A 70,886-nucleotide genomic window follows, 5' to 3' on the forward strand; every position below is an offset into this window, starting at 1 on the left:
CTAGAAACATACCTGTCACATCAACAGGACAAAAACTAGACAAGCAATAGCCTAGCCATAGGCCAGCAAAATTATAAAAAACAATTAAAATTCCAATCACGCAAAATAGAGAATTAAATTTACAACACAGATACGGAAAAATGAAATAATTTTATTTAAATTAAAAAAAGTACATAATTAAAAAAAAAACCCTCCTGCTTCCACACACGAGCCCCGCCTCACTCCTCGTCGTTGCCGTCGCCGCTACGTGCGCTAGCCGCCATTGCGGCCCGCATACTCTGGAGGAGATAAAAAAGAAGCCCCTTCTCCACAGGGTCAGTTGCCGCCTTCCATTCACCTATGATTTTCCACATGTTCACCTGCGTTTGTAGACGCGCGAGGCGGGAGAGCTCGGCTGGAGGAGAGTCGTTGTTGTTCCCCATTTCGCGATATTGCTCTTGTACATAAATTAAGAGAGAGATAAATTCGTTAAAACAAGTGGTGCGAATGAAAATGACGTTAAAATCGCATATATATAGAGTTTCGAACATTAAAAAAAAGGGCTAGCCGATCGGGACGCTACAATGGCGACCAGCAGATCGGCGAGCGAATCGGCTAGCGCCCGCGAATCGGCGTGGGCTAGCCGATTTGCTTGCCGATTTGGCGCTCGCCGGTCCCAATGGTCGGCTAGCGGACCGGCCAGCGCGCGTGGAGCAGCTAGTCATTGGAGATGCTCTGACAGTTTTTGGGTAATAATATCATTTTTTTAATTGTTGTTACAATTCGTTTCTTATAATCTACAATCAATCCCGTTAGCATGGACAGACATAGCGCAGGCTAAGCCGCCGCTCCAGCGAGACTTGGCTGGCGTCGAACCTGTATTTTGTCATGGCCACCCCTGAAATGTGACTTGGTGAGTGTATATATATGTGTGTCAGTGTTATAGCGAGGAAAGGGCACCTATAGCCTAAGCCATCCTACATCTCGAGTACAACAATTTTTTTCCTGCTATTCTAAATTCTAACTATATTACTCCATCCATCCATAATTAAATATCCCATGTTCAGGGACGGACATAGCTTAGGCTAAGCCACCACTTCAGCGGGGACTTGGCCGATGCCATCCTCCTAGATTCGTTTACAGTATTTCTATGCATTTTTTACAGAGATGGACTGAGCTGCTGGAGAAAGAAGATGCTTGAAAAAGGAGCCGAAAGGGTGAGGAAGGGGAAAGAGGGATTTGGATCCCTGTTGTTACTGTAGCACAGCAAGGGCTGTTGTTCCACACATAAATATATAATATTATGTGTGGAACAGCAGCCCTTGCTGTGCTATCAGCCACAGCAGGGGATCCAAATCCGGGGTAAGCGGGTGTAAAGATGATTATGCCTTGGGAACAGAGATCATGATTATCTATTTCTTATTTTGTGTGATTAGGAAAATAACAAAATTTAAAATTCGATATAGTTCCTCCTCTTATTTACCTCAGTTCATTCAGGCAGCAATATATTTGGTTTCATTTAAGTACCTAATTTTCAATTACTTGAATAAACTTCAATGTATTTATATGAATATATATTTTCAATCTAAAGCATAATTTTAGTGCATTTAAGCATCCTACTTGAGTGCGTACTTTTAACTTAAGTCACTAATACGGCGACGTCAATGGGATAGCATCCGATGCTCTGATTTTGGGATAGTAGATGATCTTACCTCATTATTAGTTGATATTCGTTTCTTATTTTGTGCGTTTATTAGTTTGAATATATTAATATTGATTCATCTAACTTTAAAAATGTTAAAGGAACTAATAAATCCTTTATAATTTTACTCCGTATTATTTTTTATTTGTATAATAATATACTCCCTCTGTCTCCGATTAAGTGTCACACTTTGACCGAACACGAGTTTTAAAAAATGTAAGAAAAAATGGTTGAAAAAGTTAGTGGAATGTGGGACCCATTTTTTATATTGATTTTATAATAAAATGTGAGTTAATTGAGTTAGTGGAATGTGTGACCTACTTATTATTTATGGTAAAAATGAAGTGTGACTCTTATTTGGGGACGGACCGAAATAGAAAAGTGTGATTCTTAATCGGGGCGGGAGGAGTATTGTATAAATCAATTTATTTTTTTTATTTTTTCCATGATTATCCGTCTCATATTTCATTTTTTATCTATCTGCTAGTACATATTCATTTATCTTTTACTAATTTGATAAATAGACCCCACATTCCACTTACTTTTTTATATTATATTTTTAATATTCAAAACAAGCCATAGTGGGATAAATATTCGCTGATAGAGGAAGTACGATATTTAATTATTTATATTGAATTAATATTTTAGTAGCTCAATTTGCAAGACTTTTAGGTTATCCAAGTCGCAATCTATGTGTATACTAATATTTTCTTCGGATTAATCGAAAATCCTAGATACATCGACCACTAGCAATATTAGAGAAGACTAGTCGCTACCAGAGATTCTAGGGGCATCGTGCGTCCTACCGTATTTGTTGTTAAATTTCAGCACCGGCTCATTTTAATTTCTAGTTTCGTCCCTGCTCATGTCTGACTGACAAGGATTTTAAAAAATTGTTTGACTTTATAAAGTAAAGTGAGTGGAAATATATTGATTTTATAATAAAATATGAGTAGAATGAGTTAGTGAAATGTAGAGTCCATTTACTAAATATAGTAAAAATAAAATAGGATTTATTAACGGATAAAAAAAAAATAAAGAATGAGACATTTAATAACGGACGGAGGGAGTACAAAAACAACTAACAACAACTCTTTTAGAGAGCCAAGGCTTTTCTATGGCCCCTGGCCACTATTAAGAAGAATAAATATTTAAGAAATAAAGTAAACGAATATTTAGTATATCATGACTACAATTTATAATTAATCTACATATAAATTCAATTGGTGATTTTATAATATTTTTAGTATTTAAACAAAAGTAATGATGCAAATTAAAAAAAAAAATTGCATCCTAAAAATTACTTTTATTTACATTCAAAATTTAATTTAAATATAATTAAGTAAACGAATATTTAGTATATCATGACTACAATTTATAATTAATCTACATATAAATTTAATTGGTGATTTTATAATATTTTTAGTATTTAAACAAAAGTAAAGATGCAAATTAAAAAAAAAAATTGCATCCTAAAAATTACTTTTATTTACATTCAAAATTTAATTTAAATATAATTAAAATTTTGCCTATTTCAGTAAAATATGTGCTCAGTTTTCAATTAATTAGGGATAATGAATTAACACTTGATGCTTTATTTTATTTGTTCGATTTAGAATTGCATTTTAAGAAATTATGATACTAATGTATTGTCAATTATAATTTGGTTTATTTATTTTTGAATTATATAGCTATGAATTTGAATTGTTATTTGGAGTACTATTATTTATCTATATTTGAGAATGTACATTTATTAAAAAAAATTTATCATTACAATTTAGTGTTACTCAAAATTTGTAAAATTTCTATATGTAAATAATAATCCCTCCATTAGAAATCTCAATTATGATCGGCGCGGATTTTAATAAATTATTTAACTTTGTAAATGTAACTGTTAGAAAAAGTTAGTAAAATGTGTATTCTACTTATATATATTATTATTAGTAATATTTATATAATATGAGTGGAATTAGTGAATGTGAGATCTATTTGTCAAAATTAGTAAAAGTAAAATAAGAGTTTAATAGGGATAGAAGGGAGTATTACTATATTAATCTCAGCACCGGCTATTTTGAATTTCTGGTTCCGTTCCTGTATACAACCGGCCGCCGACCTGGCCCACACCCCATCTTTAACCTAGATTGAGGCGGCACCATTCTTTAGTGCAGAGAAACTGCTTGATTTTCCTCTGTGAATTCTGCAATGGGGCCTAAGTTGGTCAGATTTGGGAAATCTTATTTTAGTACTCCCAAAAAGTTAAAAACCCATTTTCCACCCACTGTCCTACTATTACACTACTACAAATAAGAGTTCTGCCATAATTTAATTTAGAGCTTAACCTGTTAATCATATATTTATAATTATAATAATAGTTACTCTTGATATGGATTTTAAAAAATATAATGAAAAATAGGTGGAAAGGGTTAGAAGGTGGGCCTACTTTTATAATTTCCATGATTTTAAATAAAGGCCGCCCAATACCATTCTCTTCCAACCAACATGCGGCCCAACACTTTCCAATTTTCATTAACCAACTTATCTATCCCTCTCTCTGTCTCTCTCTTCTTGTAGTTGAGCTTTCAAATCGAAAATTTGTAGATCTAAATCCTTGGTTTCGTATATATGAAATGAATTGGGGTTTTAATCTCGCCCATTCTCCGAGGGCGTTGAGGTTTTGAGTGCACTGAGATCAGTAATAGAAGAGGTCTGCGAAGTGGAAGAGGAAGAAAGAGGGCGATCAGCTGGCATTGAGAGATCAGTAATCAGTAATGGAAGGTCTGCAAGGTGGAGGAGGAGGTGGATCAGAGAGAGAAAAGCCAAACACATCATCGACCTCTGCCCCTGTATCCGCTGTTGCTACTTTCTGGAAAGGTATTTAATTTTATCGACCTAATTTCGTTTCCTAATTATCCCCTTGAGTTTGTACTAGTTCTCCATTTCCTAATTCTAGCTAATGCAAATGTATCAGAAAGCATAAACCAGGAAATATAGTTATACTATCCTTAACTTAAATTCAAGGGTTGGATTGGACCTCTCTCTAAAACTTTGATTCATGAAAACACTTTCGAGCTGATCCAGCTCATAATTCACTTTGATATCCTCAATTCCGTTTTGATCTCCCGTGTGGTGTTGCAGCATTCACAGCATCAGCTGTGTGATTCTGGGAATAAATATCTGCATTTGTCAAGCGAGGGAACTTTTGAAAAGATATTTGGCGTGTGATTATTCATATTCCAACGTACTCTGTTGATTCTTTCAGATTTTGATTTAGAGAAAGAAAGGACCATCTTGGATGAACAGGGGCTTAGAATTGCAGAGAACCAGGAAAACAGTCAGAAGAACCGTAGGAAGCTTGCCGAGAGCACTAGAGGTATTCTCGTCCACTTTTAACAGACTACTTAGTATTTACTGAATTATTGATGACCATTTGAAAATTGATTTGTAACAGACTTCAAGAAGGCTTCAAATGAAGAGAAGTTGGCATTGTTCAATTCATTACTTAAGGGTTATCAAGAGGAGGTTGATAAACTTACCAAGAGAGCTAAATTTGGGGAAAATGCTTTTCTTAGCATTTACCAGAAACTTTATGAAGCACCAGACCCTTACCCAGTTCTTAATTCAGTTGCAGTAAGTACCTATAAACTGATGCTTTATCCTGATCCGAGCACGGGGTATACTTTCTTTGTGTCATGAAGTAATATAAGTTATGCTCTTAATGACACATGATATTTGTATTTGAATTTTTGAAAAATGGTAACACTTAGGACATATTTTCTTAGTTTTTATTGGATCAATTTCTTTAGTTTGAATCCATATTCTTTGGGTCCAAATTGGCCTATCAAGACTCAAGCGACGAGTGGAATTGATTAGTAATTCACATATGAAACTTGAGTTTTGAGACTGAACTTACATGCGTTTTTTGTATGAATTCTCTATATTTTAAGTTACAGTAAATCAGGCAGTCCATGTCTATTCAATCTACATCCACTTCTCTCTCTGATGTTGCTATAAAAAACCTCATGAGTTTTTAATATTTCATAATTATGTCCTAATTTCTGTTTGACGCTGTTTCTTCTCCTTGCACAGGAGAAGGATGCCAAATTGTTTGAACTGGAGTCTGAAAACAGAAAGATGAAGGTTGAACTTGAGGAATTCCGCACTGAATCAACTCACCTGAAAAACCAACAAGCAACAATAAGAAGACTAGAAGAGCGCACCCGTCAGTTAGAACAACAGGTCACTATATATTTATGTGTTCAGTATTTTGTAGCCCCTTGGTGTTAGCAATGGTACTTGCACAGAATTTTATCCTGCTGCAGTAGTTGGATCTCTTTGGACTTGCGGAAGTTACCAACGTACCGCTGGGTTTATCCTGAATTATTCCTTTCATTCTTCAAGGAAATAAGCTCTTACTGTAGGTAACTAGGAGTTGGGAAGTTTCAATGCTGGTACAACAAAGAAATGATGTTTGAGTCATAGATCATAATGGGATTTTGCATTTAAGAATGGCATATAATGGCTTATGGACATTAGATGTACATTAATCTTATCTTAAGAGATTCAAATTTTCCATCTCACGGAAACACCACCAACTCCCTTGACCCCCCCCCCCTCCTAGATGGAGGGAATACTCATAGGTGTATGTACTCAGTGCCTTTGGGTGGATTTCATAAACTTTTTTTATTTGCTCATTTATGCTTTATATCTCTTGATCTTGAAGATGGAGGAAAAAGTGAAAGAAATTGTTGAGATTAAGCAACGCAATTTGGCCGAAGAGAATCAGAAAACTATGGAAGTTCTAAAAGAAAGGTACTATATTTCTATAAGCTCTGGTGATGTCTGACTTTGAGCTCCCGTGTCTTAGTATAAGAAGGTATACTGTAGTGTACATTTCTTAGAAAAGGTGGTAAGAGGAAATATCACATCATGGGGGAAATTCTTTATTTCCTTATTCTGAAGACAACCTTCCATGTTATATACCTTCTCATAGTTTGAATGCCGTTTTTTGTAATAATTCAGGGAACGGATGTTACAAGATCAATTGCGCCAAGCTCAAGAAAGTGTTTCCACTATGCGGAAACTTCATGAATTTGCTCAGAGCCAGTTATTTGAGCTTCGTGCCCAATCAGGTCAGAATGCTTGTAAAGATCTTTGTCTTCCTTTCAACATTACATGATTACATCCACATACAAGTAAGCATATAATAATCTAATTATTATATTACCTGATTTGTGTAACTCAATATTTACTTAAACACAGATGAAGATGGGGCTACAAAACAATCAGAAGTTAATCTTTTGATGAATGAAGTTGAAGAAGCTCAGACTCGTCTTTTAAGTCTTGAGAGAGAAAAGGTGAGCCCACATTCTTATGTTTGTGAGATGCTTTCTTTCCTGAATTTGTAGAGCCGTATGCCTTAAAATGTCATCGCTAATGAATAGGCTGTTCTCTTTCTTGGTACTTCAACAATGACCTTTGCTAGTATACCACTTTCTGTGACAATGAGATAATATCAGACGAAAGTTTTACCTGTCATTTTTGAGCTGAAATGCAGTTTTACATAAGATCAGAAAATTTTACATATCTTCAGAGTTCCATTGTTAGAAATGGTGGTGATTATTGGTGTTCCTTAGTGCTGGGTATTATTTGTATAGACCCAGATATAGAATCAAGAAAATTAATTAGAGATTATTTAAAACATCTCTTTAACTTTTTCCTGTCAACTGTGAAATATCTTGTACTATAGTGAGCTTCCTTTGATCTTTCTAACTTTCAAATTTGGACAATGCTAATTGATACTTCCTCTTGATTGCTAACAGGGGCTTCTGCGGTCACAGCTACAATCAGCTAATGAAGAGAGCGAACATAAGAGAAGGTTCATATTTGGTGTAATGGATACATAAGGAATTTTCTCATATGGAATTTTCTGTGTGTTTCTGACTGCAACTCGGAAGTCAACGAATTGCAAAATATTAGCTTCCATCTTTTGTGTTAATTGACTAACTTCTTTTAGTGGTAAGGAATGAGTAAAAAATACATCAAAAGTACTGGATCCATAAGCAATAGCTGAAGTTGAGTGAAAACTAGTATCTTTGTGAAATATCTGGAGTACTGGCATTGAGACTTTTGAGCATGTAACTGGTGCTGACAGGTCATGTATAAGGAAAATACGACGTTTCTTAAAAAAATTGAGGGTGTGCTTATCCTTTTTGTTTCTTTTAGGGGAAGGGAAGGCTTGTCTTTGTAACTGATTCATGGGGGAATTAAATCATATGTGATAGGCATTTTTTCATGTACCCTCTAGCTCGTACGACACAGTTAGATGGGTCAATTATTTATATTGTTGTCTAATTAAGGATAAAAGTTGGTAACACTATTTCTATGAACCTATGCTTGAAAATGATCCAAGTGATCATCCGTATCACTATGGATGGAGGGGAGCTTGTTAAATGCTGGCTTAATTTTGTTTATTCTCATTTTCTTCTTCATTCTAGGACTTCGAGATGACCTTTTCTGTGTCATGTATTTTGTTTTGATTACATCGGTGACTGTGCTGCAGTGATAGTTCAGATGCAAACACCGTTCTTGAGAATTCTCTTAGTGCAAAGGAAAGGATAATCTCTGAGCTGAATACGGAACTACACACTATTGAGACAACACTATCAAATGAACGAGAACAAAATTTAAATGAGCTGAAGAAGTTGAAGGCTTTGCTCAATGAAAAGGTGATTACAACAGCGTTTTACGAGTATGAAGTGTTTTAAACTAAAGTCATGGAGCTATGTTTTACCGGGTACATAGAAACGGAAGAAAGTGAAGTCTTAAAATTTCAATTAAGACCGGTTAGATTCCTAAGCAAGCAAAAATTATCTTCTATCTGACTATTAGCTAATTTAGCTTAGCAAGTCATACTGCTTTGACAACATTGATTGTGGTTGCTCATGCATACTAGAAATTTTGATTGTTACATATTTAAGCCAAGTTAGGGTGTCAGATATTATAACTTATGACCAGCATTAAAATTCAATGAATTGCCACTTATCTTATTTATCACTAAGAGGAGATCATGTTTTCAATCCTTCTATCTACAATCTTGCTCGAGTCCAATTATATTCCTGACATAGTCTATCTTTACAGTAGAACTAATATTGTCATTGACAATCCTGCTCTCTCATTTGATTTGACAATGAAGCGCAACTCATGCGGTAAGACGCTTCTTCCCCCATCCAATAGGTGGGGGTTCCATTATTGAACATTTTTAAATAAAATACAAGTTATACTCCAATTACCTGTGATTTCTGCTTGACATTTTTTTCTTTCCATTTGTCCTTGCAAATGCTTCAAGTTATCTTCCCTAGACATATCTTTAATTCATATTCATCGGTCTCTTACTTGTAAAACATGTGCAGGAACTTGAACTTGAGGAATTGAAAAAGGAGATTCAAACACGACCAACTGAAAAACTAGTTGAGGATTTGCGGAAGAAAGTAAAAATTTTGCAGGTGATATGAAACTCTGGGGAAATCTAACATTAACTTCTGTGCTTCGACTGAGTAAAATTAGAGTACATTGATGAAGTCTTGATTGGTTGTTAGGCTGGGACTGGGTAATATTGAACTATTAACATAAAGAACAATATGGGAACCATGAAGGTATAGAAGTGTATTTGTCAAGGTGTATTACAACTATCCAAATTTTGGCTTCTCCAAATGTAGCCAGTGTAGTTAAACGTGCTCCTGGGGTGCTGGGCGGCGATGCAAGGCCGGAGGGGGCTGGGGTGAGTAAGATGCAGGGGGCATGGTGACAGATCTCTCTCAGTCTCTCTCTCTCTCTAACTGGCTGGCACCACCTCCATTAATATTAGTCTGCTATACTCATTTATACTAGCCTACATAAATACAAATTCAAACACATGAAACACTAGTGCTCCCCAATTCATAGTGTGCCCGTTCCGGATTTCACCTAATTGACCCAGAGTGCCCCACTCCCCTAACAACACTGAATGTAGCATGTGAATATTTTTCTCAGACTTCTCTACCTATTCTGTTTCATTACAGATTATTACACCTTTTAGTGGGTCACTCTTTGAAAAAATTTAACCTTATTTTATACATCACGATTTCTTCTCTAGACCAAGTGAACAATAAATTTTGGTATTGTCCAAGCCTTTATCAAAATGAAATGGGTTGTGACGGCAGTCCTAATTATGAGCTTAGTTTCATAACTTCTTATACCTAAAAATTTATATAGAAGATTGTTCTGAAAGTATGACCATGTTTACTAAATTGATTTTGGAGTTGACCGACCATTGTAATATTCTTAGGCTGTTGGCTATAATTCAATTGAAGCCGAGGATTGGGAAACAGCTACTAGCGGGGAAGAAATGAGCAAATTGGAGTCATTACTCCTAGACAAGAATCGGAAAATGGAGCACGAAGTGACTCAGTATAAGGTACATTCTGAGGACATGATATCTGTTACTATTTCTCTGGCAAACTGACCATGAGATGAAGTTCCCAGGAGAAACAGATTAAATGAAAATTGAGGTTTAAATTAGACTGGATGGTCCTGTTAAACCAGGAACCAGCAATTAATACATTTCCATGGGCTAAATTAAAATATATAAATCATTTTTCCCCTAATGGCAAGCCAAATAATTCGGTCAAAACCAGTTTGGTTCTTTCTTTTTTCTAATTTCTTTTTATTTTATTCAGGGAGTATGTATACAAGTTTTTAAAGATCAATTTGGCTTCGTTGTCTCTTTACTCTTAGGTCAAAATTGCCGAAAAGTCCTCTTTACTGGAAGCAGCTGAAATTAAGATTAAAGACTTAACAACACAGATTGATGAACAACAAAGGCTTATCCAAAAACTTGAAGATGATATTCTAAAGGTTAGTTATTTTTCCCAGTTCTTCTTCTGGACTTGCACTGCTGGAATCTATAACTATATGTTTGATTTTTATTCCCCATTAAAGTATATCTACATGTTTCCATTGTCTGTTGCTTATCTAGGGATTGGGATTGTCTTGCCAGTGTCTTAATAATTTTGGTGTACCACAGTGACAACATTAGTAGGTCATCACCACCAAGTAATTTGATTAACTACTTCAATGCAGGGTTACAGTTCCAATGATAAAAAAGGCAGCTTCTTCAATGACTGGGACCTGTCGGAATCTGGAGGGACAAATCAAGTCGAGGTGAGTTGTGTTATTCTAGGTGCTTGTGTATTTGCTTTGGATGATTGATATTTCAAGGCGTCAAATATATCCACTACTTTGTATCCCCAATTGTCAGAACTTTTTCTGGGGGTGAGCTAACTTTGTTTCTCACTGAGTCTGTATAAAATTCTGGTTGATTGTTGTATTCTACATATTATTATGTACTAGAAAACCAGAAAAGATTTCATATGCTGATGTTATAACTTGGAACAATGAAGTCAGTTTTGGTACACTAAGGAAACATTGTTTTCCTTCTTAGAAAGTTGAAGAGTGAATCATTATTAAATGTGCTGACACTTGGTTCTGAACAAGGTAAGAGAGTCCTGTATTCAAAATTTATTTTTATTATGAAACTAACTATTTTAAATATTTTATTTAATTTAACAGTTATAGTATTTTGGTATGACATATGCATAGGTTTTGACATTCATGTCATATGGGGATAGGCAATAAATTCCTAATAGGATGTGGGAGGGTTGTAATAATGGTCACAAACTGAAGCTCTTTCGTAGATGAATCTTTCTTAACTGCAAGAGCTCAATTTAGTAAGGATTTGTATGTGACTTCATGCGATCCTAATATGAAAGCATGTAAAATCGGTGGCCATTATGTTTCAAAATTTTCTGCTAAAATGCTTCATGGGACAGAATGCAGAACAAAGGCGTGCTCCTGCTGATTTAGACCAAAGCTCTATGCTTAAGGTGATATGCAACCAGCGTGATCGATTTCGGGCACGTTTGCGGGAGACTGAAGAGGTCTACATTCTCTGACCTTTTTTATTCTAACAGGGACTGGAAGTCTGGAACATGATTCTGGTACTCTTTCAGTTTTCTTTTCTGCTATTGAAAGTGTTTACTTAACTTGGTCCCCAGGAAATAAGAATACTGAATGAGAAGATAGGAAGCCTTACCATCGAGCTCGAAAAAACAAAGGCAGATAATGTCAAACTCTATGGGAAAATACGCTATGTTCAGGATTATAATTCTGAGAAAGTTGTGTCTAGAGGATCAAAGAAGGTGCTGACCTTAAAATGCTACATTATATTTCAAGGCACTTGTACATATCTTAAATCATCTGTGCACTCATTTTCAGTATGCTGAAGATCTGGAGGGTGGTTTTAGTTCTGATGTTGAATCAAAGTATAAGAAAATATACGAGGACGATATTAATCCCTTTGCAGCGTTTTCAAAAAAGGTGGGTCATCTTTGAATCTAATTCACATTTTCTTTGCAGTGTATTCTTCTACTCTTTCGGAATGCTTCCCTATTCTTTTCGTTTCCTAAAAATATATGGTCTTCTACATGTTTTTTCAAATTTATTGCAGGTTATTGAAATTGAATTTTATTTTTCCGGACTTTTCCACATCTTATAATTTGAAGTATGATTTATATGCACTCTTAAAGACTTAGCATTATTTTGTTTATGTTGGCATAATAAAATCAAAGCTCTAGCTATATGAGTTACAGTAAGTGCTTTCTGCACCTGTTTTTTGATCTATATCCTAACTGATTTTCTTTTGATACTTTTCATGATAATGGAAAAACAGGAAAGAGATCAGAGGTACAAGGAACTAGGCTTGAGGGACAAAATTACCCTTAGCAGTGGACGGTTTCTTCTTGGAAACAAGTATGCTTCCCTTTCTTTTTGAAATATTTAATGCAACTCTGGTTAGTCAAATTCTGGTTCTCATGTCTGTTCGGGTGTTGCCTGACTGAATTACCTTGCTCAATTTATAGAGATCACTGCTTGCTGTTTGGGATACAAACTGAAATAGAGTGCAATTTTTTTCTTAATCATATCTTAGAGTATTATACATTGAGAAAAACAAGTAATCTTTTATCTCCAGCACTGAATTTTTTTGCCTCATGTTTACAAGAACTTATTTGCATTATTAATCCAGTAGTATTCCTGATGCCCCTTTGTCTAAGGTGACGTAACTTGAATATCACCTTATCCCAACTGACATTCAATCTTTCAGGTATGCGAGAACCTTTGCGTTTTTCTATACAATAGGATTGCACATATTGGTATTTACCTGCCTCTACAGGATGTCTGCCTTGAGCTACCTCAGGTGATGTAAATTTAGATCTAAACTTCTCCGACGTTTCTTTCATTTTGAGAGATGGTTTAAATTTCTCTTCTATGTTCACTGCAGCCACGGACCCGAAGAAACCTTTACTGCAGAAAATGTCGTCAATCTTCCACATCCTCAATGACCTTGAACATTTTTCGGTTTATGTTTAAGTTTAATCCTCCTCCTTTGATATCATGAAAATCCTTTTGTATACGTAGGTAGAGAGTGGTGCCTGGAAATAGGTTGAGTTGAATGTGTCAAGTCATGTATAATGTCTTTTATAAATATTGGAGTAAAAGATTGAGAAATCTGCATGCCTAGAGAGAGCATTATTGTCATTAGTATTTGCTTAAAACCTTCATTAGTGTTGCTTAGAGCATCCGCAGCGACGGATTTCCCAGCAGAAGTCCGACCGGCGTGCCGGATGTACGCGGACAGGACACTAGAGTTCCGTGGCATTCCGGGGACGTCCGCCATTGCGGGGTCCTGACGGACGTCCTGATTTTTTGATTTTTTTTTTTTGAACTCTATATATACAGCTTGTTGCAAACTCTATATATATATAGCTTGTTGCAAACTCTATATATACGATTTTTAAAAAAACTCCAACACATGTATTATCGTCGAAATGAAGACTTAAAACAAAAACATATCATACCGTCGGGATTCAAGGCATAACATGTACTTTGTTTGAATCGTTTTTTGTTGGGATGTTTTTTTTTTGAACTATGTACTTTTTTAAATTTAAATATGTTTGCTTTTTTTAAAAAAAATCGTTGCATTTTTCCGTATTTGCGTCGAAATTTTAATCCCGTAAATTGTTTAATTTGGTGAATTTGTGAATTTTTATTATTGTGGATATCTGTCGGAATGTCCGTCATTGTGCAGTGGGAGGTCCTTATGACGTGGCATGAGGTGTTTTTGGGATGTCTGTAGGGATGTCTGCCGAGACTTCCGAACCACTATAGATGCTCTTATATAGTACTCCCTCCGTCCCACCAAAGATAACCGACTTTCCTTTTTAGTTTGTCCCAAGATGACCCAGTACTAAAAATAGAAATTCTTCTATCTCTACTTTATTCTCTCTCTTTACTTTATTCTCTCCACCTAATATACAAACCAAAACTGCATAAAATCACGTGTTGCCCAAGGAAGGGGTTATCTTCCTTGGGACGGTGGGGGTATAATAAACTCTACCAAATATACTATATACTCTCTCTATCCTCAATGAGCATAGTTTTAATGCATTATTGGTAAAGTAAGAGAGATAGATAGAGAAAGTTTTTGAAGTATTGTTAGTGGAGAATGGGTCACATCTCATTAGAAAGAAGAGAGTTTTTAAAATTGAGATGTTCATATTCTTTGGGGACAGACGAAAAAGGAAATAGTGCATACTCTTCAGGAACGGGGGAGTATAATAAATATAAGGAGGGTGAATACCTATTACCTCGTACTTTAATACTCCTCCCTCTGTCCTAAATCAATAGTTTAATTTTTCAATTTTAGTCCGTTTCACAAAATTAGTATATTTTTATTTTGGCAAATTTTTCTTTATTATGAGGTAGGTCTTATTTTACAATAATAATATTATAATAACTTTTTCTTTCTATTTCTCTCATATATTACTGATTTCGTATTAAAACTTATGTCGTTCTCAAAGTTTATACTCCCTCCGTCCCAATAAATATGAAACATTTGGTTTCCGACACAAGATTTTATGCAAGTGTTGTTTTGTGAGTTAGTGAATAGAGAGTAAAGTAAGAGAAAGGGAAAAGTAGAGAGAGTGATGTTTCCATTTTAGGAAATGTTTCATTTTTAGTGAGACAACCCAAAAAGGAAAACGTAGCATTTCTAATGGGATAGAGGAAGTACTATTTTTATAATGGATGTAGTATTTAATATTGTACCATAGCAATACAAGTGGATGTTAATGGTATTTTGAAAAAGAAATACTCTTATTTCGAAAATATAGCAGATTAAGTGAGCCAGCTGATTCGTTATCACTGTTGGATTATAATGATTTTACATGAATACTTACAAGGGAATTTGAATGTAACTTAATAGAGAAAAAAAATACTCCCTCCGTTTCTTCATAGTTGAGGCGGAATTTTTTGACACGGAATTTTAGAAATGAATGTTGAGTGTGTTAAATAAATGAATGAATAAATAAAGTAAGAGTGAGGAAAAAGTAGAGAGAATAAAGTATAAAGTGAATAAAGTAGAGAGAAAAAGTAAGAGAGAGAAAAAAATTACTACTATATATAGAAATGACTCAACTATAAAGAAACTTCCTAAAATAAAATAATGACTCAACTATGAAAAAACGGAGGGAGTAACTTAATAGAGAAAAAAGTGGATGAAGATGTAACGACATCTATAGGTTAGCGGCTAACCGATAACCGACGTTTTCGGTACCGGTTATACGTTTTTGCTCTAAGTCTGTTATCGGTTATAACCGATACCCGAATTAAATTCAATTTTAATTTCAATTATATGTTTATTTGATATTAGAAGAAATTATAATTTACTTTCAAACTTTGTCATAATGGAAGAAATTGTAATTTATATCTAAATTTTGTCAAAGTCTCGTATTGCAATGTCAAAAAAATCCATTTTAATTTATGTCACTAGCAATTATAGTATTATACTTACAAATTTATATCTCAAAGTCAATAAAGTGCTTAAGCATTACTATGTTAAATATAGAATAACCCTTCACTTATTATTACTTGTGAATAGGAGTATACTACCACTACCACTACCACTACTACTACCACTACCACCACTACTACTACTGCTACTACTAATAATAATACTAATAATACTAATAATAATAATTATTATTATTATAATAATTATTATTATTATTATAATAATAATAATTATTATTATAATAGTAGATGAAAAGTTAAAAGTTAAAACCATAAACAATTTTAATTTCAATTATATTTTTAATTAATAATAAAAGAAATTGTAATTTACTTTTAAACTTTGTCAAAATAGAAGAATCCGTAATTTACTTCCAAATTTTGTCAAAGTCTCATATTGCAAATTTGTAATGTCAAAAAAGTCTATTTTAATTTGTGTACTATCAGTTACTTATACTTATAATATCTCAAATTCAATAAATTTTCTAAATATATTTTTATAAATAAGATCTCTCAAAGTTAACAAGAGCTTAAGCAATACTACTATTTTAAAAATAAGATAACCTTTCACTTATTATTAGAGAAAGATTTTCAAATTCTAGATCATTTAAAGTTTAAGGCTATTAAAGAGCCTAAACAATATATGTATTACTTGTAAATAGGAGTATAATAATAATAATAATAATAATAATAATAATAATAATAATAATAATAATAATAATAATAATAATAATAATAATAATAATAGATAACAAGTTAAAAGTTAAAACCATAAATAATTTTAATTTTTATTATATTTTTAATTAACAATAGAAGAAATTGTAATTTACTTTCAAATTGTGTCACAATAGAAGAAATTGAAATTTACTTCAAAATTTTGTCACAATAGAAGAAGTTGTAATTTACTTCCAAATTTTGTTAAAGTCTCATAAGTCATATTGCAATGTAAAAAAAAGTCAAATTTTAATTTGTGTCACTATCAAATATCTAAAAGTCAAGTGTCTAAACATTATTTTAAAAATAAGATCTCTTAAAGTTAATAAAGTGCTTAAGAATTAGTATGTAAAAAATAGAATAATCTTCACTTATTATTGAAAAAAAGTATTTTAAATTTTAACCGATTCGGTTAGTTCGGTTATAACCAATAACCGACCGGTTCTAACCGAGTCGGTTAATTAAGTAACTGAACCGAAGATCGGTTCGGTTCCGGTTTGTTTTTTGATGGAATTTTGGGGTCGGTTAACCGACATGTCGGTTCGGTTATTAACCGAACCGACCGAATACCTAATCTATTCAGTATTTTAGGACAATATATTTAATATTTTATCTTTATATTAATAAATATTAGAATTCTTAACTCAATCCAGTATATCATGTTACAAATTTAAATTTGATACAGTATCATAGCACTAATTGAGTTTATGATTTTCATTATAAGAATTTCAATATTTTATTTTAGTTTCCTATTTTTCAAACTTTAATTTTTTTGGAACGTACGTCGAACTTCAAAAACAAAAAAATAGTTAATTACATATTTTAACTCATTCATTTAATATTTTTAATATGTATAGTTAATGTTTAGTAGTATATTTTTCTAAAGCATTTACCATATCATGAAATAAGTTAGTAGTAGAATACTTAAAAATATACTTTAGTAATTTGTTGCATATAGTGGATTGAGTTAATGAGGTCTAATTTTCATAAAAGAAAATGAGAAAATTCTAACTGCATAACTTTTTAATATATATGAAATAAATTAAAATATTAAATAAAGAAATAATTGAATTGATATTTTATTTAAACTATTAAGTCATTAATACTCATATAATTTCCTCTTGGAGATATCGCTAATCACATCAAATGTTCAACCAATTATCAAAGTGTGGAAGACTTATTAGTTTTATATATATAAAAAAAAACTCAATATATGTCACAAATTATGTCCTTAAATAAATATTCTAAACATCACTAGTATTAAAAAAAAAACTAAAATTAATTTCAATCACTTATATACTTAATTAAAATTCCTAATTTGATGAGTCATAATCAAGCGTAGAAGAGTAGGAATTTGGACAAGGATAATTAATTTGATGTTAAAATAGCATTAGAGCAAATTAGTCATAGTATAAAATGTATTACATCAAAATATACATAAGGGTATTATGTTATAGAGACATTATGTGTCTAAATCACTACTCTTATTTTAGGGCATCCACAATGGGACGCCCTAAGCGACGCCCTATGCACCGCCACGTCAGCATTTTATCATCCTCCTATTCCACCTGCAGTGGGGCGGACTATAGCCCGCCCTAAGCGACACCCTAAGCATTTTACTTCTATTTTGAAAATTTAATAAAATTAAAAAAAAAAACGGAAATGCGTCGTATCGTCCGTGACCCATCGTCCGCGTCGCTCCACAGTGGCGGACGATGCGACGGACGATGGGTATCCTCCGCGCATCGTCCGCGATGCTGCAGTGGCGGACGATGCATCGTCCGCCCCATTGCGGATGCCCTTATATTGGTTTTATAATAGAATGTGAGCGAAATGTGTTAGTGGAATGTGAGACTTACTTACATTTTTGGTAAAAGTGAAATACGACTCTTATTGTGGGACATACCGAAATGACAAAATGTGACTCTTAATTTTATTGTGGAGAGGTAGTAAAATAAAATCCGAAAACCATCGTCCGGACGCATGCGATGATCATCCCGACCTTAAGGCCACCGCCCGACTAAGTATCGGGCGTGTCACCGCATCATTCGTCCCATTGCCGATGCTTTTAGGCGTCAATCAAACTCTCTTATTTTTTACTACCACTTTGTAGGTATGACTCAGGAAACTCTTTTAAAAAGGTTGATTAACGGATTAAAAGAATTTTGAAAATGAAGTGATGCTATCAGTCATCCTAAAACCTCTACTCTTTACATATTCTTTGGGTACAGACGAAAAATGAAATAGTGCATACACTACTATAAAAATTGTCTATTATCACACTTATCTTATTACATTTTAGAAAAGATGTGATTATATATAATCTATCAACACACCACTCCTTTATCACATTTCAATCAAATACTGATATCACACGGCAAAATAAATGCCACAATGAGATGCATTTACTTACACTTGTCCAAAGTGTGGTATTAAAATTTTATAACAAAAATAATCCTGTTACCTATATATATTTGAATAGTTAAATATAAGACCACTGTTTACAGAAGAAGTAAAACAGCGTACAGGGGGAAATCACTGTTTGCCAATCCACCCAAAATTATTTGACTATTTCACTTCCCCCTCACCAAAATCAAGTTTCCCTCTCAATTCTCCCAAAACTCACGACCCCGCCGCCTGATGCCGCCAAATCGCATTTCCCTCTCGTATGTTTCAATTCTCCCAAAACTCACGTTCCTCCCACCCCCGCCTCACTCACGTTTCCCTCTCATAGGGTTTCAATTCTCCCAAAACTCAAGTTCCTCCCTTTCCCAATTTTAATTCCTCCCCCAAATTAGTATCCTTCCCCTCATCCTCTTAATTCGAGCAAGAGATTGCTTTTCCACTGATAGCAGGATTTGTTGCAGCGAAACACCTTCGGCTTTTTTAGGGCAAAATTTTGTAACTGAAAATTCCAGGTTCAAATTTTGTAATTCAAGAAATATTGATATCTTTTATTCCTTGGATTTTCTAATTAGTGTGTAGTCAATTCCGAAGGATTTGTGCGCTTTTATTTGTTAATTGGGTATCTTGAATTTCTTAATAATTATATGTCCTATTACATGTTAAGCTTTCATTGTTCGATTAATGTCTGTGGATTGAGCATAATTGAATACATTTAAAAGTTCTTCCTGGAAATTGTGTGTCTATATAACGCCAATTTTGATCGATGAGTGCATCTTTTTTTTGCTTCGTCAAATGGATAGGTTATGTCGTGTTTCTGAATGTTCGAAATTTGACTAGATGAAAAATCGAACATTTTTTTAACTAAGAGGGAGTATTGGAGCTTGATGAAGGGCTGCTGGAAACATACGCAAGAGTGGTCGAGCTTGAGGAAGAGCTGCTGGAAATAGAGGTACTTCTTTCCTCTTACTTTTGTTCATTAATTGTTGGATTGTATATGTGTGTTTAATCATAGGTGTGATGATATAGTATATTTTACTTTGGCAAGGTTGGAATGGATTATTAAGTTTGTATGATGGACTGTTTGATTGATTTGCTTATTATGTCATAGGCAATTGTCAAGGCCAATGAAATAACAAAAGTCTATCAAGTTTGAAGGTATGTGTGTTTGAAATATATTTTACACAACTTGCTAGTTGTGATAAAAATGTGACTTTCGGCCATATTTAGAATTTTGTTACATGATCAATTTCTCGAACGAGTTGTTATTAGTTGAACGAGTAATAGGCATCAATTACTATTTTATTTGTAGAGTTTTATTTTACTATTTTAATTTGAGTATTCTCAGTCCAAATATGTGTATTTCTTGATCTAAATGGTGCATAACCTTCCCAACCTTTTATGCCTCAACCTCATTCAATTTAATATTCTCCTAGCCTTAAAAGTATAGTATGGCAGTCTAGTTTTTGCTTTGTATTTTCTGCATGGTGTATATAGTACATGTTTGTGCTTACGCCTATCTATTTTGCAGGTGCCCAGCTTGTAGAAAATACAAGGTATGTTGGGTTTTGAATCTGTTTTTCTTTTGAATGGCAATACTGGTTTGTGACATAATATAGAACCTGTGCAGCCCCAATATGAGAAGGTTGCAGAGATTTTTAATGGAGCAGATGCTGCCCACCTGAGAATCATATTGTTGACCAGAGTAGATTGCGCCCAAAAGGTTCTAATTCGATGCTTCTCTATGTTTTAATGAAATTAAGAGCCTTGATGTTTTGTGAAATAGGTTAGGGATTAAAGAAATAGGTTTAACTTGTAATTTTGTTCTGTTAACATTAATGTTGAGCAGATTGTCATACTATATGTTCTTGATCGTGTCTCCAACGAATGCACGGGTAGTCATGAAGACAATATTTCTTCATCTAGTGATAAGCATGATGTAGTTGAGAATCACCATTGCATCCTTATACAATATTTTTTCTAAAGCATTTACCATATCATAAAATAAGTTGAGACATTTTGAGGATACTTAATTAAATTTCCTAATTTGATGAGTCATAATCATGCGTAGAAGAGTAGGAATTTGGACAAGGATAATTGATTTGATGTTAAAATAGCATTAGAGTAAATTAGTCATAGTATAAAATGTATTATATCAAAATATACATAAGGGTATTATGTCATAGAGACATTATGTTTTTAAATCACTACTCTTTTTTAGGGCATTCACAATGGGACGCCCTAAGCGACGCCCTATGCGCCTCCACGTCGGCATTTTATCCTCCTCCTATTCCACCTGCAGTGGGGCGGACTATAGTCCGCCCTAAGCGACACCCTAAGCATTTTACTTCTATTTTGAAAATTTAATAAAAATTAAAAAAACAACGGAAACGCGTCGCATTGTCCGTGACCCATCGTCCGCGTCGCTCCACAGTGGCGGACGATGCGACGGACGATGGGTATCCTCCGCGCATCGTCCGCGGACGATGTATCGGGCGCGGACGATGGGTAACCCATCGTCCGCGATGTTGACGATGCATCGTTCGCCCCATTGCGGATGCCCTTATATTGGTTTTATAATAGAATGTGAGTGAAATGTGTTAGTGGAATGTGAGACTTATTTACATTTTTGGTAAAAGTGAAATACGACTCTTATTGTGGGACATACCGAAATGACAAAATGTGACTCTTAATCTTATTGTGGAGAGGTAGTAAAATAAAATCCGAAAACCATCGTCCGAACGCCTGCGATGATCGTCCCGACCTTAAGGCCACCGCCCGACTAAGTATCAGGCGTGTCACCGCATCATTCGTCCCATTGCCGATTCTTTTAGGCGTCAATCAAACTCTCTTATTTTTTACTACCACTTTGTAGGTATGACTCAGAAAACTCTTTTAAAAAGGTTGATTAACGGATTAAAAGAATCTTGAAAATGAAGTGATGCTATCAGTCATCCTAAAACCTCTACTCTTTACATTTCCCCGCAGCAGAAGAAGAATGACCTCCGCCGCCTGCGGCCGTGCGGCCGTATGTTTCAGCTCCAAACCGACCCACTCACCGGCAAATCAGAGTGGCTCGTTATCCAAGACGAAGATGATCAACTCCAAACAACCCCCAAATCACTTCTCGCAACCACGTCTTACCTCGACATGCTCAACGATTCCCGCCGCAACGCCGCCTACCGTCTCGCCATCGATAACACCGTCACTACACCCTCCCACGTCCTCGACATTGGGTATTACTTCTACTCTCAACAACTCAGAAACTTCACCCTTCTTGCGCTAATTCCATTAATACTCTATCTCTAGCTTCAAATGCCTCACCTAATTTGACCTAATTTAACAGAATCTTCCTCTTTTTTAGTCTGTATCCATGCTAACAATCTTCATATTCATGTAATTTTTATGATTGTGCTGATTATTGAGTAATTGAGAGTTAGGTAACTGTGTGGTTTGATCAGGGCAGGGACGGGTTTGCTGTCGATGATGGCAGCTCGAGCTATGGGGCTTTCTGATTCAAATGGGATCTCTACTTCTAAAGGGATGGTGACAGCTTGCGAGTCATACCTTCCCATGGTGAAGTTAATGAGAAAGGTTTTACGAGCCAATGCCATGGAGGGGAAAATTCGTCTCATAAATAAGAGGTCCGATGAGTTGGAAGTTGGCTTGGATATCCCATCGCGTGCTGATATTCTCGTGAGTACCTTTTGCCAAATTTAGAGTGTGCTCATCTTGTTATTATACTGCTATTTACTTTTGATAGAAAATGAGCTAAAACGATGGATTGAAACATAAAAGAAATAAAATGTTGCTGCATTGCATTTGCATTACACTGTGAAGTGTGAACAAGAAGATCCCTATTTATAGTAGCTACATTACCCTAAATGGAGGAAATCAGCCAGTTAACCCACCAATAATTTTACTAGAGCATTAAGAAAGAGACACATGTAAACACTAGCTAACAAACTTATCCATTATTTCTCCATATGGATTAGCTGTCGTTTGTTTACTCACTTTACTTTCTGATGCTGAATGGTCTTGCCACCTTGGCAAGCTTCATCCTTTTGGACATGATGGAGCTTAGTTTATTAACTTTGCTAACACCATTGGATAAAAAAAAATGGATTGGTTACATTGTTATTTCTTTCTCGAAGGATATTCAATCACTTGAGAGATGAAAATGATGATTGCAGGAAGGATGGCATATCTAGTTTGTGGTGCAATTGCTTCAGAAACAAAAGCACAAGAAGCATTTATCATCTCTTATGTGAATTTTTTCAATTATATTAACTTACAATGGCTTGGCTGCATTTCTTTAGCTTTGTAGATATTGTAATAACCGGCGCATTCATCCTCTCTAACGAAATGAATGAAATTAATGAAGTGTTCAACATATGTACTTACATTTGCAGTTTATTATGTGGGATGACCTGCTTGCATTTATTCCTCGTATCTGAACTGCATATGTGAAATAATGTCTAAGTGTCTTCTTGATACTGCTTGCTCAAAATGCTTTTTGACAATGCTTGAGTTTACACCCTCATCAGTTGGTAAAAAGGCCTTTGTAGCAAGAACTCTTAAAAGCATTTTCTGAGTGTACTTTTAGCACTAACCTGTTGCTGTGATTATATTAAACATTGAATGCAGGTCAGTGAGATCCTAGACTCGGAATTATTGGGTGAAGGGCTAATTCCAACTTTACAACATGCGCACGACAAGTTATTGGTAGAAAATCCACAAACCGTACCTTACCGGGCCACTACTTATGGCCAGGTAGTTGATTACACTACTCTGGCCCAACAATATACATGTTTCCGAACTGACTGATTTTTCTAATTTAGACTTTGTTTCACTCTTCTAAGATAGTTGTCTTCTAATCAATGTCAGCTATTTATTTCATATGCTGTGTCTCTTATTTAACAGCGTGATCCATGTAACTATTTAGATGAAGTCGTTTCATTTGTGAGCTCCTCTATTTGTTCAGCTGGTTGAGTGTACATATTTACGGGAGATGCATGATTTAGTTCATGGAGAGGCAGAAGCATCAGATGGCATTCATCTTCTGCCAAGTGTAATGCCCAACCTTTTAGCTGTAAAAAAGCAACAGTTTGCAATGCATTGTAATGCAATTAAAGACGAAATCAAACTGGTAATAAAGATTATTCTTTGATAAATTGTTAGTTATTCTGTGTGATTGAAGTTGACAAGCATCCAACTAAATCTGGTACACTGATCCAGCTCTCAGAGCCGTTCAAAGTTTTTGATTTTGACTTTTGGAGGAGGCCAGATAGTTTTCGTGAAGCTGACCTACACATAAAGGCTAAGGGTGATGGTACAGTTCATGCTATCATCTCATGGTACATGATTCAGCTCATAGGTCATTGTCGTTGATATATTATCATGCTTTTTTCCTTTTTCACAACAGAATTATCTAGGTCCAATTATGAAAAACTCGTCCTCCTTCAGGTGGTTGCTTCAGCTTGATAGTGAAGGAACAACATTCTATTCTACGGGCCCAAACTGGATACCATATACTTCTGATGTGAAAGAATTGAAAACATCCTTTGTCAGTAAGTGAATGCTATACACGGTTAGTCTGTCTATCATGCGAGATACTATATTATTTATTTGATTGCTTTAAAATGTGGTTTTGCTCAACATCGGGAACCAGTTCAGGAAGTAGAGGGGTTTTCTTTACACGTCATACATTTTGCTTGACTTTTAGGAAATGAAAAATCTGCTATGAACCAATTTTTTGTATATTGTGCGGTCCTAGGTTCTGGAGATTGGTGTGATCATTGGAAACAATGTGTTTGGTTCATCCCGAGCTCAGGTCTACCTGTATCGAAAGACAAAGAGGTTTGGTTACATGCTGCTCATACTGAAACCAGCATTTCATATGATTTCAAGACTTCATGCAATGAGAAAGAAGATGCGGATCTTGACCTCCATACTCCAGATGGTCAGCTTTTTCTATCGCCTGAAAGAATAGCTTTGTATGGAAATAGTTGTTGGAGAGATTTGATGCTCAATGCCATTAAGAACGCTGTAAGATTTTTTGTTTCCTTATGGAGCAATATTGTTTAAGACTGTTTTCCCCTAATCCGGCCTCTAAAAAGAGAATACAGCTTACCTTGTGAATGTTGTTTGATGTCGAGTTTATTCTGCAGCAAAGTTCTCTTGTTTCTTAGTTTCAGACTTTCAGTTCCGATGTGTTCTATGATTTCTCCTCTTCATTGTAGTCACTCTTTTTTCTTGAGTAGGCACACACGATATCCTGGAAACTACCTGTATGATATAATAGATTAAATGAGTTTAGCAAACAAGTTTGTTGTCCTATGGTTAGCTGGATTCTTTTTTTCCTCTTATTCTTATCTTTTTCATTAAGTTCTCATATAGGATTATTGACTGAAAAATCCTTAATATTTGGTCTATCGATACCCAGTTATTTTCCTAAATAATTAAGACCCCCTTTAGTTACTCCACAACTTTTTTTTCTCTTTTATATGAATTATAGGTGTGAGAAATAGTAGCTTATGGATATTGTTTCATTCAAACGAAGGGGTAAAATAAGTTTTCTGAAGTAATTGTTTGGAGTGTGTTAGAAGGGGGTAAAACAAATTTTGGTTATAGTTTTATCTATAATTTTCATTTCTTGTTTGTTTTTCCCTTCTTTATTTTCAGATCCATCAGAAAGTAGATCCCTTGTGCTTAGTTGCAGATGATAGCATCTTCTTGGCAGTTGCCGTTGCCCATCTTTCCAAGACTTCACAAGTGATGCCATTATTCCCTGGTCTTGGAAACAAGGGCATGCAGTATCTGCAAAAAGCTTCTATAGCTAATAGCTACTCCATGGACCGTATAGAGTTCCTAAGAAGAAAGGAATTGCTATCGAGTCTGCAAGGTTCCCCTCACCGAAAGGTAAATTTATTGATCTGTAAATTGGCATAACACTTTGGAGTTAAGAATTGCTTGATCTAATTATAGTGCCTGCAATTTCATCTTGCACATTAAGTAAACTTTATCTCTTTCTTGATGCATTGCTGTAACTATTGATCTGCAGATTGACTTATTCATTGCGGAGCCATTCTATTATGGAAATGACAATGTCCTTCCCTGGCAAAATCTGCGATTTTGGTAGGTGTTAGCATCTGGCTTATTTGATAGATTTGATCTCACTAAACTCTAATCTTATTCGCTGCACTTCTTTCGAGTTCAGTTATTTTTCTGGAGTATATATATTGCTAATAGAGTAATAGGTATCTTATAAACTGTATATATTTGTTGAGAATAAATACATGTAGTAGTTGTAGTTAAAATAATTGAGTTTGTTGATTCTAGAGGTTTGGGAATCCCGCACATTGCACATTTGTGTTTGATTAATTGATTTCAAATATTAAAAAGTGAAGTTGAAATTCCAAATTGTACTCCCTCAGTCCCATAATAGATGGCACACTTGGGTAATGGCACGGGATTTTAGGAGATGTTGTTTTGTGTGTTAGGTGGTGAGATAAAATAGTATATTTATATTAATGTGGGTGATAGTTTTTTCCAAAAAAGGAAATGCGACATCTTTTATAGGACAAAATACAAAGGAAAGTGTGACATCTATTATGGGATGGGGGGAGTATAAGTTTGTGATTTACTATTATGCAAAAATATAGTCCACATTGGCAGCAGCGCCATCTTTCCAATTGCTGGAAAAATTGATGAAGCCCTAGTTGCAAAAATGAAAAATATTTGTATTCCCTCTGTCCCCTCATAGTTGAGTCATTTTTCCATTTTGGGAAGTTCCCTCGTAGTTGATTCATTTTCACACATAGTAACTTTTTTCTCTTTCTTAATTTACTCTCTCTTACTTTGTTCTCTCTACTTTATTCTCTCTACTTTTTCACTCTCTTACTTTTTTTTATCTATTTACTTAACACACCCAACATCCCTTTCGGGAGTACTGTATTTATTAGCAATGATTTGATAACCGAGGTCAAAATTGTAAATTTGTATAAGTTTGTGATTTATTATGCAATTAGGAATATAATTTATACTCCCATCTGTCTCATAAAAAATAAAACGTTTTCCTTTACAGGATGTCCCATTAAAAATGAAACGTTTCTATAATGGAAGCAACAACATTTCTACTTTACATCTCTTATACTATACTCTCCCTTCATTAACTCACAAAACAACACAGCATAAAAACCCGTACTAGAAACCAAATGTTTCATATTAATTGGGACAGAGGGAGTATTAAGTTACCAACACTCATTGGAAATCAAATATGCAATGATTTTATAGGTCTGTCAAAATATTGTAAGACACTTCTATAATAGTAACCGATTTAGAGATATATAGAAAATCAAACTTGATCTCAGTTTTGAGCTGCTTTGTAAACCAAGCTTGGGTATTTGATCAAGTGTTAATTGTGTAGAAATATACTCATTTTTTCTATTTCTTCTTTTAAATTTCTGAATGGTAGAATTTATTGCGCTTTATGCTAGCAACTATGCCATGAATCGCTAATGCAATAATAATCTATTCTTATTTCCTTTCTACATGCCAAAAAATTGGAGCTAATAACTAACCTCTGATCTTTGTAGGAAGGAAAGAACTTTACTTGATCCAATTCTATCTAAAGATGCGCTCATAATGCCTTGTAGAGGGTTGTTGAAAGCTTGTGCAATGTACCTTCCTGTAAGTTGGTAACGGGAGTGCTTTACTTGGATGGTTTCAGTACCAAAGAATATCGATAGCTGATTCCATCAATCATCTTGTTCTGTAGGATCTTTGGAAAAGCCGTTGTTGCCTGAAGGAAATTGAAGGGTTTGATAATTCAGTCGCAAATACCACATTGGGGGCATGTGGAGGTCTACTGGTTACAGAAGACACTCCTTTTCTGCCCTATTTTATTTGGCAGTGCGGTGAGACAAAGGTATTCTCATGTTTGTCATTTCCGAAGTTTGATAGTAGCATCCTTATTTGTTTGTAACTTTTACCCCAGATTCTCAGCAAAATGGCCACTGTCTTGGAGTTTGATTTTTCAAGACCAATGAACCCCTGTTCTGGAAAAACTAAGGTACTTCCCAACTTGTCGAAGTAGTGACAAAATTTATCATCATAGCTGTTTTAGGGGCTTCAATTTGATCGATTTTCTTACAGGTTCAATTTAGAGAATCTGGGATGTGCCATGGCTTTGTCCTCTGGATTGATTATGTCATGGATACGGAGAACAACACTATTCTATCAACAGGACCAGGTTGGTTTTCTTTTGAGGAAACTGTCGATGAAACTATACCTATCTTATTGTTTCTTCAACGTGTGCTAATTATAGTCAAGTCAAGGAATCACAAGTTTTCATTAAATGACTAAATTATGCTGTGCTTATCTGAAAATTTCAGATAAAAGACATTGGAAACAAGGCGTGAAGCTTTTGAATGAGCCAGTTGAGGTTGGGCATGACGACTTATCCTCAACAGAAATTGAAGCTTCCTTTGATCCTTTAAATGGTGAGCTCATTCTGAGACATGCCTTTCTCAGGAATCAAAGGTAGCCTGTGTTCTGGTTCTTGTAAGAGTTTCGAATTCTCTTTAGCACCATTTTCACCTTTTTTACTTGACTTATTTTGATATGTTCGTCTACCTTAATACGATCCATAGTGCTCGAAAACACGGCTGGTTAACTGGCTGCTTTGCCTGTTTACACGTGTTGTGTACATTGGTGTTATTGGGTTCTCTCTTTTGAGCATACAAACACTATTACCCTTTTTGCATACATTGTAAAATGGACGATTGAAGGAAATATTATGGTGCACTTTGTATCTATTCTCTTGAATTTCCATTTCAGATGTAATGTATTTTATGTTACTTCTGCGTCTTGTTTTGTATACTCTCTACTTTTCTATTTTGGTCCATCTTATAAAATTAGTTTACTTTTATGTTTGATAACTTTGTCTCTGCAATCAGGTGGATCTTATTTTTCACTAATAATACTTCAAACTCTTTTCTTTTCTATGTATTCCATATTTTATCATTTATGTATTTAAATAAGTGTCATTCTAAAAGTTTTCATTTTTATGAGACAGTGGGTGCGTTCATTTTGATTTGATGTACGGAGTCAAATATTTTATTTAATACTCCGTATGAGCTAACAGTGTTGAGTAGCAAAATAAATTGCTTTGCTGACATTTGGTGAGTTTAAAAAAGATTTAAGTCCATAATTGGTACTCCCTGTTCCTTACGGATTTAAAAAATATTGTTTTAAGTAAGTTTAAAAGAGAATATAGGAGAAAAGAAAAATGTATAGAAATGAATAAAATACGAGAAAGTAAAGTAGGAGAATAAATGTATTTCCTTATGTCAAAAAAGGAAATAATTCAGCTGTTGTGCGTGAAAACTCGAAAAGAAATACGACTTAGAAAAGAATTCTTTAATTATTTATGATTTTGCCAAAAATTTGGATTGCTAAAAAAAACTAACTATATTTTAAATATTTAAACTAAATATATTAATTTAAAATACTAATAAATTTTTTTTATAGGAATATAATTTATGCAAAACTTAAAACTTTTTCTACCAATCTAAAGTCAAATATTTTTATATGTATAGTATAATTGCCACTAAACTGATACTAGAGGCGTCGGTTTCTAGGGCATATGTTTGGCCAGTTAGGTTTTTAGGGCATAATACATGTTTTGGGCTGGGCCACATCCCACAGCCCAATGGAAATTCAGGCCTTAGCCCAATGCAAGTTGGGCCCAAAATTAGGCCGGTCGTTGGCTTGACTCGTTTGCCTACTGTATATTCAGTTATTCACCAACTAATATACAAAAATATTACTTAACCAAATGAGTAAATACCAAAACATCATCAATCATTCAAGTGAGAAGACTCCATCAGCAAACCTAACATAATATATACCATGTTAAACGTGGACAAAAAAGGGTAACATTAGTAGTGAAACTCGGCATATACTTTGATGACTGATGGAGTCCAAAAAAGAGTCTTCCTCCACCACACAAAAGGATGTTGGGTCAATATAGTATCCAACTAAGCGCTTCCCAAACTTATTTACCTAAAATCAACAATATAAAAATCAATAGATGCAACATATTATCAAACTGTTGCAGAAATTTTATAAACACAGTATAACATTTTTAAAATATAGCGGCCATACAGGAATATGACAAACTAGAAACATAAAGATGAGAGATATATAACCAAAACAGTGTATAAAGCAAACATATTCCCAGAATCTTTTCCAAGCCGGTCCAAAAATTCTTGATATTGAAATAAAAATTTAAACATGATGAAGAGAGAAACACTTACGACGAGGTTTGTGACGACTATTACCAGTACGGGATGACTTGACTCTCTTTACAGGTTGTGATGATTCGACTCTGTTTACATCATTCACAGCGCTCCTCATTGCAAGAATTAACATTTTCTTCACCTGAAAACGAGCCTAGCTTTTTATCAATAACTTAAAATCATTTATCATACAATGAAAAACTACTATGATCCAACACATGTACATGATTACTTAGAAGATGGTATTGCTTTAAAGAATTACCTTGCATCAGATTTACGTGTGTTAAAAATTAAAATTTTAGTTTGCATGTAGTGACACCGAAAATGGGATATAGACCGAAGCAGGTAGCTAAAACAACTTGAGGGAATTGGAAAAAAAGAAATCAAACCTCAAGCTTGTCTTCCTTAGCCCTATGATTCGAGGGAAGCAGACGAAACTCTTCAGTCAGTTGAAAGCACGAAGGAATATTTTCAGGTGACACAAAATCAAGCGCGACTTTAGTGCAAGACTGCACAAGATAAAACATGAAAAATAATTCATTTCTGGAAGTTCCAGTATATTTATATTTGAGAAGTACACTTCTGCATAGGCACACACTACAAGTATAACACCACAAAATCCTGTGTACAGACATTATATTTACATAAGAAACTAAGAAAGCATCACAAAAAACTAAAAGTTGTAAAATGCTGATATGCATCTTGCAGGGAGATGAGATGTATGTTTTTAGGGTACAAAACATAAGCACAGATAGTCACAAACAAGTATAATAAATACTCCTAAACTACAATAGAACAACATCAGAAATAGTAATTAGGGGTTGAACCCAAAGGGAGGCAGTTTGGATGGAAACCTCCTAAGAAGAGAAACACTAAAAGTGGGTGTAAGATGGGGAAGCAAGAATTAATAAAATAAAAGCATTAAAAAAGGGACAGACAGATAAAAAAAATGACAAGAGCTACTCCTAACTTGATTTGGATTTTATCAGCTCATTTAAGGACCGGGTTGGTTTTATGCTCCCGCAGCTGATCACGTCTCCTATCCTATACTCACTACCCTATTACCCCTACAAGATGCATAGTAGGCTTTAGATTAAAGGTGCTGATGCACATTAAACATGTGGTCTTGCACTGAATGAGCGATATGATTAACGGGAAAAGTTTGGAAGCTTGTAAACGAGCAAAAAAGGTGAGGTCGTACTCCATCACAAAAATTAAATACAATTAACTAGCCATACATTCATCACTCCACTACTTCATCAACTGAGCAAGTTCATACAACAAGAAAGATTATTGAAACAGCTAGAGTTTCTGGATCTGACCTACAACTATCTTCTTAAGGGTCACAAGGCAGATTAATGACTTCTTGACTACCATACAAACAGCAACAGAAGAAATAATATACCAAAGATAACTAGAGTACCTTTAAATTTCGGACTTGATGAGGGCAGCCTGCTGGTATAATGACTGCATCTCCTAACCTCTGTATAAATGTCCATGGTTCAATTCCTATAAAGCACACACAAACAAAACACACCAAGAAAACCTCTATATAAGGTGATTTAAAAAGGCAAAGAAGTTCAAAAATGAAAAGGCAGACCATATTCCTCCTTAAGTCGTTTTTTGTGCTCTGTAGTCAAGTAAATAGTTTGGTCATGAATTGGATGGATAACCTGAAAGTACAAGGCAGTCACAGGTGATTATCACGTAGTGGTCGATCGGATTCTTATAAGTGCTGAATTGGCAAAAGATTTTTCACAAACAAGCTACTAGCTAGCAAATTTAGTTTACACTATTAAAGACAAACCTATCTCCCATTCAGCATAACACATTACCAGAAATTTTATATATACTTGCCACACGGTATACATGCAGTTGTTTTATCTTACCACCTCAAGTAACTAACAAGCTGAATTAATGTGATTTTAACATAATTGTAGTGGCCTACTCAGAGGATAAGCAATGAAACAACAATTTGCCAAAGTATTCTACTGATAAAACAAAAGCGATAGCATTGTTAGGAGGAAATTCTTGAGAATACGCTGCCATAAGTTTGCTTCTTTCACAGAATTAAGTATCTCCCACAAGCAATTGCAAGTTTGCAACAAAATTAGCTCTCCTTCTTATGTTCTTAAGACAGATTGCCAGAAAACACAAATTCATCCATTCAATAAATTTGAAATACTTAATAAAAAGGGAATAAGAGCAGTACAAGTTACATACAAATTTAAAACCATCACTACTATATGATGGAATTCTAACTGTAGAGGAAACATCATCTTGAAAACAATCAGAAGGTGCTACAACATATTATTTCTCAGTGCATGGGAAAGGAGAGAATGTCGACGAGGCAATAATCAATTGTAATTACTTCTTTTTATCCATCCAAAAATAATAATCAACATGGATGAATTTGACTTTCATTTTAATTACATGAAAATATTGCCCCCACAAATATTATCAGAATGATCAAACTTCTCAAGTACCATTAAACAGAAGCAAATCAGTACATTACAACGTAATGTAAAATCATTAGTTCAATCACCTCAAACTTTTATACAGTAAAATTGGATTGAAGTTTGTTTCTTAAATTACCTCTGGAAGCAGATTGCCATAGATATGCCTGAACTCATTGAAGTGCCTTTTGAGATACTCCTCTAGTTTAGGAACATCTTGTTTCCTAAAGATGTCCCAAAGAGCTCCACTTTCTGCATCATCAAGACTACCACTACACAAATTGAGACCAACATCCACTTTTCCTCCAGAAAGTTGTATCTGATTGTTTACATCCATGTGAAATTGTTGTACAACATGATGATCCTTTGTGAGAAACTCTCTCCCTTCACACTTCTGTTTATATATGTTTTTCTCACAGTCATTGTCAGCATTCAAAACTTTTGTCTTTAATACCTCCTTAGGGTTTTTCTCTTTGTCATCCTTGATGTCATTTTCGACAATGCTTGAAACTCCTAGCTCAACATCCAAGTCAACATTGTTCATATTGACTAGATCAGACTCTTTCAAGGCTTTCACTTCTTCATCAATTTCCATATGAACTCCAAAAATCTCCATTTGATCTTGAGCGGCATGGTCTGCTTTGACTTTTTTGATTTTATCAAGATCCTTAGGTTTAATTGAAACTCCTTTTATATGTGTCAAGACATTAACCTAATGTGCATGAAATTAAGCACAGATGTAGGCAAAGTTTAGCACAATATGGAATCAGGTGTTCCATCAAATATCAAGTATACAGCATAAGAACAAACATCTTGAAGCAATTTAAATTGTTTTGAACAAGGTCAATTATATATTACTCCTTCCGTCCCATAAAAATAGCCCATCTTAGAATGGCACGTGTTTTATGCACAATTGGTAAAGTAGGAGAAAGATAGGAAGAAAAAGTGATGGGAGTATTAGTGGAGAATGGGCACCTCATTAGAGAGAAAAATTTACTAAAAATAGAATTACCTATTTTTATGGGATGGACCAAAATGGCAAAAGTAGTCTATTTTATGGGACAGAGGGAGTATGTTGTGCTATCATTGTAACTCTTAATAACACTGTATGACTCATAAATTCATGCCTTTAATGTCAATCAGAAGTAGGAAAAAGATGATCCGAATAATAGCAGGCAAACAGAAAGAAAACTATTTATACAATTGCTCAAGTGGGCAAAATGGAGAGAGGAGAATAAGCTACAGGCCTAAGATCAAAACTATGATCTGAAAACTCAAGCTACTGATATAAGAAAAGTGAGCACATACCGCATCAGACATATCACAATGAAGCTTTGTTACAGAATCTCCACGCCCTAGCTCTTCGCTAAATCCATAAGCTATGTAGGTTTTTGGCCCCATATCAGGTTTAATAGACTGTGAAGGAAGCTTAGTTACAAGATTTAAGTGTCCATCTTCAGGATGTGTATACTCTTTAAACGGTAAGCAGCTTATAAATTCAAGGCCATGGCGAGGCAACAACTTCTCAAATAAAGTAGATGGAGGCCAGTCTTTCAGTTTTAGTATTTGAGGCCACCCCTTATCATCAAATTGTGACTTATATGCGTCCGAATACCCATTGAAAAATTGGCGAACATTCACATCCACCTACAAGTAACAAATAATAAAGAAAAAAGACAAGCCACTCAATCATCTATCAATAAAGCACATAAATAATAATTTTATTGCCATTCAGAGCAACTTTAAGAAATACCAGCCCACACCAAACAGATAGATAAGGTTTAATAATTAATAGTAGAAAATTATACAGATAAAAAAACTGAAATGAAATCAAGATACATTAAGGAACTGACAGAAGTAACATACAGAAATGCTGCATTTATATCAACAATGCTGTTATTATCAAATTATTCTTGTTTTAAATTGCAGCAGAAGACATAACATACCTCACACCAATCGAGGCATGTAATAGCAGTCACATCGAGAAGTGTATCGTGGTCAAGGTTTTTAACCTGTCGGAAGGCACGCCACATAACCATAGGTTCCCAACTCAAGCCAAGGGTGGTTTCCAGTACATTGCTCACTATTACTGGCTCACCCTTTGACCAATGCCACTGGAAATGTTTTAGATCCCCATGCTCAATGTCTACAGCTGACGGAGTGTATAAATTATTGTCACTAGAATCTTCTCGTGAGGCTGCTTTACATGTCTTTGGGGTCATGAAATCATCTCCATTCAAGAATTTTGAACAGGAACAGCTTCTCCCGAGACATTCAGGGGCATATTCAATTTTGGGCGCATCAAATATTTTTTTGGCTTCCACAAGTAATTTTAAGACATAATCATCAGGTAACAAGCAATTCAATACCAAAATTTCTTCACCACAACCTCCCTTGGTTTTAGGGGGACACAAAATGACACCATTTTCCTCTAATTTCCATTGTGATGGAGAATACGGATTATCATCCAACTTATTCTCCATTGTCGAAGCCTGAACACTCTTGTCTCCACCATGCAGATAATCAAACCCATAGTCGACATATTTAAAAGATGGTCCTTTTTCACCTCCCTGCAAGTGCCCATCCCTAAGTTCTCGACAACAAGTAAGGCAAAGGTCATAGGAGCACCGTGGACAGCTTCTGTGGTAGTCAACAATAGAAGTTCGACAGTTGTCACTGCATCATCATGGACAAACTGAACCACTTAGAAATTATTGGAAGCTATAACATGATTAAGAGTCTTACCAAAACATACCAATAAATGCGCTCATCTGCACCCATTGCTGTTTCAATGATTTTAGTGTCTGAAACTGATACTCCTGCAAAACCAATAAAATGTTAAATCTAGTATGAAGCAACTACAAGCTTTAATTACCTTCTTTATGATGTAATAGAGCAATATCAAATTTGAGCATATCCTGTGAATATAATCTACAAAACTCACCATTCTTCCAAAAAAGCATCAGATAAATATTATCACTAAGAGCTCATACAACGAGCATCCAACATACTTCAGGAAACAGGAATTTTTATTCCTCACAAAGTTACAGCATCTAAAAGATCTCAAGGAAGAAAAATATAAAGATTAAAAACCTTGAATCTTAGCCTCGAGTTCTCTCTCTATCATTTGTTCTTTGTTAATCTGTTCAATAAATGGAAGGAGAACTTTTATCATGTACTTAGAATACTGAATCTTCTGCTCATCACCAACTGTGAAGTTCGACTTCTCCTTAATCTTGGCAGCAGTCTACAAGCAGAAAGTGCATTGAAGCATAAGAAAGATGACAAAAGAAAGAATAAAAGAAACAAATATCAGAGAACAATTAGACACAAACTTCAATAGGAACTTCCATGCGTAAACACGATTTGCAATTGCAGTTCAGTTGACAAACAGGACAGGCCTCTGCAAAAGCTTCAGCTGGCATGTCAGGGTACCTATGAAACAAAGGTAAATGAAGATTGTAGAATGGCCTCTTATCAAAGAAAAATAGTATGCTAACTACCTTTCTCAAAAGATAGTGTTCCAAAGTTGTGTCAAATAGCGTTAGTATGCTATTTATCTTCACCCAAATGATAGTATTCCAATTAATGATAAATGTAAACTTTGGTGATGCAATCTTTAACAAATGCAATAAGCCAGCAAGGAGCAGTATATGCTTATATAAGAATAACATCAGCATACCAGGTCTTTATACAGTGAATGCAATACCGCTTCGTCTTACATCTAGTGCACCGAACTATATCTCCTTTGTCATTTCTCTGACATTGGTGACACATCGTTGATTCCAGAAACCCCTGTAACAGAAATGCAACAAAATGACTGCTTAAAAGTAAAACCTTATAGCCAAAACAAGCCTTTGACATTTGTACACACACCAATCACAACTGAAGGGAAATTAACACAGGGACTCGGAAAACTCAGCCTACATTATCATCCATTTTCCGTCCAACTCTGGTCTTCGCAACACTCTCATTTAGCTCTTCTCCTTCACCCTTCCCCTTGCCTTTACAACGCATACTCCTTCTTGGCTTAGTCTTCTCATCCTCCATTTGGGCTATTTCAGCTCCGACTTCGTTATCTTCAAGTGAAGTTCCATTGTTATTCATCTTTCTGTGAATCCCCTTCTTCTTCCCTCTATTTGATAACCCATCATCAGTGACATTCAACACAGTTGTTATCTTCTCCATAGCCTTTACCCTTGCCTGTCTAACCCCCAAGCACCACCCTTCACCCTCTACCTTGCTCCTTTCCTTCTCCGAATCATTCCCCTCTTCCTTTTCAGCTACATTATCCCCTAATTCCAGCTTTTCCCCTCTACTACACTCTGCATAAGAAGAAGAAGAAACATCGTAGCGATTCTCATTCATATCCAAACCCTCTTGCCCTTTCTCTCTCTTCACCCTACCGCGTCTCACGCAAGTTACCATCCGTCGCTCTGATCCTCCAATTTTGACGACACTTTCCCCAAAACCTTGATTCTTATCTTCAAGCCGACCTCTCTTCCTGACATTGAAATTTTCAGCAAGCGATTGCTCCTCTTTTAGGGTATCGATTTCACCGCTGATTTCGACCAAAATCGTTTCGTCTTTCGACATTGAAACTTGAGCTTCTTCAACCTTCACTTCGTCGCTTTCCATATTACAAGATCAACAAATTTCTAATATCTTGAGACAGTCTCCATAGAGAGAAACCAAACGAGTTGTGAGTTTTCCCTCCTAAATAATACTACTAAATACTCCCTTTGTCCAATAAACATGTTTATGCATTTTACATTTTCGTCCGTCCTATGAAAATATATGTGTTTCTATTTATGGAAAGTTGTCCTAAATCATTACTCATATGGAGTACATTATTTTATTTAGAGTGAACTACACAAATGGTCCCTGGACTATGGGTTTATCTCGCCCATAGTCCCTGGACTTTAAAAATATCGCCAGTAGTCCCTGGACTAAGGGTTTATCTCGAAATTGGTCCTTTTGGCTTTTTTTGGTACGAAAATACCCTTTGATATTATTTTGGGGGGTTTGGGCAATTTGGTCTTTTTACACTTTTAACATTTTAAATCTGATATTATTTTAGTTATGTACTAACTTTGATATTATTTCAAAATTATCATTCTTCTTCCATTTTGTTATCCTTAACTGAATTTGTTTTTTTAATTTCAATATTAGATTTAATTTTACAAAATTTTAAATTTTATTTTTTAAATATCAATAATTTTTTTTAATTATAAAAATTATTAAATAGCAAAAATTAATAGTTATAATCAATATTTGATAGTGTATAGTACTATGTAATCAATAAGGTATGACAACGCCTTAGTTTTAATCAATATTTAAATAGCTTTAATCATAAATAGATTATATAACACAATTTATTCTGAAATAAATATGCATCTAATGTAAGACTAATATAATTTTTGTTTATTAATTTGAAAACAATCAAAATTTACTAGAAAATTTCAACAAAAATACTCCTATATAAAATTTTAAGTAGGATCAAATTTTTAGTCAACTTCATAATATTTAATCACAAGCAATTATAACAACCGAACGGAGACTAAATAGAATAACTCTTATTTTTCCATCATGATTAATATTATTTTTCTGTACTTCTTCAATTCAATTGAATATTATATTAAATAACAAAAATTAATAGTTTTAATCAATATTTATAGTGTCCATGAATTAATAGTTTTCATTAAAAAATTTATTGATATTTAAAAATCTAAATATTAAATTTAATTTTATAAAATTAAATCTAATATTGAAATAAAAAAAAATTCAGTGAAGGATAACAAAATGAAAGAAGAATGATAATTTTGAAATAATATCAAAGTTAGTACATAACTAAAATAATATCAGATTTAAAATGTTAAAAGTGTAAAAAGACCAAATTGCCCAAACCCCCCAAAATAATATCAAAGGGTATTTTCGTACCAAAAAAAGCCAAAAGGACCAATTTCGAGATAAACCCTTAGTCCAGGGACTACTGGCGATATTTTTAAAGTCCAGGGACTATGGGCGAGATAAACCCATAGTCCAGGGACCATTTCTGTAGTTCACTCTTTTATTTACAACTTATACCACTATACTCACCATTATAACTCATTAAACACTAATAATAATGTGAGTTTATTATCTACTAACACTACTTTAACTACTCTTTCCCTCCTCTCACTTACTTTACTAATTATGCATTAGGCCCCTGCTTTTTAAATTGTCCATATTTTTGTGGGACGGAAGGAGTATGATATTTTCCTCATGTTTAGAAACTATTGTTTTAACTGCTAAAGAGTAAAAGTATGTGCTTACTATTCATTGTCCATCCGAGCCTGATGCAAATGCTTTTGCAACAAATAAAGAAAATTACAGGGAGTGGTGTAAGGCCATCACAATATCGAACTGTTGCATGTTGGCTTCTATGTCAACTATAATTCAATATCAGCACAGAGCATGAACATCGCTACCGAGATATTATCAACAATATCAATAATCTTTCTGGTACTCGAAATTGAGGGGATAAGTTTTTAGTCTTTCGAATATCATGACTAAGGTTATGAAAGAAGGCACGTCTGTGTGGGACCATGTCCTCGAGATGATGAGCCAGTTTTGGGAGGAACCATCTATCCCGAGTCCCAAGTAGCAATTGACCTTCACAGTTTGACGACTAGCTATCAATAGTTCAAGCTCAATTTTGTGATGAACAAAAGCAATATTAGATATTTCTCATAAAAGAAAAACACCTTCTGATTGGATGAATAAAACATATTTATGGCACCTAAGACTTGGGCATGTTAACCATAGAAGGATTCAAATGTTGGTAGATCATGTTTACTTAAATATCTAAAAATAAAATTTATTTAACTTGTGAATACAATTTGGAAGGTAAGATGATAAAGAGACCATTCAAGATCAAAGGTAAAAAAAAAGTCAAATAAATCATCAAGATCAAAGGTCTTAGTTATAGACAATTAAATCACAAAGCAAACAACTAATTTTTGCAATAGCTTGGATTTGATCTCACTTTCCAAAGAAGTGTATAAAAACAATGTTAGAGCATATTAATAAAATTAAATAAAAATTGAAAAAAAAGTAAAGGTCAATAACATATGACCAGAATACGAATTTTGTCCAAAATATTCACTTTTTGAAAAATATGTTCATAACAAATGAAATCCTTGTCGCAGTGGTCCTTTTTTGACGGTTCTGTTAAAAAACTAACGGTCATGCCACCGTGCAACTAGCGTTGACCATTAGTTTTTTGACAGAACTGTCATAAAAAGGACTACTTCAGCCACATTTTCATTTGTTATGGACATGTTTTATAGAAAGTGAATGTTTTGAACCAAATTCTTATTTTGGTCATATGTTTAGTATCAAAATTGACCTTTACTCTTAAAAAAATGTATAAAAATAGTATGGCATAAAAACATTATGTCTCCAAATCACTACCCATAAAAAAAATATGACTTCGTGGATAAGGTTAAAACAACTTGTACATTCGTGAAGATGGTATGTTTTCACATTTGTTTAAATTAAGAGTAAAGGTCAAAGGTGGTCATAAACATATGACGATTTTACGATTTTGGTCAAGAATATTATCTTTTGAATTATTGAGTCCTAAACAAATGAAAACGGACCGAATTTGGTACATTTTTTACGGAACCGTTTATATTTTTACAGTTAACTCCAATTAAATGACATTTGACTAGATTAGTATTTTTATATTTAATAGAGTAAAGGTCAATTTTGGTCCTAAACATGTTACCGATATATGAATTTGGTCCAAAACATTCACTTTTTGAAAAATAGGTCCATAACAAATGTAATTTATGTCGATACAGTCCATTTTTAGCGGTTTCGTCAATTTTTTATGGTCCACCGTCGATTAGCAAAATTTTGACTCGATTAGCTTAATATCGGATTATTAGTCATCTAATTATTGTAAATGTTCAGGACGTATTTGATATTGATAATGAATATGTTGGACTAGTTTGACGGTATATTGTTCTATTTTTCTACTTCATCTTTGACGAAATTGTAGTTCATAATGCTATGTAGATGTTTCAAATCCAGTTTCAGAACCTTAATATACATTTCAACATTGTCGGAATTCAAGAACATAGATTCAAGGGCTTCCATTCAAGATTTTCAAAATTCAAAATCGAAATTCAATTGCTTTATCGGAAACGGCAACTGAGATAGACAGTGACAGCTTCGTCTCGTGGATGGGTCGTCGCTGTCGCCTGAACTCCTGCAACAATGCGACCTCTCCAAATCCGACAAGTCCGACGGGTTTTGGACCAAGTTCATGTTTTTCATGTTTTTATTTAAGGGTTTTCTATTTTACAAATATTTTAGAAATTTTTAAAAAATAAAAAATTAGCTACAGTAATAAAAAAGGGCTAATCCGGTCAATAAAACACTAATTAACGATTGACCGTCAGAAATTGACGTAACCGTAAAAATAAGGACTGTATCAACACGAATATCATTTATTATGGACCCTTTTTCAAAAAATGAATATTTTGGACCAAATTCGTATATTGACCATATGTTTAGGACCAAAATTGACCTTTATTTTTTCATATTATTGTAAATAATAATTCCAACACACTTCATCTTTTTTCTTTTATTTCTAAGATCTGAAATTTCACACTCCAAATTAAAACAACCAGGAATTGGACGGCTGCAGCATCACTGTCAACGAGGCTCAGCCTCCGGCAGCGGTGGCGGAGGCGGCGGTGGCTACGGAGGCGGTGGTTATGGCGGCAGCGGCCGTGGGGTGACCATGGTAATGAAAGAAGAAGATGAAGTTTGACCGGTTCCGTCAAATGTTTGTACATTAGAATCCCATGTTTGCAGATTTCAATTTGGCGGTGGATATATTTGACCTCTTGGCTCTTGTTTGGCGATTTTTATTCTAGATGAGATTATTTAGAGTATGTTTTCTGATGCTTGAAATTTGTTGTTCTGCGATGATCATTCAGGAATGCAATTGAATGGCAACTAGGTCAGGAAATTCGAAATTCTTGCTGGCTGAGGTGGTGGCGCAGGGTACTGATTGCATTATTACTATTGGAGGGATACAGAGCAATCACTGCCGAGCCTTTGCTGTGGCTGCCAAGTATTTGAATCTCCAATGTTTGCAAATTTCAATTTGGAGTGTGAGGTTTCATTTTCATATCTAAGAAATGTAAGAAGAAGATGACGTTTGCGGTTAAAAAAAGCTGGACTTATTATTTACAAAATACTCCTTCCGTCCCAGTTTTATAGTCACATTTTGCTCTAAAAGTTTGTCCCATATTTAGAGTCACATTTAGAATTTTCTATATTTGGTCATACAATTTTACCCCATTGTTTATCAAAATTACATCAAAATGCAATTATCTATATTAAAATAAACCAAATCAAAAACAAAAAAAACAAAAAGTCAAAAAGGGACCCACCTTCAACCAACTCACTTCATTTATTACACACTCCACCTCTCACTTCATTAATTATACACTCCACCAATTCCTTAAAACTTGTGTCATAACTAAATGTGACTATAAATCTGAGACGGAGAGAGTAATTAATATATTAATTAGAAATGCTAATCTAAAATAGACCAAATCTGATCAATTTTCATTTATTCGGATCAAATAATTTGAAAGATAATGTTCTGAACAAAAATGTTAAAATAGTCATACTCTTAAATTAATGTAAAATCATTAAAATTAAGAAGACAAGAAAAGCCGTGTATTTGGCGGGGTTTCTTGGCATTCAAACATTCGCAATATTCCATTGCATTGTATGAAAGCAATCTCAATACCCAAACCCACGCAATCACCATTTCGCAGCTCTCTCTCCTTCTTTTACTTATACAGTAACGCCTTCCACATTTTGTCTCATCCAGCTTCCATATATTCCTCTATCCTTTCAAATTCAATGAATTTTCTATTTGCCTCTGCTTAGCAATTAATCAGAATATCAACTCGTGAGTTTTTTTTTTGGTTGAATTGCAATCAAGCAAAAAGGATCTTAAAAACCTTGGATAATTCAGATCATCAACTCAGTGATTGCATATTTCCTGATTTTGATGGATTGTAGTAGGTAAATCATGCTGAAACCAAAGGAATTGCTGAAAGAGGTGTTGATTTCAGGGTCGCCAAACCCTAGCAGTAAGTGTACTAAAAGGAGCCCCAAAACCGTTCACCCTCCCATTGAAACTCACTGGCAGCTACCGCCCGTAAAAGAGCAACGCCCCCGCGGCATCATGAAGCTTCTCTCGCAGCCGTTCAAGTACCGGTGGAGGAGCCAGAGCCAGAGCCAGAAATTGCTTCTCGAGGGGACTCATAATCCGAAAGACGATAAAATAGTTGATGCGTTTCGCGAATTGCTTTTTCTCGAGGGTCATTTATCGGAGAAGCATTTGGATTATCACACTCTTTTAAGGAATGCATTGTGATTTCACTGATTTTTTTTGTTCCGTTTTGAATTTGTGTTGATGTGCTTGTTTCGGTGCAGATTTCTTCGAATGCGAGACTATGATCTGTTGAAAGCTAAAGACATGTTTGTGCAGTATGTTAAGTGGCGAGAGGAGATGCGGATTGACACAATCTTACAGGTATCGATTTCTCAACCTTCGAATGTTTCGTGTCTCTTAGATGATGAATTATAAAAATCTACGCAGGAATTCAGTTATGAAGAATGTGAAGAAGTGAGGAAATGTTATCCTCATGGATATCATGGAGTCGACAGATGTGGCAGGCCGGTTTATATTGAAAGAATCGGAATGGCTGATCTTGACATGTTTCTACGAGTAACTACTATTGAGAGATTTGTGAAGCATCACATATGTGAACAGGAGAAGACTCTGAGCTGGAGATATCCCGCGTGCTCACTTGCTGCAAAGAAACACATTGCTTCAACCATAAGTATCTTGGATGTAAAGGATGTGGTACGACGTCTCTGGCTGCAATATAGTAGTACTAGAAAATAAGAGAAATTTGGTCCTAATCACTTTATCAAATTGGATTCAACATAGCAACATAGAATTGCATATCTGAATTTTCCATTTCTTAAGTAAAACTTATATAGAATTGGTGATACAAGAACAGGAATTTCTTGAAGAAGTAGACAACATGCTAAATTTATTTGTAATCTATTGAAAACTTTCTTGTATCTTGCTGTTACATTTGATAATTTTACTCAGACTTGCAATTTTGTTTGACAGGGAATGAACCATTTTTCAAAACCTGCTAGGTATCTGTTTATGGAAATTCAAAAAATCGATAGCTGCTATTATCCCGAGGTAAATACATTCACTGTGTAAATACACAAGTGCTATCTCATATCTGATATTGTGTGACAAAATGAAATGGGATTCATATTGCCTACATTTTGTCAGACATCACCTTTTCAACCATTCTAAAAACTTAACCAAAACATAACTAACTAACAACTATGAGAGAATTGATTGCTATAACAGAATGTTGTAATGATTCGAATGTTTTGGAATAATGTATACTACTTGTTAACTAATTCAGCAAAGTTAAGCTTGTTTTAGGCATCTCCAAATTCTATGCAGTAAATACCTTCCACTTATAATGTTTGCAGACATTGCATCTGCTTTTTATTGTAAATGCCGGACCAGGATTTAGGGTACTTTGGAAAGTAATCAAAGCGTTTCTTGATGCCCGCACCTTGGCTAAGATCATAGTAAGCACATGTTGTTCGTTTTCCTAGTTATCTCTGCTTTCTCCCATATCCACTTCATCCACTATATGCACCAAAATGATCATGGTTAATAAAGAATTTCAATGTAAGTTTTCATAGAATAAATTTGCAGGTGTTGGGATCCGACTACAAAAGAAGCCTAATTGAAGCTATTGATCCAAGGTACTCTACTCCTCAATGCACTTGGTTTAGGAGGAAATATGCTCATACAATTAGTTTTGTTGTTTTAAACCATGTCTGATGATCAATAGTAATCTCCCGAGTTTCTTGGGTGGCGACTGCACATGTTGTGACACTGGTGGCTGCCTCTTTAGCGACAAAGGACCTTGGAATGATCCTGAAATCACTGCAACGCTCGAGGTTATTCCACAATGACTCCCTGACTTTCAAAAATTATACTCCGTATACGCATTGATGCATTTTCGTGTAATGTGGCTTAGATTGTACTTTTTCTGCTAGGCAATGCTTTGTACAGAGGAGGGTGAGCAGAGGAATTGTTCGAGCGAAAAGAGTGCGTTTAGTCACAATGTAAGCATTTTTTCCATTTGCTACCTTAGCTAGTAGCTCAGTGATGTTCTGCTAAATCTCAATCGAGCAATTTGTAAAATCGCGCTAAAATATTCTTGCATTGACTGAAATATCTTCCTTGCAGAGAGCTAACATTTATAGCTATGAAAAACTGAGGGAAAAATGAGATTAGTATTAGTTCATTGAGGTTCCCATCTGTTCTAATTCTCCTTGTTTTTACTTTTTTTTTTTCACAAACAAACATAAATGCAGCAGAATTCTGAATTCGAAGACGCGTCCCCAACAAATGAGATCGCCACTGACTCTAGGAAATATGTGGATGAGCATTTCTTTCAGAAGCTCCATGCTTTTGAGCCTGTGATTGAAGATGCAAAAGAAGTATAGTTTTTTTTTTCAATAATTTAAAGTATCAAGTATTTTTTCAACTATTATTCAATTAAATCCCGAGATAAAATGGAATAACATTTCTTTTTGCAGAAAATCAAGATGCTTGAAACTGCATTGGAAGATGCCAAGTTGGTGAGTGAGCAGAATTAATCAACTTATTTTCTAACTTATTTCTATTATTCATTAAATCAACTATTTTTTTTTACATTTTCTTGATTGCTGCACTTTCCCAGGTCTTAAAAGGACTTTCACAGCATATGGAAGAGCTAAAGAGATGAATAAACTACCCAAAACAGTTATTTTTACATCAGTAACTGTAAATAAATGTCAAAACATATGTGTTGTTTGGCAGTGGCTAATTAATAAGTTCGCCGTCACCACACTTTAGTGTTTTTTTTGTGCTAGGTGAATGCACGCACATTACTCGGTAATTATTGAGGAGATACGATGCTCGGTAAATGTTACTCGCCAAATCCTTTCTTTTTTATTGTGATATATACACTCAATTAAATATTACTGAATTTTCACAACGAGACTGATATAATGTGTAAAGTGGACAGTTTTAATTTGATCAAAATTGTTGTTAAAGGAAAAATTAAAAGTATACTAAGTTCAAATGAAATAAGGAAATATATCTTCTTCATATATGTTTATTTCTCACATAATACATGGTACGCATAACATTTAATGCATAGGAAATAGAGAATTTAAGTATGCATTGTACATATAATTATTTAGCTATTTATAATGACAAGTTGTGCATGGAATTATAGAAACTGGAATAATATGGTCACTAATTTGTTGGAGTCTAACCAACACTAGGAACCCTCTCAACTATTCCATTAGAGTCCACAAACACCAAAACTCGATCGCAAAAGATAGCCGGAAGGTACGAATCATCCGGTGTGATTACAACTGCATCAACCGAAGGGTTTTCCTTTTCAATAGTAGCCACAGCGTTGTCTCCAGCCACCCCCACGAGCTCTGGCCACGGGCTCTTACCAACATTGTATTAGAAATGGGTCACTCGCCCCTTAAAAGGCCTTATAAGGGGGAGGGTTATCCACACTTATATAGGTGAGCTAGGATCGTTACCAAGCCGATGTGGGACAAGATATTAGAATTTTAACACGCCCCCTCACGTGTGGGCCGGAATGACACATCGGACTTCCATCACGTGGGTAGACAAGAGAAGAGATAGAGAGATAAATCCATCATCGGCTTGGGCCCGCTCTGATATGATATTAGAAATGGATCACTCGCCCCTTTAAAGGCCTCATAAGGGGGAGGGTTATCTACACTTATATAGGTGAGCTAGGATCGTTACCAAGCCGATGTGGGACAAGATATTAGAATTTTAACACATCTGCATGAAAATGTCAACTCATTTAGGTCTAAACACCAATTTCATGCAATTACAATATACTAAGATTGTTTTAATAGTACTTCCTCCGTTCCTCTATAGTAAAGACGTTTCATTTTGGCACATGATTTACGAAATTGTGTTAAAAGCGAATTAAGTAAAGAGAGAATACAGTAGAAAAGGAAAAAGAAAAAGTGATAAAAAGAGAATAAAGTAAGAGACAAGATATAATTTGCTTTTTGAGAAGATATAGTTTGTTTTTTGCCAAAAATAATGACTTAACTGTAGTTAGTGAGACAATCCAAAATGAATACGACTCAGTCACAGAGGCACAACAAAAGGGAAAGAGGGAGTACTTGTTACATACCTGGACAAAATTCAGACATCTCTCTGTCTCTATCTCTTTTGATTGTGATTTTTATAGTATATGGAATGGAGTTGGATGGTTGTGCTTCAGTTATTTATAGGGAAAAAGATGATGATGTTGCTTGTCGTGTGATTTGTAAAGGTCTATCAAAGTCTTGTGTTTTTAAAGAATTGTGGAAAAGTATCGGTTGCATGCTATTGAACAGAAATGTCAATGATATTAAGTTGACAATCAAAATTTCATAAATCCAGCTAGATGGATATCATCTTTAACATATAGTATATGGATAAAATCTTGTAAGAAAATGAAAAATTAAACCATGACGGCCGTAATATGAATTCTTGTTACAAAATTAAGATTTAGATTTTAGGGTGTCCAAATTAGTTGAAAGAAAATACACACAATACATGTGTAAGTACGAAGCATTGATAACAGTTTTCGTGAGATTTATAATTGTTTAATGAATCTATATTATAGCCAGATTTCTAACCTTATACCTAATTAAGAAACAATATTTCCGCCAAACAGATTAGCTTTGTATTTTAAATTAAAAATTAAATTTTATTGTAATCATAATATATACTTTCGCTCCGTCTGCAAATAGAAGTCTCATTTTTTTGGTACGAGTTTTAAGAAATTCTAAGAAAAGTGAGCAAAAAAAGTTTGTAGTAGATGACTCTCATATGCATGTATTAGTTTTAAATGAAACGTGAGAGGATTAAGTTAGTGGAATGTGAGCCCGGGTGGATCATCGCGTCACTCCGGCAAGGCAGGAGAAGACCCAATCGCTCAGGGTTTTGAACAAATCATGAATAGATTTGACAAATTGGAGTTCAGGATGGATCAGTCGGATCGGCGAGTGGACAGTTTGGCAAAACCAATCACCACAGAAGCAGGCCCTGTATTGAATGTTTTTGAGGACGACGTGTGGGAGTTGAATGAACAGGAGGACATGTTTCGGAGGGAATTTGATGTAGAGGGTCGGTAACCTAACGCGGGTCTGCGTAATCGTTGGGGACCTGGTCGCAACTACCGCGGCGACATCACAATCCATGGGGGTTTCCGAGGTAGAGGAAACCGCCATCATCCACGCAGGGGCGGTCACGATCAGCACAATTTTGGCCGCCGCCGAAATCGAACAAATTGGGACCCTCCACTGTATCGAAATGATGACTGGGATGATGAGGGACAATTTGATGATCGATATCTAACGTGCTGGGATCCACCGCAGCGTAGAGGGCGGCATCCTCGCCAGACCCAAGATCATCCGAAGGGGGTCGAAATGCGTGCTCCTCATTTTGACGGCACTGACGCGACAAATTGGATCTCACGGGTGCAATATTATTTTGATCATGTTATGATTCCGGAAGCGGATCGTCTCCATTACGTAGTTATGTTATTTGATCCGCCTGCCTCTGAGTGGATATTTAACTATCGCACCAACAATGCTTCTGTCTCTTGGCTGGATTTCTTGGAGGACGTTCGCCATAGATTCGACCCGCAGAGCTTTAGAAATTACACGGGTCTTATTGCGAAATTGGTTCAGACGGGAACAGTAGCCGAGTATCACGCCACTTTTGAACGATATCTGAACCGAGTGGAAGATCTCTCGGAGTCGTCATTGATTCCTATTTTTATTGCTGGTCTGAAGCAGCCAATTCAAGAAAAAGTGGAATTACAGGAACCTACTTCCCTAGCTGCAGCTATGTCTTTGGCCTTACGCCTAGCAGCAAATCAAGAGGAGAGACATCAGCAATCGTTATCATTTACTCGTCGTCAATGGTCGACTCGCGAAGGCCGACCCTCACCGTCCGTCGGCCAAGCGGGTACGGGCAGCAACATGACCAGCGTTCCTGGGGGTCAGCCCACACCATCTGTGGGTCCTGCTGCGGATAAATTCCGTTTCCAACCTATTCGGGTATCTAATGCGGAGAAGTCAGAGAGATCGAGGCGGGGACTTTGTTGGCACTGCCCGGAAAAATGGATCGTGGGCCACGTGTGTAAGGAGAAGTTATTATGTTATATGGGGGAAGAGCTCGACACAGATTTGGAGCAGCCACTGCCAGAACCAATGGTAAATGAGGAGGTGATCACGGCTGATCTTTCACACTTACACGCCTTGGAGGGCCACTCTCGGTCGAAGCCTTTTCATGTGATCGGGGCTATCAATGAGAAGGAAGTCCGGGTACTTTTTGACACAGGGGCAACTATGGATTTCCTTCACCCACGCATCGCCGCCACACTACAGTTGGAGTTGACACCGATTCGTCCGTTTCGGGTTTTAGTAGGTAATGGAGCCTCTCTACTATGCACTCATGTGTCTCGCAGCACCTCTCTAAGTATGCAGGGATCATTATTTACGATAGACCTCCATATCCTTGCTCATCACGGTCCGGATGTAATTTTGGGAATGGCCTGGCTGGAATCGCTAGGCAAAATTCAAGCCAATTTTGTTGATAAGACTTTGGAATTTTACAAAAGGGAGAGGCGTGTGTTCTTGCAAGGGGTGTCAGAGGGACCTAAACAGATTTCATTACAATCTCTGGCTCTATTGTCCGCTTATTCCACGGACCATGAATTTTATGAAATTGTCCAGATTAATGACAATGACGCAGGACAGCCCGGGATTGCACAAGAGGAGTTTCCACAAAACATACCTGATTCGATCATGCAAGTGCTGCAGCGGCATCGGGCGGTGTTCAGCCTACCGCGAGGAATGCCACCGGAATGAAACTTTGATCACCGGATTCATTTATTTCCCAACACTAAGCCAATCAATGTCCGCCCTTACCGCTATCCATACTTCCAAAAGAATGAGATAGAAAAGCAGGTTCGCGATATGCTTGAACAGGGAATCATACAGCGTAGTCAGAGCCCGTTCTCCTCGCCAGTCCTCCTTATTCGAAAAAAAGATGGGACTTTCAGATTTTGCATCGATTACAGAGCCCTTAACACGGCCACAGTTCCTGATCATTTTCCTATACCAACTGCAGAGGAATTATTTGATGAGCTAGGCGATGCGAAGTTTTTCACAAAATTGGATCTAAGATCGGGTTATCATCAGATACGCATGCACGAGGAGGACATTTTCAAGACGGCTTTCCGAACTCATGACGGCCATTTTGAGTTTTAGTAATGCCGTTCGGTCTAACTAATGCACCTTCTACTTTTCAGGCTGCCATGAATAGCATTTTCCAACCGCTCCTCCGGAAATGTGTGATCGTGTTTTTCGATGACATTTTGGTGTATAGCCCAACTTTGGAGTCACATGGGGAACATTTGGCTGGGGTGTTGTCGCTACTCCATGATCATAAATTTTTTGTAAAGCTTTCTAAATGCTCTTTCTGCAGTACATCCGTGGAATATTTGGGTCACATTATTTCTGCAGGGTTCTTACAGGCTGATCCTACTAAAATTGACTCTATGTCTGCTTGGCCGATGCCGAAAAACGTCAAGCAGTTGAGAGGTTTTTTGGGTCTCACGGGTTACTATCGCAGATTCATCGCGCAATACGCTATGATCGCTGCTCCATTGACGGATTTATTAAAAAAAGATGCTTTCTTATGGTCAAATGCAGCATCGGAGGCTTTTGTGAACCTCAAGGCTGCGATGACATCTGCACCGGTCCTCAAGCTGCCGGACTTTACTCTGCCATTCTGCATCGAGACGGATGCATCAGATTCGGGCATTGGGGCGGTCCTCCTCCAATCGGATCACCCCCTCGCTTTCTTCAGCAAGAAATTAGGCCCAAGGCGTAGAGTAGCTTCCACATATCACAAAGAACTTTACGCCATCGTCGAAGCTGTGCAAAAATGGAGGCAATATCTTCTAGGAAGGGAGTTTATTATTCGTACAGACCAGAAGAGTCTTAAGGAATTATGGCAGCAAGTGGTGCAGACGCCGGACCAACATCTTTATGTCCGAAAACTGATGGGGTATAAATTCAAGATTGAGTATAAACGAGGCAGCTCCAACAAGGCAGCGGATGCTTTATCTCGAAGGGAGGATGAGTCCTCGTTGGATGCAGATAGCAGCACCTCGGAGATGGGGTCGGCATTGGCTCTAGTAGCCAGGCCAATACCGAGAGTTTTGAACCTCATCAAGGAGGAGACAGCCTCTCTCCCTGATTTGATCGAACTCACACGCCAAATTCACAAGGGCGAGGCACCTAAGCAGCTTACATGGGTGGACGGGTTGATCTATTTCAACCGGAGGGTGCTGGTAGGTGCTCAGTCAGCGGCGAAACGGATTTTATTGGCTGAGTATCATTGTTCGCCTATGGCGGGCCATCCGGGGCACGAACGCACCTTTCGGCTCTTGGCAGCCGGATTCTTTTGGCCGAAGATGCGCAAGGATGTGAAGAATTTTGTGGATGAGTGTGTCGTGTGTCAAACAACAAAGTATTCGACACAAAAGCCTGCAGGGTTGCTGCAACCTCTTCCGGTTCCTTCACAAGTTTGGGAAGACGTGTCAATGGATTTTATTACAGGTCTACCACAATCTCGGGGATATACGACTTTCATGGTGGTCGTTGATCGGCTATCGAAATATGCTCATTTTGCGCCCTTGCCAACTCGTTTTGATGCTTTACGAATTGCCCATTTGTTTGTTTCTACTGTGGTGCGTCATCATGGGTTTCCCAAGACGCTAGTTTCGGATCGTGATTCGGTATTTTTGAATGCCGTATGGGAGGAAATAATGCGGCTGAGTGGAACTAAGCTTAACTTCACAACAGCTTATCACCCACAGTCGGATGGGCAGACGGAGGTGAGAAATAGGGGATTGGAGTAGTACCTTCGTGCCTTTACTGCAGATAGGCCGTCTAAGTGGGCAAATTTTTTACCTTGGGCGGAATTGGCTTTAAATTGTCATCATCATGCCGCTTTGGGCACCTCCCCGTATCGGGCTCTATACGGCAGAGACCCTCCAACGCTTGTGGCAGCGCCACCATCTGCCGTGACACCACCGAAGGCGGCAGATTTGATTCGTGAGAGAGGGGAGCTTCTGGTAGAGCTCCAGCGAAATTTGGAGCGCGCTAGACAGAGTATGGCAGCTACGGCAAATAGGCATCGGAGACATGTAGAGTTCGACGTGGGGGATATGGTGTGGCTGAAATTACAGCCTTACCGGCAACATTCTGTGGCAAGGCCTCTGTCAGCGAAATTGAGTAAGCGCTTTTATGGTCCTTTTGAAGTTGTTCAACGTGTGGGCCCCGTTGCTTATCGGCTACGTTTACCGGAGGGAAGCCGTATACACAATGTTTTCCATGTGAGTTTGTTGAAAGAATTTGTAGCAGGTGATGCACCGCCTGAAGGAGTGTGTTTACCAACGGACTTCATGGGAGACCGTCCGATTGTAATGCCAATACAGGTTCTGGATTCTAAGGTGTTGTGGCACGACGGCGAGCCTACGAGGCACGTTTTGGTGCGTTGGTTGGACGGAACGGAGTCAGCGTCGTGGGAACCAGCTGCCCCTCTATTGGAACGTTTTCCGGATATCTTCCTTGAGGGCAAGGAAGCTTCTAACGGGGGGGGGGGGGGAGTTGTTAGGAACACAACCAACGAAACAGGGGATATTGATGAAGGAGGCACAAGCGAGGGTATAGACCACGAGCCGGAGGCAGAGCAGGGCGATGCGAGTGATCAGAGAGAGAATAGCAAGAAGGCGACAAGGGAGCTGAGACCACGGAAGAATATTAAGCCACCCGGAAAGTATAAAGACTTCGTTGCAAAGTAGACGCAACAGCTATGTATTTTCATTTCCTAGTTTAATTATCTTAATATTTGTAAAACTCTGTTTTGTAATCTTCGTTGAGTCGGGCGTTTATATAAGCCCCGTTCGGGTTTTCTTTGTTGGTTCTTTCCCGAATGTCTAGGTACGTCGAACCAACCCTAGGGTCCTTAGGCTATAAATAGGGCTGTTTCATTAAGTTATTTGAGTAATGAAATATTTTTCCCAAGTGAACGTGCAATCATCAGTTATTAATCTCTCTGTCGACGGGAATAACCTCCCTCGCCAGTTTTCTCAATCCGCCGCCGAGCTCCGAGAGCTGCCGGCAACTCAGAATCACCACCGGAGATAGTTCCCGGACTTGTTACGGAGGACGTCCGTAACAGGTTGTCCCAAGTTACTTGAGTCATTTATCTTTTTGGTTAAAAACAAAACATCTAATCACACCTCTTTTATTCTTTCTTTTACTTTACTTTCTCTCTCCTCTCTTACTTTATTTTCTCTTATACTTTATTTAACTCATTAAACACAACTTTCTTAAATCTCGTGCCGAAAAGAAATGCATCAAGTAATGTGAGACGAAAGGAGTTATTAATTTAAATAAAGATTATCGAAAATTACTTAATAATTTCTATTATGGCAAAGACATTATGTCTCTAAATCAATATTCTAAAGATAAATATACACAAATTGAGGTGTAATGAATCGCAAAACTACATCTATTCTACAAACTAAAATCGGAACCATTAGCTTTCAAGATTTGATGCCAACATATGAAAATTATACGAGTTTGCTAGCAAAGATGTAACTTAAGTGACAATAGGACTTTTCTAATACTTACCAAACCAAGTTGTATTCAGTGATATATCGAGTAAATTTCTACTAGTTCAGGTGACTAAGCAATTACTAAAATCATTTTAATTTTGCTCGGCACGGGTCATGTTAAAATGCATATAGTATTCTGACAAACACGGATTTTGCATGTTTTTAAGGACTAGATTTGACTCATTTTAAATGTCAATCATGCAAATTATGTTCTTAAATTGCATATGTTATACATTTGGTATTTTTGATGTGTTTGTTGATAAATGATAGAAAAAATAGAAAAAGGTGCAAAAAGGCCAAGGTGCAGCAGCCTCTGTTCGAGCTTATTCTGCCAGCGATTTTGAAGTCCAATCAGTGCTTAATGCATACCATTCTCTTATTCTTCGAAAGAGCTTCGCGTGGATATCTCGCACGTCTCAATCGGAGTTCTGTGGAGAAAGTTATGGCTATTTTACGAACATTGCGCAGTGCAGTCAAAGCTGACGGGAATTTAGGCGGAAATTCACGGAAGAAAATAAATTATTATATTGTGAAGCCAAATCTCTCCCATATCTTGAAGGCCACGAAAATTAACCTTTTTCCAGCCTATAAATACCTCTAAACCTAATTTTAATCTTCATCTCAGAGCCTCCAATCCTTCTCCCTCTCTACCTTCTTCCATCCCACAATCCACACATATAATCATCCATCTTCTATTGGAGCGGAGCTCTGTAGATCCAGGCAAGAGAAGATTGAAGATTCAACCTTGGGTTTTATCTATTTCTTTCATGTCTCGTACTTTATTCGTAGTTTTTACTTGTCTATGAGTAGAACAACTTTTGTGGATTTTTTTGGTGAAGATATTAAATTGATTTTCCTTGTTAGCTCTTGCAGTTATTTGATTTATCCTTGTGACTTCTATATTCAATTGATTAGCTACCTCTTGAATATATGTTAGAGTTGATTAGAGTACCCGGGAGACGAAATAGTTGACTTGGAAAAGGGATAATTCACACTTTAATTCAATAGAACTCGGGAGAGTTGAGGTTTCACGTTAGGTCATTGGTCTTAACGATCCTTTAGGAGTTAGGTCTGAGAATTAGAAGGGGACTTCAATTATTACACCTAATCTACAAATTTCTCACCTCGGGAGGGGGTTTAATCTAGTCAAGTGACCGACTTAATAACTTCAGAGACCGTAATTCAAGGAGGTCGATTGTGTTTTGGATTCTAAAATTCTACGTCATTAGCCTGATTTGTATCATATGTTTTTATGCTTCTTTTTATTTGTTTATTTATTTATGTCTAGTTTAATAAATCAACCCAAAACCTCAGTGTTTCTAGATAGTACATGATGCTTAGTATATGGTAGTCAGTTGCAATCTTATTCCCTGTGTTCGATATCCCGGTACTGACCTTTAGCTATACTAGATCTACCATGTATGCTTGCAGGTATTTTTAGTGCTAATAAATAGTGCATCATATTCAATCTACAATTGAAACCAATCCTATACTACCCTATTAGATCTTAAAATGAATGGATGAGATTAAAACGCACGTATTTCAATAAATAGATAACAACAAAAGGGTAAAACACTCAATCTGTTATAACATAATAATTTTCATGGTTTTTTTATATCAACATAGTGTATTACAAATATCAACACAATGCAGTGACATGAGAATCTCAACACAAGTACCAGAAAATATCAACACGTTTTATTGATATTGCACATGCATTATACACCCTCCCGTCCAACAATAATACACTCTTTCCTTTTTAGTCCGTCACACAATAACATGTACTCCCTCCGTCTCACAAAAGATGTCACACTTGTGGGACGGCACAGGATTTTTGGAGGTTTTGTTTTGTATGTTAAATGGAGAGAGAAAATATAATTTTTATATTCATGTGAGAGAGAACTTTTTTCAAAAAGGGAAATGTGACATTTTTTGTGGGACAAACTAAAAAGGAAAGTGTGACATCTTTTGTGGGACGGAGAGAGTACTTTCTAATTTTGGAAAGTCTTTTCTCTCTAATGAGGTGTGACTCATTCTCCACTAACAATACTTTAATTACTTTCTCTCTACCTCTCTCTTACTTTACCAATTTTACATTAAAATCCGTGTTGAACCCAAAGTGCATATTCTTTGAGACGGAGGGAGTATTAAGATTGTTAGATGCATTTATTGTTATAAAATTTGTTTATTAACATATACAAAAAATTGAAATAAAAATTATAAAATTTTATCATCCGATCGTCGGAACATATGCAACTGAGATTCGTTAGAATCCTTATGAAATTACCTTTAATTTAATAAGAATTGACATTAATACCCTATAAGTTTATTTAATAATTTTTTTAATTTTAAACATAATTCATGTGATATTATTTTAACCAATAGACCTTGTAATCTAATGGATAGGATTTTGTTTTAATTCGTGATTGCTACAACATAAGAGTACATCAATAAATATTTCAATGGTACGAGTATTTAAAAACATTTCCTTACTAAACATTCCATTGAAATATTTCTTCCGAGAAAATTCTTTTTGCGTTCCAAGATAATAATGCACTTCTATATATGGTGTGTTTTTTTATTTTCCCAGAAAGTGAGCAACGCATGTTCATCGTGTGTCTTTCAAATTACTCCCTTCGTTTCACTATAGTTGAGTCATTTTATCATTTTGTGAAGTTTCTTTATAGGTGAGTCATTTCTTTATATGGTAACTTTTTTCTCTTTCTTACTTATTCTCTCTTACTTTATTCTCCCTACTTTATTCTCCCTACTTTATTCACTTTATACTTTATTCTCTCTACCTTTTTCTCTCTCTTACTTTTTTTATCTATTTATTTAATCCACCCAATATTCATTTCTAAAACTCCGTGCTGAAAAATTTCGCCTGAAATATGGCGAAACAGAGGGAGTAATAAAATGCATGAGATTCATGCTCATGCATCTTTCAATTGAATAGAATCAAGAGTTCAGCAGTCAAGAATATGCTCTTTCTCTTGCTGCAAAACTGATTTAGTCATGACACTTACTTTTTTGTTGCGATATACGCTTGCTGAATTGCTCGGTAAAGTATTTTGTGCTTGGTGAATACTCGCACATTGCTCGGTAATAATCAAGGAGATACGATGCTAGGTAAATTTTACTCACTAAAGCCATTCTTTTTTGGTGTTATATAAGTTTTCAAAATTTTCAAAATAAAAATTAAAGACGTGGCTGACTAACTGCATTAAACGACGCTGTTTAATTGAATGAACGTGTTTTCAGATACAAAATCATAACGTTATGTAAATACATGAACTTTCACCGGATTTTTATTTTTTTGAAACCATAATTTATTTTTAAATATAGATAAACGAACTTAGAGATCTTAAAATTTGTCGCTCGACGAGAAATTCCAGTTAAATTCGTATCCAAATAACAAATTTAGCGCTTTCTTCATTTTTCTAACCAAAGACACCACATTTCGCCTTTAGCTTATGGTGTTGATGTGTTAGCATCAAGTAGATATAGTAAGGTGGATCGAAATTGTTGTAAGAAAAAAAATTAAAAGAACACTAAGTCTGTGTATTCAGTATGCAGAATCAAATGTAAGTAGTACTATAAAATAAGGAAATATATCTTCTTCATATATGTTTATTTCTCACGTGATACATGGTACGCATATACACGTATCAATACTATTGTAAAGGAAATTGGAAATATAAAATTGAAGTATGCAACGTACATACAATTATTTAGTTATTTATAATGAGACGTTGCATGCACATGGAATTATAGGAACTTGTAATAATATGGTCACTAATTTGTTGAAGTCTAACCGACAGTAGGAACACTCTCAACTATTCCATTAGAGTCCACAAACACCAACACTCGATCGCAAAAGATAGCCGTAAGGTAATTATCACCCGGTTTGATTATAGCTGCATCAACAGACGGGTTTTCCTTTTCGATAGTAGCCACTGCGCTGTCTCCGGCCACCCCTACGAGCTCAGGCCACGAGCTCTTACCAACATCTGCATCAAAATATCAAGTCATTTAGGTCTACAATTATTATCTCTAAACACCAATTTCATGCAATTACAATACACAGATTATTTTAATACTTCCTCCGTCTGAAGGTAGTTGTGTCATTCTTTTTTTGGCAAAAACTTTATCTACTTTCATATTTTACCCTCTCTTCATCTCTCTTACCTACCTCTAACACATCAATTTATTGAATCTCGTGCTCAAAAGAAATGTTCCAACTATCTTGGAATGGATGGAGTACTTGTTACGTACCTGGACAAAATTCAGACCCCATCTTTTTATCTCTATCTCTTTTGTTTGTGTTTTATTTAGTGTATGGAATGGAGTTGGATGATTGTGTTTCAGTTATTTATAGGGCAAAAAGACGATTTCGTTGCTTGTCGTGTGATTTGTAAAGATATATCAAAGTCTTGTGTATTTTAAAGAAATGTTGAAAAGTAAAAGCGGCTGCATACCATTGAAAAGTACAATGTAGAAATGTCAATGCTATTACGTTGACAACCAAAATTTCAAAAATCCAGCTAGATGGATATTATCGTCATGACGGCCGTAATGATTTGTAAGGAAATGAAAAAATAATTCATGATGGCCGTAATATGAATTCTTGTTACAAATTTAAGATCACATTACTTAAAAGAAAATGCTCATATACATTTAACATTCGTAAGTGCGAAGCATTGCTAATAGTTTTCGTGAGATTTAGAATTGTGTAATGAATCTATAGCATCGGTCGCATTAGAGGTGTACACAATTCATAAACCGCTAGTTTTGGTTCGGAACTGGCGGTTCAAGGTTAAAAAAAATATTGAACCTGACCCGACATGGGTTTGGCGGTTCCGATTCACGGCCCGAAACTGCCAGTTAAAGCGGCGGTTCAGAACCACCGCTTTTTTGGCCGAAACCAGTGTTTTTTTTATGAAATTCAAATTTCTGCTGGTTTACTGCCGAAACCGACGGTTCAAGTCCATGGTTTCTGACGGAAAACCAGTGTCTTTCGACCAGTTTTCAGGCCTACATCTGCCACCCATGCCTTCCACCTGGGAAGTCGCCGAAACCGCGTCAACAGGTCTGAACTAGCGGTTTATGTTGGAAAACCGCCGGTTTCCTGCACCCCTATACCTGCAATGCCTGAAAAGCCTATATACTCGCCGAAAACCTACTGTAAACCGTTGAACCAATGGTTCAAATTGGCGAACCGGCGGTTCCGATTTCTAAAAATTATGACCCTGAACCGAACTGTGGGAATGGCCTAACCGTTCGGCGGTTCGGAACCGCCCAACCTTCCAACCGTTCGAAACCGCCTTTTCGGTTTAAGCACCTCTAGGTCGCGTTTAAGGCAAAACATCTCCTTAAATACATAACACAAATTAAAAGTAATAGGTCATTGTTCTTTAGGGTTCAAAACAAGACATTTTTACTTCATTACAAGAACTTTGTATTTTAAGATGAAGTAAATGATACTATAAAAATGACCTAGATCATTTTAAAATCCAAATTTCCTATAAACAAACGAATTAACAATGACCTTATATATTGTCTTATACTCCCTCCGTCCCCCATTACTTGACACGGTTTGACCCGGCACGGGTTTTAAGAAATGTAATGGAAAGTGTGTTGAAAAAGTTGGTGGGATGTGGGTCCTACTTTTAAAGTATTAGTTTTATAATAAATGTGAGTAAGAATGAGTTAGTGGAATATGGGGTCCACTACCAAAAATGGAAAAAGTAAAGTGTGTCAAGTAATGGGGGACGGACCAAAATGGCAAACTGTTTCAAGTAATGGGGGACGGAGGGAGTATGATTTATTTTTTTATTCTGCGTTTAAAATTAGTTTTGTATTGATCACAAACCTCTACAGTATAGTCGAGTTTCTAACATGACAGTGAAAACTTTTTAAATCGATATTAGGGTACATTAGTCGAAAGATACAATGTGATTTTGTAAAAAAAATAATCCCTCAGTCCCATAGAAATAGGACATTAGGGAATGACACTAGTTTTAATTTTTATTTGGTAAAGTAAAGAGAAGTCGAAAAAGTAGTTGCAATAGTCCTATAATGGATAGTGTAACCCATAAATGATAAAATAATCAATGAGAAAGATTTCCAAAAATGGATATAGACCATTTTATGAGACAAATGAAAAACAAAATTGAGCCTACTTTTATGAAACGGATGAAATATAAAAATCTTATAGCAAAGAAATTTTATGTCTAAAAATTGTGGTCCTTTTAAAAGAATACACCCTCCGTTGCCTAAAAATAGAATTTTTTTAGTCCGTTTCTTAAAAATTGAAACTCTCCATTTTAGGAAATGAACCCCACATTTTATTAACACTAATTCAACTACTTTCTATCTTCCTCTCTTTTACTTTATCCATATTTTCTCTTCATCTTTTTACTTTATTAATTTCACATTAAAATCCGTGCCGTTTTTAAAATTCCTATTTTTAAGAAACGAAAAGATTAAAACTTACAAACAATCAAACAAAAATAAATGTAAGCCATATTATTGCCTATCTAACGCCCTTACATTGGAAGAATAATTTAAATTAATTTTAAATGTACGTGTAACTATATTGAAAATATTGCGTTATGATATTTGAAATGTGTCGAAAAAATCTTGAAAAATTTGTTAATGAATCATATTAATCATGATATGATAATGAATCCCTAAAAGTGATACTCCTATATAATTTGTTATAGTGATGAAATAGATTAGATTTGTATTTTATGTTAAAAAAAATTAAATTTATTGTAATCATAATAGATAGAGGGTAAGAATGTCTAAACATAAATTACTTCAAATCTAAAAAATAATTAAAAATAATAGAAAATTACATAATAATCCTTATTATGACAAATTAAATACATTCAATCTCTAATGAAATCACTACCCAAAGGATCATAAATGCACATCAATGCTACATACAATATTGCAGCCTTAATTTAAATTAGTTTTTACTTAATACAGAGTATATTATTTACTAATTACCCTTTTTATATTTTAAATTCTAAAATAAATAGACATAAAAATCATTAAATATGTGATGACTTGACTATTCAAATCAAACTTAATTAATCTTAAGTAAGGTTTAGTGAATTAAAAGTTAATGAAGTTTTTTATTATTTATTCAAGAATTTTGGGATATTTGAAAAGTGCCTTGTAGACTTGTAGTATAATTTATATTTGGCCATCAAAGACTTTTAAGGTAACAAACACCCTTCAGAGTTTTGCAGCCATTATTTCTGAGAAATCACAAACCTTGTACACATCATGCATGTTCTTCTCTTTTGTTTTTATTAGGAACTAAATTTTTAATAATTGCACCTCAAATGGCACTACGAAACAATCAAGTCTTAATGAATGAATGTGAAAAATGCAGTCCCTACTTCCTGACATTTTTATGTATAGAAGAAAATGTGGAAAACATAAAAATTCTAACTTTCAAAATTCTCAAAGTTTTAGGCTAGTTCACCGCTGGCCGGGATTTTTGACGATAAAAAATAAATAATACTGTATGAACATTATGATAAATCCACACTTAATATGCAGTTATATTATATAATGAAAAAAAATATTATAATTTTCTATACTTCAAATTTTTGGTGATGTATATAATTCAACTTGTAGTAGTATTTGTATTCTCATTTCTTGGTTAAAATCATATTTACATTATATTTATTTACATCTGAATATAGAATTTATTAGTCTAGTAAATATGTTGACATGACATAAAATGTATTCCCTCCGTCCCAAGTTGAGTAGAATTTCTTTTTTGGATGTCCCAACTATGTTGTGTCATTTTCTTTTCTGACAAAAAACAGAACATCCCATCACTATTACCTTATTCCATAACCTCTTTTACTCTCTCTTTATCTTTCCTACTTTATTCTTTATTCATCTCTCCGGCTTTTCAACATAATTTCTTAATCTTCATGCCCAAAAATTTGACTCAGCTTAGTTGGGACGGAGAGAGTATTAATTATTTTTGTCCCACTTTCTATGAATAGAAAGCTCAATTGATCGCGACTGGTGACAACAAAAGGCGGGAAACAAAGGAGAACATTTGGGACAATCGATCCTGACTTGGAATAAATGGGAATAACTTGAAAGAATCAAAGTATGACTATCGATGGTTTGAGAGCACTAGCTCATTGCATGGAAATTTGAAAACAAGAAGACGAAACCCTAGCAGCAACTTGGGTTTTGGTCCAAAACTTTAGATTTGAGAAGTAAAATTTTACTTACTCCCTCCATTCCCAAAAAAAATAAACAATTTGAAACGACACGAATTTTAAAGCACACTTGGTAAAATAAGAGAATGATAGAAAAAAAAGTGATTGGTGTATTGTTAGTGGAGAATGAGAACCACCTCATTAGAGAGATAAAAGTTTCCTTAAATAGAATTTGTCTATTTTTAAGGGACATCCCAAATAGGCAAATGTGGTCTATTTTTAAGGGACGGAGGAAGTATTTCTCAATGTTTTGACTCTCTAATGACTTCTAGTATTTGTAGAGTTCGGAACATGCTTGATTCGACTCTATGATTCGGAAATGAATCAAGAGTAAAACCCAAAAAGAAATACCCAGATCAATCGTAACATAATTAAATATTCGAAAAAAAGGAAACAAATTTAATAGCCCCTAAACAAGGAAGGGAAACACAAGTTTTAAAAGAGATAAACCTTAAATCTGTAAGTCCTACCCGGTCTGGGTGGAAGTGGCAGCAGAGCCACCTGGACTGCTCGTCTCCTCTACCCTCATCGTGCGTTTGGCGCATCTTCACCTTGGCCGGGTAGGCATGCTCCCTAAACCAGCCAGCTCGCTTGGCCTCTCTGGTCATCCCCTGCTCCCGACCATTTTTCACTCGGACTGGGTAAGCGTGGCGCAAAGCCACCCAGTCCGCTTGGGGTCCCTGGAATTGCCCTCTCTTCAAAGCGCGACTTTAGTAAATTGGTCATAACTCCCTCCATCGGACTCCTATTTAGGCGTGCGAGGTACTCACGCTAAGCTATTTACAAGATAAGACATCAGTAAGTTGACCTGGCCCGGGTGTGGTAATTTGGAGGCCACCCGGCCCTCTTGGAGGCTCTGTCGCCCCATTTAACGCTTCAATGCGGTTTTCATAAAATGTCCATAACTCTCTCCGCCGGACTCTGATTGAGGCATGTAAGGTACTCACGCGAAGCTCTTTCCAAGACGAAGTCATTGGTTGTCTTTGAATAGCGTTTGGATGTCATCTTGATAGGCCAATTACATGAACCATGTACACAATCCTTGTGCTCATCATTTATTTTATTATTATCATTGTTTATTTTCTAATAATGTGGTCGGTAAACTATAAAACAATTGTAACATTTGTACTGCAAGAGACTACTGTCTCATTTATTCATACATATATTGAAAGGAAACATAAAAACTCAAGAACCAACTTATTTGAGTCTGAACAAAAACACAACACACAAACAAACCCAAAAACACTTGACACGCACGCTTACACAATGAAATCTTAGCCGATCTTAGGAATTCTAGTGACGATGTCATCATCGTCAACGAAAACCCACACACGGCCGCACCTATAATCCGAAGGGATGAAGGATTGTGTTGGAGGCACAATGATGCCATTCACGAACGGGTTCTCTTTCTCGATCACCTTCACAGCCTCTTCGCCGGAAACCCCCACTAGTTCCGGCCATGAATCCTTTCCTATACATACCATAGAAATAATATGTTGAATATCAGAAGTTATATAAACTTACTTGTATTGCAAATATCTATATTACTATACATATCACATTTACCTTGACAAAAACTCATTGTTGTAATTAATTGCAATAAAGAGATGATATATGCATATTTGTTGGTGTGGTTTATAGTGTTAGCATAAATGGGGTATTTATAGGGGAAATTCAATGACAAAGCGCATGCAAAACGTGGTTTATCTTTTTTCTCCATCCTCTCAATAGTTATCTTCGTTTTGCGGTCTTAAAATATTTTCGATCTACAGCTAAGGGATTGATTGGAGTGAAACAACTGTACAAATATTATTTAGCTACAAACTTTTTTTAATAAAATGAAAAGCACGAGGCTACATAGGGTGAGAAAGTGTCTTCTATAGGCGTAAAATGTCCCAATGTAAGAAAAAATTGACTTAATGATTGCAAAAAAAACCTTTTTTATTTAATGCATGTTGGATTATTAAATACTTTTGTACTTAACTGTTGAATAATTTCGTACACAAAAACCTTATCCAGTTGTGGCCCTCATGCATTCAATATATCACCTACTCTATTGTGCAACTTTACATGCAAAACGTTTTTCTTTTGTTGCAATAATTCATATAGGGCCACGTCATTTTAATGGCGATGTATATGGAATATAAGAATATTAAGTATTTCCTCCCTCCACCATTACTTATAGTTGTAATTAGTTTTTTTTCGATCCATTTGCTAATATTTGTCATATTACATTTACCTTGACAAGCTCTCATTGTAATTAATTGCACTAAACTGATGATATAAGAACATTGGTTTGTGTATTTATCGGGAAAATGCAATTACAATGTGCATTCAAAACGTGGCTTGTCTTCTTTCTCTATCCTCTCAATAGTTATCTTCATTTTGTGGTCTTTAAATGATATCTAGCTCATAAAATGCGAAATTTCTTGGATCGTATACACAGTTGATAACTTACATGGATGTAATTGGTGTGCATTAAAAAAAACAATATTTTTATATTTTACAAAAATATTGCTTATTATGAAAAAAATAAATTGGGTTGATCAACTTGTTGGGGTGGAGCCAATGAATAAGTGCTATTTGGGGGACCAAACTGCAAATATAATGGAATGGGTTTTAAGCAATAGACCGTTACCATTCAAACGGTAATGAGCAGTTGGGAGGTTTGGGATTTTGTTAGGGCTCCAGCTTGAAGCTCACTTGCAGCTCGATTAATTGAGTGAGTTCATTTTCTTTGTGAGATTCTACTTGTTCTAGCTAAGAGAATGTATTAGAATTGAGCCACTCACCCCTTAAAAGACCTCATAAGGGGGAGGATTATCCATACTTATATAGGTAAGCTAGGATAAGCACTGGCGGACCTACACTCAATGGGGGAGCGGCTTTAGCCCCTAATGAATTCATTTTTTTTAATTATTTTCTACTATAAAGTTCTAAAATTTATTCTTATTCTATACACATTATTATATAAAAGCCCCTATTAATAATCTAAATTACGTACAAATTTATTTTTAAGATAAAATTTGAGAATTTAGCCCCTACTCCCGTTCATTTCTGCGTCCGCCACTAAAGAGAAGAGATAAAGAGATAAATCCATCATCGGCTTGGGCCCGCTCTGATACCATATTAGAAATGAGCTACCCACCCCTTAAAAGGTCTCATAAGGGAGAGGGCTATCCACACTTATATAGGTGAGTTAGGATTGTTACCAAGCCGATGTGGGACAAGATATTAAGAATTTTAACAATGCCGAGAGCATAGTGAATTTGAGTGAGCTTGATTCAATTGTACGAGAGTTTGAATTGTATGTTTGGAGTGATTAATAAAGGTTTTGATTGTCTTCTCCGTGGACGTAGGTCTTACGACCGAACCACGTAATTCCCTTGTTGTCTTTGTTTTCATTCTTATTGTCGTCTCATTCTTCGCAATTGATTTGTTCTTGAACGTTTTGGGCTGCATTCACACAACTAATTGTATTGCAGCGAGCTTAATTATGATGTGTTAGGGGCTTATCATTATAGAGGGAGAATGATACAAACATTATCTAGTTTAATCACATCAGTTCTGTACACTTTGTATTTGATTGATATACACTAGCTATACGTAATACGTATATATTTTAAACAAATTTTTAGTGTTTTAGATTTAACATATGTTCGATTATCAAATACTCCATTTTTTCACTTGAAGTATAGGATATTTTAGTACTACTCCATCCGTCCCACTTTAGGAGTCTTATTTCAGTTCGGCACGAATTTTAATAAAATGTAAAGGAAAGTTTGTGAAAAAAGATAGTGGAATGTGCATCCTACTTTTTTATATTAGTTTTATAATAAAATGTGAGTGACAAAAGGTTAGTGAAATGAAGGGCCTAATACCATTTATGAAATATTCTAATCCGGACTCCTAAAGTGGGATATGAAAAAATAGTAAACAGAGACTCCTAAAGTGGGTCGGAGGGAGTATAATATATAAAACCCTATCTAGTTTGTGGGCCTTTTTCATTTAATACTTACGTGCGAAATGTTTCTCTCGTCTCGAGAATTTGTAGAGCATTCAAAGTTAAATGTTTGTCTCTATATAGCACAATACAAGTAAAATTTTGTCGCAATATATATAAGAAAATTATTTGCATGTAAATTTATTATTTTTAAACAAATTATATTTTGCATGTCAATTTAACGTGTTGGTAATTATTGAATAGGGGAGTGTTAGGGTGCCACCACATTTTAAAATAACGCCATACCATCATTCATAGACAATCATTTGTACACGTGGACGAATAATAAGCTGCCACGTGACAAAAAAAAGAAAAAAAATCCTTATAAAAAAGACGGCCAACAATATGGTATATACTATACAACTATCTATAACTATATAAAAGTCAAGTCCTCAAAAAAAAATTTTTTCCGCTCACTTTTAGGAAATATTGATAAGTATATTATAAAATTGTATTAGCATACAATATACAATATTAATATATGATTGATTTGATATAGAGAATAAAGTGATGTCAAATCACACTCTTTTTGACCATTGGATAAAAATAAGATCAAGTAGTCATTCTTTCTTTTAATTTTATTGACCCATGAGATTATGTCATTTATTACAATCTCATAAATCAATAAATATTTTATTTATTATTCAAATATCTTTTATATATTAAATAAAATGTATAAAATAATTATACCAAAATTCATATTTTTTCATCATCTACAAATTGAGATCACTTTTGTTATATTTCTATCCACTATCCACAAAAAAAATCTCTATTTCTCTCTACATGTAACTTTCTTCAATTTTATTATTTCTCATTTTTTCAAAATATTTATTCACCATGGATGATGAGAATAACATGTTCTCTAATTCCCAAAATTTCAATCGTCCCAAGATTATTTGTATTTAATTGTTGCAACTTATGATTTTTATTTATTTGTTTTAATTATTTTTTGTAATTTATCATAAATTTTTGTTATAATATAATCTATACATATATAAAAAGCCAAGCTGTGAGAATTTTTGTTTCCCCTTTTCGTGAATTTTTTATAACTATATAATAGTTGACTGATAAGCATTAATAGTTGTAAATCTGTTTTTATATATTTAACTCTATAAAATTTGAGGCTTCTCTTATAAATTGGTGTCAAACGACGTTTGGATGCATTTTAAACTAAACGATGGTGATTTAAGCATAAAGTTGTGTATCATAATTTAAATTCTTTTAATATAAATTGAATACATTACATATAATATCTTGATGAAAGAGGCCATTAAATTGTCTCACTCTCACCGATGTATTCCTACTATGAGGCCCTTATATATAATTTGTTTCTTATGTAGATTTATTCCTACTATGAGCCCTTATATATAATTTTGTTTTTTATGTAGATATATAAGAATTATCACAATTTAATTAAATTATAGTAGTGCTAAATAAACCTTTATTTTTGAACTTACATAATATTATTGCTCCCCAATACATGTACTCCAAAAATGGGCAATAGGCGGAACATCAAATTCAATACGAGCCCATTAGATATAAGTTCAATTTGTGTTGCTTTTTATTAACCTAACTTCGCGCTAACTATGGAAAATTCATTTGTGCGAATTGCATTCGATGCGAATTTCTTAAAATATGACATAAAGAAATAAAATGAGTAAAATATGAAAGTTCAAGATCAAATGTGAATAAAGTACTCCCTCCATCCCATAACAATTGTCACTCTTTTCTTTCGGTCCGTCTCACAATAATTGTCACACTTCATTTTTACCATAAATGGTAAGTAGGTCATACATTCCACTAACTCACTTCACTCACATTTTATTATAAAGTCAATATAAAAAAGTGGGTCTCACATTTCACTAACTTTTTCAACCAACTTTATTTTTACATTTCTTAAAACTGGTGTCCACAATAAGAGTGACAATTATTATGGGACGGAGGGAGTAAAAGAGAGCAAGATAAAAATTGAGTAATAAATGAGAAGTCATTTTTCATTTTAGATATAAGACTATTTTTTATGGATGGTCGAAAATGGAGATGCGAGACTATTTTTTGTAGACAAAGATAATATTTAATTTAATGGATGATTTGATAGTGAAGCTAAATTGGCCAAACGGGCTATGCAGGCTCAACCCATGCCTGTGAGGCCCGAATAATTCAATCACGAAACTTTGAAATTGTTACCCATTTAAAGCGAGTGAATATATTAATGGAGTCAATATTAACTTTTGGACTCTATGTATTGATCCTTTTGTGTTTTATTAGCCTTGGTTATACTCCATCCATCTCCAAAGAGTATGAACTTTGGGTTCGATGCGAGTTTTAATAAATAAGAGGAAAACTAAGAGAGAGAGAGAAGAAAAGTAGTGAAAATAATGTTAGTAGAAATAAATAACGGATTGATTGTTGTAATATTTGAGATGTTTCAACATGTAGATGTATTTATAGAGAAGTTATTTTTGGATCTTATTAATCAATTTGTATAGTTATTGCTACATATAAACTATAGTATTTGAGAATAAATTGGTTTTTTTATATATTTAACAGTAAGGCTATTCAGTAAAGCTATTCTATAGTATTAAAAAAATAAGATGTTTATTTGTACATTACAACTACAATATACAAAATGTGCATTTGTCGTCTTTATATATATACTACAAGTTATCTTGATTTTTTGGATGTGTGTCATTCTTTCGTTCATTGATTTAAAAATGAACACAAAACTACCCAAGATAGGAACTAGGAAGTGTTCTCAATATTTGCAGACCTCATATATTGCGGAAACTATTTTTTTCTGATCATGTGGCCCAGTCTGCGGGTGACAATAACGTATCTGTATTATACTCTACGTTTCATGTTAGTTGAGTAATTTTTTTATTTTGGAAAATTCCAAGTTAATTGAGTTATTTCTATTTTTGATAAAAGGTATCTCTCTAACTTTATTCTCTCTTTATCACTTTTACATTATTCACTATCCATTTAACAAAACAATTCTTAATCTCCGTGTCAAAAAGAAACGTATCTATGAACAAGTAACGGAGGGAGTACTACAAATGCATTCATGTAAAACGATTCCTTGTTTCTTACAATAGTTCGTTCATGTTTATAATGGCATGCCTTAGAGATAAAGGGAAGATTATGGAACAATACATGATTTACAATATTTAACAAATTCAAACTTATACTTCCTCGGTCCAAACTCCTTTTGACTTGATACGAGTTTCAAAAAATATAAGGAAAGATGATTAAAATTATTAGTGTTTGACTTGATACGAGTTTCAAAAAATATAAAGAAAGATGATTAAAATTATCAGTGAAATGTAGAATCTATTATCAAACTTAACAAAGTGGAGTGACACAATTAATAAAAGAAAACTATAATGAAAAATTGCGACGCATAACAAGCAGTGGAGGGAATATAATATTTGTTCACACTGCCACAAAATTGTCTAGAAGTGATATAATTTTAGTGCCACCAATTGAACGTGTATATACTTTATTTTTTAGTAACAAAAAATTTAGTTACATCTATGATGCATGTATATGCTAATTTTGCATGTAAAAGTGTTAGTAAATTTTCTTACTTCCTCAAATTAATTATGTCACTAAATTTTGCGACAAAATTTCATTTTATAGCGCACATAATAGTAGAGAGCAATTTATTTTTTGTTCTGTAGGTTTAACCGTCTTATTTTTTTTTATCAAACAAGGATTTATTTCTTTATTTCATCATACCAATCAACTTATAAGTTGATACAATTCCAACAATGGATGTTGGGAATAACTTGAAATTCACACGGTGTTTGAGAATTGACAAACACGAATTTTTGCATGTTTTTAAGGACTAGATCTGACTCGTTTTGAATGCCAAACATGCAAATTATGTTCTAAAATGGCATATGTTATACATTTGGTATTTTTGACGTGTTTGTTGATAAATGATAGAAAAAGACAGAAAAAGGTGCAAAAGGGGCCAAGGTGCAACAACCTCAGTTCAAGTCGAGTTTCCTGGAAGTGCTGAAGTCCAATAAGTGAATAATACATACCATTCTCTTCATCTTCGAAAGAGCTTCGCGTGGATACTTTGCGCGTCTAAATTTTATTCGCCAAAGCCTTTCTTTTTTATTGTGATATATATACTCACTTAAATATTAGAATTTTCACAACGAGACTGATATAATGTATAAAGTGGACAGTTTTAATTTGATCAAAATGGTTGTTAAAGGAAAAATTAAAAGTACACTAAGTTTGTATATTTGGCACGAAAACAAATGTACTACTCCCTCCGTCCCGGCTAAGATGACACATTGCTTAGCCGGCACGAGATTTTAGGAGTTATTAGTTAAAGTGTTTAATTGGAGAGAGAGAAGGTGGGTGGAAGTATTAAAGTAGAGAGATAAAGAAAGATGAATATTTTAATAGGAGTGAGAAAAAGTGGTTGAGTGTATTAATTGGAGAGAGAAAGTTACCAAAAAAGGAAATGTGTCATCTTAGTTGGGACAGACTAAAAAAGAAAACGTGTCATCTTAAGCGGGACGGAGGGAGTAGTATAAAATAAGGAAATAAATCTTCTTCATACTCCCTTCGTTCCTTAGTAATAGAGTCATTTTGCCATTTTGGTACGTTAAGATAGTAATAGAGTCATTTCCTTTTATAATAAAAGTCAATACATTTTTTCACACCTACTTTACTCTCTCTTACTTTTTTCTCTGTTCATCTCTCTACATTTTTAATTTTCCACTTTATTCTTCATTTACTTAATTCACCTAACACAATTTTTTCTTAATCTCCGTATAAAAAAGAAATGCCTCCATTACTATGGACCGGAGGGAGTATATGTTTATTTCTCACATAATACATGGTACGCATAACATTTATTGCATAGAAAATAGAGAATTTAAATATGCAATTTACATAGAATTATTTAGCTATTTATTATGACAAGGTGTGCATGGAATTATAGAAATTGGAATAATATATGTTCACTAATTTGTTGGAGTCTAACCAACAGTAGGAACCCTCTCAACTATTCCATTAGAGTCCACAAACACCAAAACTCGATCACAAAAGATAGCCGGGATGTACGCATCATCCGGTGTGATTACAACTGCGTCAACCGAAGGGTTTTCCTTTTCGATAGTAGCCACAGCGCTGTCTCCGGCAACCCCCACGAGCTCCGGCCACGAGCTCTTACCAACAT

At 35.1% G+C, this 70,886-nt stretch overlaps 6 protein-coding genes and 1 long non-coding RNA gene across 21 annotated transcripts in view; 3 read left to right on the top strand and 4 right to left on the bottom strand.

The window, feature by feature from the left end:
• Positions 1-4,181: 4,181 nt before the first annotated feature.
• Positions 4,182-13,315, top strand: LOC125196076 (protein CASP-like). Its single transcript, XM_048094438.2, has 19 exons — positions 4,182-4,552; positions 4,941-5,051; positions 5,130-5,308; positions 5,768-5,917; positions 6,402-6,490; positions 6,701-6,810; positions 6,941-7,035; positions 7,501-7,556; positions 8,241-8,406; positions 9,091-9,183; positions 10,005-10,133; positions 10,454-10,573; positions 10,799-10,879; positions 11,548-11,655; positions 11,773-11,916; positions 11,993-12,094; positions 12,447-12,526; positions 12,879-12,971; positions 13,056-13,315. The coding sequence occupies exons 1-19, from the start codon at positions 4,450-4,452 to the stop codon at positions 13,114-13,116; spliced, it is 2,070 nt and encodes a 689-aa protein (XP_047950395.1). The 5' UTR covers positions 4,182-4,449; the 3' UTR covers positions 13,117-13,315.
• Positions 13,316-18,955: 5,640 nt separating this feature from the next.
• Positions 18,956-28,601, top strand: PRMT7 (protein arginine methyltransferase 7). Of its 10 annotated transcripts, none has more exons than XM_089057268.1 (19): positions 18,959-19,254; positions 19,543-19,691; positions 19,851-19,897; positions 20,271-20,295; positions 20,370-21,614; positions 21,728-21,975; positions 22,206-22,435; positions 23,387-23,512; positions 23,724-23,888; positions 23,978-24,096; positions 24,206-24,309; positions 24,516-24,787; positions 25,424-25,660; positions 25,803-25,876; positions 27,337-27,430; positions 27,519-27,668; positions 27,738-27,812; positions 27,896-27,992; positions 28,135-28,601. In XM_089057268.1, exons 6-19 carry the CDS (start codon positions 21,738-21,740, stop codon positions 28,284-28,286), a joined length of 2,133 nt encoding a protein of 710 aa, XP_088913394.1. In that variant the 5' UTR covers positions 18,959-19,254; positions 19,543-19,691; positions 19,851-19,897; positions 20,271-20,295; positions 20,370-21,614; positions 21,728-21,737; the 3' UTR covers positions 28,287-28,601. The 10 variants fall into 10 exon arrangements, with proteins under 10 accessions (XP_088913400.1, XP_088913394.1, XP_088913391.1 ...); XM_089057265.1 differs by having other exon boundaries at positions 19,580-19,691; XM_089057266.1 differs by having other exon boundaries at positions 19,580-19,691; positions 21,731-21,975.
• A 951-nt stretch (positions 28,602-29,552) lies between these two features.
• LOC125193529 (lysine-specific demethylase JMJ27-like) lies at positions 29,553-37,199 on the bottom strand. 2 transcript variants are annotated; one of them, XM_089057052.1, is made up of 13 exons: positions 36,426-37,199; positions 36,181-36,293; positions 35,834-35,933; positions 35,592-35,745; positions 35,254-35,317; positions 34,445-35,174; positions 33,807-34,145; positions 32,638-33,210; positions 31,643-31,715; positions 31,466-31,551; positions 30,432-30,551; positions 30,085-30,184; positions 29,553-29,806 (listed from the first exon to the last, which is right to left on the bottom strand). In XM_089057052.1, the coding sequence occupies exons 1-13, from the start codon at positions 37,134-37,136 to the stop codon at positions 29,799-29,801; spliced, it is 3,171 nt and encodes a 1,056-aa protein (XP_088913178.1). In that variant the 5' UTR covers positions 37,137-37,199; the 3' UTR covers positions 29,553-29,798. The 2 variants fall into 2 exon arrangements, with proteins under 2 accessions (XP_088913178.1, XP_047947304.2); XM_048091347.2 differs by having other exon boundaries at positions 30,061-30,184; positions 36,426-37,198.
• A 5,138-nt stretch (positions 37,200-42,337) lies between these two features.
• Positions 42,338-45,653, top strand: LOC125197163 (phosphatidylinositol/phosphatidylcholine transfer protein SFH11). Of its 5 annotated transcripts, none has more exons than XM_089056161.1 (12): positions 42,338-42,480; positions 42,594-42,936; positions 43,009-43,110; positions 43,177-43,443; positions 43,720-43,797; positions 44,103-44,204; positions 44,335-44,384; positions 44,474-44,582; positions 44,682-44,750; positions 45,003-45,128; positions 45,228-45,269; positions 45,371-45,653. In XM_089056161.1, exons 2-12 carry the CDS (start codon positions 42,604-42,606, stop codon positions 45,413-45,415), a joined length of 1,323 nt encoding a protein of 440 aa, XP_088912287.1. In that variant the 5' UTR covers positions 42,338-42,480; positions 42,594-42,603; the 3' UTR covers positions 45,416-45,653. The 5 variants fall into 5 exon arrangements, with proteins under 5 accessions (XP_088912287.1, XP_088912289.1, XP_088912290.1 ...); XM_089056163.1 differs by having other exon boundaries at positions 45,006-45,128; XM_089056162.1 differs by having other exon boundaries at positions 42,357-42,480; positions 42,597-42,936.
• Positions 45,654-57,019: 11,366 nt separating this feature from the next.
• LOC148927273 (proteinase inhibitor-like) lies at positions 57,020-57,811 on the bottom strand. Its single transcript, XM_089069581.1, has 2 exons — positions 57,698-57,811; positions 57,020-57,432 (listed from the first exon to the last, which is right to left on the bottom strand). Exons 1-2 carry the CDS (start codon positions 57,717-57,719, stop codon positions 57,233-57,235), a joined length of 222 nt encoding a protein of 73 aa, XP_088925707.1. The 5' UTR covers positions 57,720-57,811; the 3' UTR covers positions 57,020-57,232.
• Positions 57,812-62,943: 5,132 nt separating this feature from the next.
• Positions 62,944-63,578, bottom strand: LOC125192876 (uncharacterized). The gene is made up of 2 exons (XR_007171487.2): positions 63,247-63,578; positions 62,944-63,151 (listed from the first exon to the last, which is right to left on the bottom strand). It is a non-coding gene; the product is annotated as an uncharacterized LOC125192876 (long non-coding RNA).
• Positions 63,579-70,480: 6,902 nt separating this feature from the next.
• The window catches only part of LOC148927274 (glu S.griseus protease inhibitor-like), an 870-nt gene continuing 464 nt past the window's right edge, over positions 70,481-70,886 (bottom strand). Inside the window, exon 2 of the mRNA XM_089057771.1 lies at positions 70,481-70,886. Coding sequence (XP_088913897.1) covers positions 70,687-70,886 — 200 coding nt within the window. The 3' untranslated portion in view covers positions 70,481-70,686.

This window comes from Salvia hispanica, chromosome 4 (assembly GCF_029641045.1).
Source record: "Salvia hispanica isolate PSC_SH4W2 chromosome 4, Shi_PSC_v1, whole genome shotgun sequence".
In the NCBI taxonomy this organism is placed as follows: Eukaryota; Viridiplantae; Streptophyta; class Magnoliopsida; order Lamiales; family Lamiaceae; genus Salvia; species Salvia hispanica.

Bases quoted from the DNA above. Each gene is read 5' to 3' on its own strand.
- PRMT7 (XM_089057268.1), top strand. From the start codon at position 21,738: ATGACCTCCGCCGCCTGCGGCCGTGCGGCCGTATGTTTCAGCTCCAAA. The intron at 22,436-23,386 runs GTGAGTACCTTT...CATTGAATGCAG, and splicing joins CATCGCGTGCTGATATTCTC to GTCAGTGAGATCCTAGACTC. The intron at 24,097-24,205 runs GTACATGATTCA...GTCCTCCTTCAG, and splicing joins GTTCATGCTATCATCTCATG to GTGGTTGCTTCAGCTTGATA.
- LOC125197163 (XM_089056161.1), top strand. From the start codon at position 42,604: ATGCTGAAACCAAAGGAATTGCTGAAAGAGGTGTTGATTTCAGGGTCG. The intron at 42,937-43,008 runs AGGAATGCATTG...TTGTTTCGGTGC, and splicing joins TGGATTATCACACTCTTTTA to AGATTTCTTCGAATGCGAGA. The intron at 44,385-44,473 runs GTACTCTACTCC...GATGATCAATAG, and splicing joins ATTGAAGCTATTGATCCAAG to TAATCTCCCGAGTTTCTTGG.
- LOC125193529 (XM_048091347.2), bottom strand. From the start codon at position 37,136: ATGGAAAGCGACGAAGTGAAGGTTGAAGAAGCTCAAGTTTCAATGTCG. The intron at 35,175-35,253 runs GTATGTTTTGGT...ATGATGATGCAG, and splicing joins GCAGATGAGCGCATTTATTG to TGACAACTGTCGAACTTCTA. The intron at 30,552-31,465 runs GTACTCTAGTTA...TATCTTGTGCAG, and splicing joins ATCAAGTCCGAAATTTAAAG to TCTTGCACTAAAGTCGCGCT.
- LOC125196076 (XM_048094438.2), top strand. From the start codon at position 4,450: ATGGAAGGTCTGCAAGGTGGAGGAGGAGGTGGATCAGAGAGAGAAAAG. The intron at 10,574-10,798 runs GTTAGTTATTTT...ACTTCAATGCAG, and splicing joins TTGAAGATGATATTCTAAAG to GGTTACAGTTCCAATGATAA. The intron at 10,880-11,547 runs GTGAGTTGTGTT...TTCATGGGACAG, and splicing joins GAGGGACAAATCAAGTCGAG to AATGCAGAACAAAGGCGTGC.
- LOC148927273 (XM_089069581.1), bottom strand. From the start codon at position 57,719: ATGGGGTCTGAATTTTGTCCAG. The intron at 57,433-57,697 runs GTACGTAACAAG...ATTTTGATGCAG, and splicing joins GGGGTCTGAATTTTGTCCAG to ATGTTGGTAAGAGCTCGTGG.